The sequence below is a fragment of the Polypterus senegalus genome, chromosome 3 (assembly GCF_016835505.1).
Source record: "Polypterus senegalus isolate Bchr_013 chromosome 3, ASM1683550v1, whole genome shotgun sequence".
Taxonomy (NCBI): Eukaryota; Metazoa; Chordata; class Cladistia; order Polypteriformes; family Polypteridae; genus Polypterus; species Polypterus senegalus.
In genome coordinates this window covers 122,050,977-122,123,065 of record NC_053156.1, presented here as the reverse complement: position 1 = coordinate 122,123,065, position 72,089 = coordinate 122,050,977, and the positions used below count along the sequence as shown (strand labels likewise).

At 36.6% G+C, this 72,089-nt stretch overlaps 1 protein-coding gene across 3 annotated transcripts; it reads right to left on the bottom strand.

Annotated features, from left to right (window-relative positions):
* Positions 1 to 12,101: 12,101 nt before the first annotated feature.
* On the bottom strand, positions 12,102 to 60,198 carry sim1a (SIM bHLH transcription factor 1a). Of its 3 annotated transcripts, XM_039747864.1 has the most exons (13): positions 60,012 to 60,198; positions 59,033 to 59,266; positions 58,708 to 58,898; positions 52,008 to 52,090; positions 51,387 to 51,476; positions 51,042 to 51,150; positions 50,868 to 50,953; positions 50,229 to 50,428; positions 48,077 to 48,183; positions 47,490 to 47,637; positions 16,735 to 16,900; positions 15,971 to 16,388; positions 12,102 to 14,047 (listed from the first exon to the last, which is right to left on the bottom strand). In XM_039747864.1, exons 3-13 carry the CDS (start codon positions 58,880 to 58,882, stop codon positions 13,311 to 13,313), a joined length of 2,319 nt encoding a protein of 772 aa, XP_039603798.1. In that variant the 5' UTR covers positions 58,883 to 58,898; positions 59,033 to 59,266; positions 60,012 to 60,198; the 3' UTR covers positions 12,102 to 13,310. The 3 variants fall into 3 exon arrangements, with proteins under 3 accessions (XP_039603798.1, XP_039603797.1, XP_039603799.1); XM_039747863.1 differs by having other exon boundaries at positions 58,708 to 59,266; XM_039747865.1 differs by lacking the exons at positions 52,008 to 52,090; positions 58,708 to 58,898; positions 59,033 to 59,266; positions 60,012 to 60,198 and having other exon boundaries at positions 51,042 to 51,146; positions 51,387 to 51,468.
* Positions 60,199 to 72,089: the final 11,891 nt, after the last annotated feature.

The window sequence follows — 72,089 nt, the reverse complement described above, 5'->3', positions numbered from 1 at the left end:
TCTCTGTCTTTTTGACCATTTCCTGTATATTTCTATTCTTTCAATAGTCAGCTGACACATCTTGTGCCAGGGCCTTCTTAACAGCATCATAAGCCCCCAGTAGTGCGCTGGCTGGGTCCCCTATTTTGACAGCAAAACAGAAACATACACTATTGCCAAAAGTATTGGGACGCCTGCCTTTACACACACATGAACTTTAATGACATCCCATTCTTAATACATTGGCTTTAATATGGAGTTTCTACTCTTCTAGGAAGGCTTTCCACAAGGTTTAAGAGTGTGTGTATGGCAATTTTTGACCATTCTTCCAGGAGAGCATTTGTGAGGCCAGGCACTGATGTTAGATGAGAAGGCCTGGCTCACAGTCTCCGCTCTAATTCATCCCAAAGGTGTTCTGTCGAATTGAGGTCAGGGCTCTGCGCAGGCCAGTCAAGTTCTTCCACAACAAACTCATTCGTTCATCCATTTCTTTATACAATAGACCTTGCTTTGTGCACTGGTGCGCAGACATGTTAGAACAGGAAGGGGCCATCCTCAAACTGTTCCTACAAAGTTGGCAGCATGAAATTGTCCAAAATGGCTTTGTATGCTGAAGCATTAAGAGTTCCTTTCACTAGAAGTAAGGCACCAAGCCCAACCCCTGAAAAACAACCCCACACCATAATCCACCCTCCACCAACCTTTTCACTTGGCAGTCAGATACCGTTATCCCGGCAACCGCCAAACCGAGATTCATCCATTGGATTGCCAGACAGAGAAGCATGATTTGTTACTCCAGAGGACATGTCTCCACTGCTCTAGAGTCCAGTGGTGGTGTGCTTTACACTACTGCATCCGACGCTTTGCATTGCACTTGGTGATGTAAGGCTTGGATGCAGCTGCTTGGTCATGGAAACTTACTCCATGAAGCTCTCTACGTACAGTTCTGGAGCTAATCTGGAGGCCACACAAAGTTTGGAGGTCTGTAACTATTGACTCTGCAGAAAGTTGGTGACTTCTGCACACTGTGCGCCTCAGCATACGCTGTCCCCACTCTGTGATTTTACGTGGCCTACCACTTTGTGGCTGAGTTGCTGCTGTTCCCAGTTGCTTCCACTTTGTTATAATACCACTAACAGTTGACCGTGGAATATTTAGTAACGAGGAAATTTTATAAATGGACTTATTGCACAGGTGGCACCCTATCACAGTACCACTCTTGAATTCACTGAGCTCCTGAGAGCGACTCATTCTTTCACATATGTTTGTAGATGCAGTCTGCATGCCTAGGTGCTTGAGTTTATACACCTGTGGCCACCTGAATTCAATGGTTTGGAGGGGGGGTCCCAATACTTTTGTCAATATAGTGTATCAGACACATTGTGGGCCCCTAAGCTCCTGGGGACCCGGCCAGTGCCCATATGTTAAGTTGGCCTTGCGTTGTGTCCAAAACTGGTTCTTCTCACAAAAACAAGTATATTGTACATATAAAGGACTTCCAAACCCAATTATAGTTATGTGCTAATGCAACCAGCATCTACTGAAAGTTTGATCAAATTTAACTTGTAATTGCGTTTTACCTTTCCAGGCTTTCACCTGGGCAACATCCAGGAGAACTCGACTAGTAGTTCAATAGAATTACCAGTAATCCACCTTCATTACTGGTCCCACTGTCCAATAATAACTGGACTGTGTCTGCTTTTAACACAGCTACATGCTGTAATAACATTCCTGCAGGCGGACAAACATCAGGGTCCTGGAATGATCGAAACACACTGGCAAACGGTGTGCTTATTTACCACACACGGCACTTGAAATGCCTTTAAATGTCCGGGCGTTCTGATAAAAGCCAACCGGCAGTGTTATGCTAATTTGTGTTAATGAATCCCAACGAATGCCTGTTCACTTTACTTTACGTTATGTGAGCCAATCAAAGTCTCACGCCTCGCAGCCGACAAGTAGAAGAGGCTCGCTTCACGCTGGGCTGAGTAGATGGCAGTCATTTCCTCTGCTGCTACAGGGTTCAGGTATTAATGTAGCCCTGAGACTCTTGGTTAATCAAGCTGAAATAACTTAAAGCACAAAATAGCGTGGAAGTGAACCTCAGGCTTGGAAAAGAAGTCAAAAAGACAGTGAGGAAGGCAAAAAAAAAACTTTGAAAGGCAAAATTCAGTTATCGGCATTTTTGCTTTAACTTCAGCTAATCTGCGATCAAGATGCTAAAGATTTTTTTTGATGAGTAGTAATAATTTACCAAAACATTTTTTCTTAATTCCCTGCATAATCTTATGGTTTAATTAATCTTAACTTGTATTAAAACATTCTCAGACTGATATAATCCAATTCAAAGTAACAGAAAACTCAATTCTATCAAGGCGGCTTCAGCTGCAAGGCAGGAAACAACCAGTGGTCAGGGTGCAACATCTTCACAGGGCCCACCTGCCTTCACACAAGGGGCCAGTTTAGAGCGCTCAGCTAACAGAACCAACATGCCTTGGGGCTACTGGGAAAAAAAATAACAGCAGTTGAACTGAGAGCGCTGGGTTTGTAAGGCAGAAGCATTTAGCACTGCTCCTTCAGAAGAAGATTCATGAAGTCAACCCACAGTTAAGGCTTAAAACCCTCTCAATATGGCTTCACATTTCCTGCAGTCACTGCTCCATGGCTATCAGCACCTCTTTAAGATCAACGCCTTGGACTCCAGGAGTTTAGTCCACTCTCTTAAGTACGAAAACTTCACATAAAAGCTGAGCTTTGCACTTTCCCATTGACCTTTGCACATCAGCTCCTTTTGGACTGTTACCTGACCTCAGAAATCCTCTTTCTAGAACACTGTGGGACATTTTGACTTTCAGTGCTTGATGATTGTCCATGCATCTGATCGCTAAATAAAACGAACAATCACAAATGCATGCAGACAGCATACACAAAGCATTTGATAAGGTGCCACATGAGAGGTTGGGCGTCAAGTTAAAAGAAGTGGGAGATCAGGGTGGTTTTTTTAGATGGGTGCAGAACTGGCTCAGACACAGGAAGCAGAGGTTGATGATGCAAGGAACCTCATCAGAACTGGCCGATGTTAAGAGTGGTGTTCCACAGGGGTCAGTGCTAGGGCCACTGCTATTTTTAATATATATAAATGATTTAGATAGAAATATAAGTAACAAGCTGGTTAAGTTTGCAGATGATACCAAGATAGGTGGATTAGCAGATAATTTGGAATCCGTTATATCATTACAGAAGGACTTGGATAGCATACAGGCTTGGGCAGATTTGTGGCAGATGAAATTTAATGTCAGTAAATGTAAAGTATTACACATAGGAAGTAAAAAATATTAGGTTTGAATACACAATGGGCGGTCGGAAAATCGAGAGTACACCTTATGAGAAGGATTTAGGAGTCATAGTGGACTCTAAGCTATCAACTTCCCAACAGTGTTCAGAAGCCATTAAGAAGGCTAACAGAATGTTAGGTTATATAGCACGATCTGTGGAGTACAAGTCCAAGGAGGTTATGCTCAACCTTTATAATGCGCTGGTGAGGCCTCATCTTGAGTACTGTGTGCAGTTTTGGTCTCCAGGCTACAAAAAGGACATAGCAGCACTAGAAAAGGTCCAGAGAAGAGCGACTAGGCTGATTCCAGGTCTACAGGGGTTGAATTATGAGAAAAGATTAAAAGAGCTGAGCCTTTACAGTTTAAACAAAAGAAGATTAAGAGGTGACATGATTGAAGTGTTTAAAATTATGAAGAGAATTAGTACAGTGGATCGAGACTGTTATTTTAAAATGAGTTCATCAAGAACACGGGAACACAGTTGGAAACTTGTTAAGGGTAAATTTCGCACAAACATTAGGAAGTTTTTCTTTACACAAAGAACGATAGACACTTGGAATAAGCTACCAAGTAGTGTGGTAGACAGTAAGACATTAGGGACTTTCAAAACTCGACTTGATGTTTTCTTGGAGGAAACAAGTGGATAGGACTGGCGAGCTTTGTTGGGCTGAATGGCCTGTTCTCGTCATAATTTTCCTGATGCTCATTAAAAAGTGGAAGTGAATGGTGAGCTGCCTTTTATTCCAATCGGTGAAGCATTAAGTGACTGGCTTAGATGCCCCTCTACAGCCCTGAATATAGCTGCTGTGCAGAATCCCTCCAGTTCTCTGTCATTTCAACAAATCATTGCACAGGTTGACAGAACGCAACCATCATGGCTGATGCTTCAAACACCTGCTTTAAGAATATTATATTTATAATTCATGAAACTCTTAGAAGTATGACTTTGAATGCACGTAGCTCAGAAGTATGCTGTATTACACAAAACAGTCTGTTCCACCATTTTATTTAACCCAAAGAATTGGAAGGTATTTGGAAAATAAAGGAAAAAAGTCTAAATTAGCATAATCTGCCCTAATTTGAGGTATTCATAAGAAATGTAGATTTACTTCATAATAAACAAGAATAGCTGTGTCAAACATTTGAAATATTAAAATATGTGCTTTGATTTACAAGGGATGTTTAAACAGTTTCCGCACTTTTATATTTTTGTTAGAAATGGTAACGGCGAGACGAGAAGTAATTGGCCGTTAAAAAGTTGGTACAACGCTGGGATAATTGCATTGCAAACAAAGGAGACTATGTAGAAAAGTGATGTGATTTGTTTTTGAAATTTTAATAAATAGAGTTAAAAACAGTGAGGAAACCTTTTGAACATCCCTTGTAAATGTTTAAAGTCTAAATATTCTTGATAGTAAAAGAAATTTGTCATTTTTCCACCTTTGATTGAGTTGTCCATAGAGGGCTTAGATCTATAGTAAAGGGTCAAATGTCAAAAATAAAATCATTACTGACCTAGATGTTGTCGAAAACGACACCTAAAAAGCGTATGGTTCATATTTGCCATTTTTAACCTTCTCGGGCGGCTCGTAGAGGGCAAGGACCACTGGCAAGTAATGAAATAGCAAAAATATTATCATATTCATGGTTAGCATCTTCACAGGCTTGGCTTACCAATTGCCATTTTTTCAAAGTTTTATGAAAAGGCATAACTTTGCCCCCCTCATATCCCATTACAGGATGAGCCCCCTGGGGTTGGGTGATGTGGCATGTACAACTTGAACTCCTTCTGATCATTTTTGCTAGTCACGTCTACTGCTTTACTTTTTATTATAAGGATGTAATTTCCTGCACAAAATATGGTCCAAAAATGGCCAAAAAACGAGTTTTTCGGGTCTAGAGGGTCAAAAATAGAAGGGAAAAAAACCCAACGTCTTGCATAACTAGACATCACGGTGAGGTGAATGGTATATATTTGTGGGGGTTTTCTCATACTGGTGAGACAGAAGGTGCCGGACAAAAAAAATAATCAGTGATTTCAAATTCTTGTGAACTTAACCTAAGGCGGCTTTTTCTAACAAGAGAAACCTGTGGCCTCAGGTTAGAATAAGGCAACCTCCCTCTTTTATTTCATAACTGGTGACTAAAGATGAAGACATCCAGCTATAAACATTTCCGCTCCGATATTCTCAAAATTTGTGGGGCAACCGTTCAACCTGGGAGAGCTCAAAGAACAGTCGCTAAACCATCAGAGAGTAGAAAGATAAGCTGATTATATATTGTCACACACGCACACATGGGAGGCAGCTAAATGGCTTGGGTGAAGGCAGTTCTGAATCAGACCAGGATGTAGCAGAGTGCACCGACTCTTTTTCTCCCTTGTCTGTAGACCATTCACGGGAGATCCCACCTGGCCCTCTTGACGTCACTTCCAGGTCCGAGCTTATGGAAGAAGACCTTGCCATCACTGGCCCCTGTGATGTCACATCCGGGCTCGAGCCTATGGTTGAAGACCCTTATAAGCCTGACCCCTCTGACTTCACTTCCTGTCTTCCCCTTTAAAAGCCTCCATCTTTTCCCTATTCCCTCAGTTCTATTTGGACTCAGTTTTGTGCACATCAGTGCTGTTTACATTTTCGCAACTTCGCAGCCTGGGTGCCAAATATACGGGTGGCTGCCCCAAACCTTGTTATGACTCGGAATGGAGTTTGTGACAACAGAAAGAACTCCCCTGTACAGAAGTTTCACACAAACTATGCAGTCCCCATAAGAAGTGTAAAAAGTATTTAAAAAGAGACAAATGTCCACGCTGGGTGAGTGCGAGCAAGCAAACGAGTGTGGCCTGTAGTATACTGGCACCTTCTCCACATTCAGTTTCAAGGTTCAACAAAGTGCTTACAGGGATAAAGTGTGGATCCCCACAACCTGATTTTTAAATTACCAGGTTCGAAATGAGGTTCTTTGTAAAATTCTTGCAAAGCCACTGCTCCTTACACATCTGCTTTTCTCCTCTTCTACGCCAGCCAAAATGCTTTGATTTGATTCACACTTAAGATGCCTGTCACGTACTCCAATACTCATTCAAAACTGAACCGGTTTAATTTCGGTTGATGTCACACTAGCTGAACGTACACGAGGGAGCAATGGACTCCATGCACACAGAGCACACCCTCTAATAACAGGCGGACAATAACATCTGTCCACTATTTGTCAGTCTTGCTTTAACTAGTAGCTTCTTTTATGGCCCACATTATGCCAGTACCGTTTTAGTTTGTGTATAATCGCACAGTACTACAAACGTGAAGCATGAACAACGCTGTTAAAGTCACACAGTGAGGTGGCGATACAAACCAGACCTGTTTCAAGGCAGATTTCTCTACCACAAAGTTGAACCTGTAAATTTGGGGATCATCTGATGTATCAATCCAGAGGGTCTATTTTTTGGTACATGCATTTTCTGTTTAGAGTAGCAGGACGAGGCAACTGCAACCCTAGGAAGGACAGCACTGTAGTGGTAAGAGTGGTGGTCCAGCTGTACTGTCCTGAGCCCAGTGAAATTCTCACTTGCACTTCCAACCAGCATGTTGGGTGTTTTTGTGCTCCAAGTGGAGGTTTGGGATTTGTGAGCCTGTAGTACGTAATGTGAACAGAAACCTGGCTGCCCTTTCAGTGTGTATCCTTATACGAGTACAGCTGGTTTGGCATAATTTGATGTTTTTCTTGATTAATTGGTTAATCAGTCTTTGATTGTTTCCTTCATTTTTGAAGGTAAAGAAGAGGGATCATCTATAAGCCTTTAGTTTATGCTTTGTATGTTTTGTTGGGAATTTGGGCGTTCATTTAATTTACAATATTGTACTGCACTCCTCAGGCTAGGGGGTCTTAACAAGTCCCTAATTTAATTTAATTAATGTATTGGACTTCTGGGCATATCAAAAACTATTATTAATCTAGTGTTCTTTAAATAGGGGAGCAGTCCGTTAGTAATCAGAATTGTAGACGCTTTGCCTGAGATGTGTTTCAAAACCTTGGACTTTTGGTAGGGTTTTATTATGAATATCCCTTACAGAGCATGTGTTTATATGGATTATGTAATGAGATGGGAAATTGATTTATCTTTAGTTCCCAGTTTGTCTGGCCCTGATGAAGGAGCTAAGAGTCCCAGTCCCAAAACACGTCAGCCTGATGGACAAACGGTGTGAGTATTCATTGATAGAAGTTTAAACCTTGGATACGAAGGCTGTATTGACCATCTGGACTTTGTTAACCTCTAACATGTAAGTAAGCATTGTTTGCCCGACCGGTCTATATTTTGACTAATGTCTAGCATGTTGAAAGCCTCTGTGCTCCAAATAATGCTGAATGCCTCTGTGCTCAGGTAATAATGTTAAATGTTTTTGTGCTCAAGTAAAGACAACATTTTTTTGAAGTGGAGGTTGGTATTTGTGAGTCTGTGGTATGTAATGTGAGCAGAAAGCTTTGATAAATGACATTGCTGTTCTTTGAGTGTGTATCCTTATTCAACTGCAGCCGGCTTGGTATAATTTTATGTTTTTTTTAAGTTTATATCCCCTTGGGATTGATAAAGTATCTATCTATCTATCTATCTATCGACTAATATGAAAAACACCTGATGAACACATGACAGGCTTCACGTCAAAGCAACAAAAATGGAAGCCAAAGGCATGAAAGGCAGCCCACTGGACTTACGTGCTTCTACGTGTTTTTCAAAGCAGTTCTTTCTGATTATGACTGAATCAGAGCTATGGGCACTGAAGAACCCACTCCCGTTGGCTTGTTGTGCCACTGTAGGCTAAATGTTATGGATACAAAGATAACTAATCTTCAGATGCAGGAGAATTAAAATGAATACAAAGCCTAAATGTGTGACCCTCCTCAGGACCGGCAAACTGTCAAAGGCACAGATAGCTGGGTCTATCTATCATATAGTGCCATGTATTCCTTATCTATCTATCTATCTATCTAGAGTATAGCTCTTTATCTGTCTTCCACTTGTCCTGTTTATGTATATGTTGCACTGCGGTACTGGAGAGTTTTATTCTGTGCCACTGTATGTTGTTGGAATGGTATGACAATAAAGCCACTTGGCTTGGATGGATGAATACAAATGTTCAGATCAAAGAAGCACAATGCTCAGAATAGGATAGTGTACAAATCTGTAAAAAAAAGTTAAAAAGGGTAAAGGAGAGCACGGTGATGCTCTTAAATCATGCACTGCAATCAGATCACTTTTGATAGAATTAACATGGATGCAGAGGGAGAGAAAACCATACAGCATTTTGTTTTTAATACTTAACAGATGTATCAGTACATTCTATTATTAGTAGTAAATGTTTATTCCACAACATTCTCCAATAATCTGAAATCCAGAAGCTGTAACCAAATATTTGGATTCTTACTATAATTAGTGAAACATTAAACTGATTAACAGTTGGTGAGAAGGTTAAACATTGCCCTGTGTTTCCGAGATGCTGCTTGAATGCACATCTTCGAGTGCTGTGTCTGATGTATGTGTGTGTGTGTTTTTTTGGGGGAGTCTTTCTTCTTGGTATGTTGATTCAGCCACCCCAGTTCTAAGAGACTCTGCCCTTCAATACTTCAATTCCTTGAGCAAGTTTTATTTCTAATTGTATTAAAAAGCAGGCATCTTAAAAGTTTGACTCAAAATGAATCCTACAAGTTCTACTTTTAAAGTAACTGACAATGAGTCAGAAGATTATTAAAATGAACTGTGAGATATTCATTACCTCCTGACATACTAAATATACAACTGAATTTGCATTGTTGGATTCCAACTGCGTTCACACTTGATTGCTCTGTATGTTACATGATTGCCTATAACTGCTGCAACTAACAGGCATTCTATAAAATAAATAAATAAAAGAAAAGACACATGGATGTTTGAAATCTTTTGTTTCTATTTCATTTCATTTATTTATTCAGACAAACGCCCATATTTGCCATTTTCTGCCCATTGGCAGATATTTTTGCTAAATAAAGTAAAACAACTCCCGTTTGAAGTTTCTTTTTTGCAGTGTGAACAGCTGCCTGTCCTTGGGAGTTGTGCTCTTCTTACACTTACACTGGAGTGTTTAAAGTCATGAATGGATGGAATATCTTGGCCTACAGCAACACACTGACCAGAATCTAAATTCCATGTCGTCTGAATGTAATATGAACTAAACGTTTGTATATTCTGCATTCTTACGATTGCCCAAAACTGAGAGATCCAGAGATTGTGTTATTAAATGGCTGGAATGCACTTAAAGAGTGACTCAACTCTGCTGCACTGTGGCTACGCTGACATTCTTCTAACAGACGAGTCTCTTTCTTGCATGCTTACCTGACACCGTACTCACTACTGACTGGTTTCAGTGCACCTCGTCAAGGTTTTTTGACATCCAGAGATGTTGGTGGGCCATTCTAACCTTCTACAAAATTTCACGTGCCAAGCGGACAGCACTTTCTTTTTCTTGACTGGATAGTCAAGATGCTCTATGTGAATTTCACACATCTCCATCCATTTCCTGAAATGGCTAGTTCTACATGCGCAATATCACTGTGGTTAGCCTTGCTGCCTAATAAGTTCAGGAGACTTCGTTTCAAGCACATAATCTTCCTACATTCCTAATTGAAGCTGTGTAGAGGACAGCAACCCAGGACTTTACACAGACAGACTGAGAGAGTTAAACGGAGGAGACTGCGTCGGGACCTAATCCAGGCTTTCACAATTCTCAAAGGTATTGACAAAGTACATCCATCAGAATTCTTTCAACTTAACTAACAGTGAATCACATGGTGCTTATGTTCCATGTCTGGATGGGCTTCCCTGTACACTTGCTGTTTTCCTTCATCAGAGGAGATGGGATGTCAGTTTGACTAGTGACCCTAAATTTGTTCTGTGTGGGACAGTGTGAGTTTGTTAAACTTTATACATGAATGAAGCCGTGCAGCGATAAAGAACACATCAAATGCAAGTCGTTATTGTAAGCCTATAATTACCAACCAGACCCTCAAGCAAAGTACTAGATGGAAAGGAATACAGAAGTTGGATCACTTTGTTGTTAAATTCTTGGTCCTCAGAGTTAGTTACTCAGAGTCCTGTGACTAAAGACTTTCATTTTAACCAATTTGTTATCTCAATTCGTTACTCTGGCTTGTTTGTGGCAAAAGCAATTAAAACCTGGAAATAAGGATAATTTCCTTATGGTTCTTGCTTCCTGTTTCATTATCCTGTCACTGGCTCATTGACTCGCTGTGACCAAATCACAGCTTATTAATTGAACACTCGAGTGGAAAAGAGCATCAGCACTCAGTCACTCATGCAGACTTGGGAGAGAAGTGGGAAGAAGTGAGATGAGCTGCTCTCCTTCGTTTTTTTGAACATGTGTAGTTTTCATGTCTTTTTTTAATTAGAGAGCCCCTTCGACTTTTTTTTTTTTTTTTTGCTGAAGGAACATTCAATAGCAAGCATCAAAAAGATGCCTGCGACTGCATCTTTTGTCTTTTACTTCAACCATAATCAGACATCATCTCACATCAGCACTCATCTGCAAACTGTTTGCTTTATGAGTTTTATCCCGTTATTATTAGAGGTTTGGGCTCAAGCCCAGTATTTGCAATGGCCTGCTTTGCATCTTAATGTGTCGAGCACCTCCGGCCACACGCCAAGCATTTTGAGAATTTTTCATCTCTAATTTAACTGCAAAACTAACAGCGTAAATCAACTAGACGGACAGATAGCACCGCCAGTTTGCACATCTGCACCTCAGGGATCACATGTGAAAGCGGGTCAGTTTTTCGTGATCCTCACTTCACTTCATGCAAATTCTATTTGTTAGTTGTGTTTAATGCGCTCAAATTAGAAAATAATGGTTAAGACAGAGAACGTTTATTCTGGAGAAATTTAGGGGAACATTGTCATCATTATTATTATTCATCCACTACCATTATCATATGGGACATCGGCACTTGATCAGAGGTGCCAGTTCACTTAACAAGCAAATTTTTTGGAGGTTCAGCAAACTACTAAATGGATATCTGGCTGATAATGTGTTGTAGATAAAGGAACACTACTGCAGCTACTACTACTATTACTAGTTTTTGTACTGACCGACTCAGGAACACATATAGTTCAGCTCCTATCCAAACGTGTCAGTAAATGTTGCGGATGAAAAAACGTTACTACCTAAAACTGTGTATATTTTAAAGCCACAGCTCTCACTCTGACTCTCTGTGATTGCTGACGTTTATTTTCACAAATTCTTTATCACTACTACAACTCCTTGATACTTGCTTCTGACCTTATTATGTGACGTCAGGGTGGAGTGACAAAACACTGTGCGTGTGTGCGTTGTAATATACAGTAGAAACAAGACATCCATTATACCTGCAGGGACAGACTTAACTTTCCAATTAGATATTCAAGCATCCTTGCCTGGGCTGACCACTCGCTGCTGGAATCGACACTGGCAGGTTACTTCATCACAATCCACCTTGCCACGTTAATATTGCCCATGCATCTTTAATTAAACCAACAGAAATGAACATTAAGGCAACTAACATGGTCACAAGCTATTGAATGGACACGCTCTGGTAAATTCTGTCGTTGACAGCTTGGCTTGGCAGCTAAGGTTATCAACTGGAAAACACAAGGCACAAGGTTTATTGCAGAAATATGCAGAGGTACAGTATGGTGTCATCTGCAAATAAACCTAAAACTGCATTTCACTGTAACCAAAATAAAAAGCAAACATCAGTCAACACTTTCTTTCATTTCAACTATATTTCAAAACCAAAAAAAACATCTTCCTCATTCACATAATAAATACATTTATGCACCTGTACTTCAAATGCCATTCTGTGAGCATATTTACATCATAAATAAATCTAGTGAAGAAACACTTTACATGGTTTTAGGAACAAAAGTAGCTAAATCAGGTGGCTTCCTACGTTACATAGACGGGATTGAACTGGAAAAAAATGTACAAACCGTATCTACATTTGCATGAAGTGTACCGAGGCAATGACATGGTACTTGCAAGCTACCCTGGTATCTTTCCCAAGGTTTAAAAGCTTGTACCGGGGAGAAACGTGAGGAATTTAACTGTTATGTAATTTGTTTTGGAAACATGCCACCTTGATCATTATCAAACAAAAAAAAATCATAACAATAAAAAGGGTTTCTCTAGAAAAAAAAACAAAGTTAGGACAGAAAAGTTAATCTTGAACAACACATTCGTCTTGCTTTAGTAACCCCAAGATCTGGCATTCATCATTTTTGAGTATTTATTTCACTTTTTACCTCTAGTGTAAATTATATTATTTTACTGTGTCAATAATATTTCCAATTAAAAAAAGAATAAATTATTATTTTTTTTCATTAACATTTTAACACTGGTGTTTCTGACTCCATACCACATGTGCAGTCAGAATTTGCATTCATTGTTAAAGAAAGAAAGAAAGAAAGAAAGAAAGAAAGAAAGAAAAAGAATTTCTATTAGGTTTTATTTGGTCTGATTGCATTGGGATATCTGGAACAGACGTGTTCCAATTCTCTAAATTCTTTTTTTTTTTTGTTTTTAAGAAAAAATACACAACCCTCCTCCCACATCTTTGTTCCCGTAAATTCTTCACATCTTGTAAAATTTATGCAAATGGCTCACTCAGTGTGCACAAATGCAGAGAAGAATAAAAGGTCACAAAGCCTAGTTTATATTTAACTTGGCTGCACCTTAATATTTGCTAAAGGTTAACAGGATCCTATAAAGAAACCAATAATACTTTATAGTGCATTTAAAAGTATCAGCTCTGATGCTGTCACTTACCAATACTGTTTGCCTGGTAGTATTAGTGCATTATAGGCTGAATAAATCTTGCTACCAGGGTATAATGAGTGCTTTAAAAATGAAAATGATATTTGGATGGCGTTTGGCACCACGCTTTTTTTTTTTTTTGCTTTTTACAAATGCTCTATCAGCTTCCATTAGTGATTATTACTGATGTTGCTTTATGTCCTTGTGCTTGATCTTGTTGCATTCGTAAATGAGATGTGACATCATAGTGGGAACCACTACAGCCCAAGGAATAGTTCCGAAGGGTTTCACTGTCATACAGATGCTCAAGAGCATATCCAGTCAAGGAGTATGCATGCTTGTCAAAATACTGACGATGATGAGAAGAATAGTAAGTAGGTGAGGCGGCACAGTGATTTCCAGAGATCTGGCTAGGAGACAAGTCAGCCTGTAAGTAGTCTTTTGTGAGTGACAAACTGGATTTGGAAATTCTGTCAGAGCTTGGACTGCTTATCCTTGAAAGCGACGTAGGGCTGGCATCGTGTTCGTTTTCATGGGGGCTAATCATCTTGCCATCCCTGTGCTGGCTGAGATCACACAGAACAGAGCTAGCAACAGAGGGTCCCCGGCATACTACCCCTTGCAGATGACTTTGGGAATAACTTGATCCATAGCAGGATGAGTGGTTTTTTTGCAGCCCATTGACAACTGCCAGATGATCCTGAGTAGCCTTCCTCAAGTGTAACCTGTTTTCCTCTTCTTTAATCATTTGCTGTGTTGCTCTTATTAAAGTTTCAATCTTGCTGGGTTCATGGGGGCTACCCTGGTAATGCTCGCTGCGGTACCTCTCCCCCGAATCACTAGCTGACCCAGGATCAGGCGAACTAACCACACTGTCTTCATCCCAGTGACTTCTTCCTAGAGGTATTCAAAAAAAGGGTAAATCTTGGTAAAATATGTAAAAATCAATGTTGAATAATTAGTAGCAAACACAGAGTAGTACTTATCAAAAATGCTTCAAAGAATCACCACAAAATACTACAGATCTTTTGAAACTTTGTAAATAAACACTAATTGGAAATTAACTGAATAAGTCCTTGCCTATAGCAGGCTCTGACTCCTCTTCTGAAGCAATACTGAAAATACTTTGCAAGGAGTAAAGAAAGTCTGCAGTCTTTTTGTAAGCATTGTGCTAGTCAAATCATTACAACAAAGCGCAAATTGTGCTTGTCCAAAACAGCAACAAAAAATATACAAAGTTATTTATATATAATCTGGAACATAGAAACATAAGAAAGAATGTCATGATCATAATATAATTCACTACATCGGGCCACATCTGATTTACTGTGTACAGGTCTGGTCACCACTTTTCAAAAAAAGCCATAGCTTTAGCTTCAATGTAGAAAAGAGCAATCAGGGGCATCCCGTGGCTAAAGAACTGCCGTACTCTGTCAGGCCCGTGGAATTAATCCTCTTTAGCCTCAAGCTTAGAAGGCTGCAAGGCCTTCAAACTTGTAAAGGCTTTGATAAAACTGATCAGGCAGAATTATTTCAATAAAGTAGCAATTAAGTACTCAAGGACATGGATGGAAATTAAGTGCAAGTGCATTTAAGGCTGAAGCCAGGAAATACTTCTTAATATAAAAGTTCATGGGAACCTGGTACAAGTCATGTAGTTAAAGAAGAAACATAGAAAATGTTTAAAACGTATCTGGATGGAGCAATTCAGCTAATAGCTTGTTACATGAGGTTCATCAACTGGTCTCCTTTCATTTGTCACACCTTGGCCATTGGTAGTTTTTAAAATAATTACAAGTGTACAAAAAGAAGAGAGTCCATTCATTTAATTTATAGTGGTGCTGGTAGATGTATCATTTTATTTACATGACCACAAGTAAACTGATTAACAATGAAAACTGGTCCCCAAAAACAATTCTGCTATTTTTTTATTATGTTAAACTAGTTGCCTATATATCTCATCAGATTGCAGTTTAACAAAGTGAGACATGGAGAGCTTCTCGCATACTCTGCAGTTTATTTTAGATAAATGTATGCATACTGTACAGACATATCAGTCACACAGCTTGTCCACACTTGGATTGCTAGGAAGAGGGTGGGAAAGAAGATGGTAGCAGCAACCATAATCAAAAATCGGTTTTGGTAGCAGCGATACAAAATGTGTTGGAGGCCTCAGGAGTTCTATAAGCCAGAAGATGACCTAGATGTCTATTGTTACCTAGAAGATATTCTGCCCTTTATATAATGAAACATACTGAAAGGCACCTTCAAAACCATTAAGGGACATTTAACAAATAAGGCTTTTTTGATATACTGATGAAAATCTGTTTAGGAGCTAGAATAAGGAAATTTAGGAAAGAAACTGCTTCCCTTTTCAGTTTGTGATGGCTATTGCTAGATGGTGCTAACGGATTGTTTTAATCTGATAATATTTCTTACAATATTTTAACTGAGCAATAATGCATTCTTCTTCAACTGTGGAAACTGTTTATGTTTACAACAGCAAGCAAATTTGCTAATAATATTAAAATTTATTTAAGTGAATAATGTACTATAAATGTTTCCATATGATGAAAGAAGAACTTGTGCACTTGAACAAAAATAAAACATTTTCTGATATCATAACGTAAAAAAGAACTGAAAAGTTTGTTTTTTACATTTGACATAGTTGGTATATACTGTACACTACCATCAAATTTGCTCTCTGAAGAGCATCCATTGTGTTGCTAAATATACTGTATATACACAGTACATATATGCACTTTACAAAAATACAAGTATGAGGTGTTAACAGTATTTTTAACATGTTAAATGTCTTACCATGTACACTGTGGATTGAAGCAATGTGGGGCATGCTGTTTTCGTATCTGTCCCTGTCTTCTGGTGATGATTTAGAAACTGACAGAACTGATCGTGAAGAACTCCACCAACTTTCTCTGCCTGGTTGAGGAGTACCCAAAAAGTATCTTCCAGCTTCACAGCGGCCACCTTCACAGGCCTGGGTGTGGTAGTGTGTATGTCTGTCTTCATTTAACCTGGTAGTGTGGTCAAGAGCAAATCCAAGGCAGAGGGAGCTTCGGTCCGAATATGGTCTATAGGCACAAGACACATCAGCATGCTGGGAGTGAGATCCTTCTCCGTGGTCCAGCAGTTGCGGGGATGCAGAATCAGTTAAGGGGCTTCCTCCCCATTGGCTGTCATGATCAGACTCTGATCTCTCGGTGTGAAACCCAGAATACTATAGGATTTTTAAACAAGAAAATAGTTTATCTCTAGACAATTTAATAAGTTAGCTAAATAAATATAAACTTTAAGTTAAACAGGTTTCAGAAGCCTCAAATATTTCAGTAAAGTATCAATATTTACCCATAGGTTATAACTAAATGACGGTAGACTGACAGAAAAGCAATCTCACCACAGATAAGAGCAGCACATTACAGAAATACACTATAAAAGTAAATAAAAGACCAAGGTTTGGCTGCCTAAATGTATCTCCATCCACTACAGTCTAATAGCTTTGAATAAATGACTTTAAAGGAATTCACTGAATGAGAAGGTTCAGTTAGTATTTGGGTACTGATTACCTGAGGATAGGGCGATGCTCTGGCCTTTGATCTTGTTCGTGCAAGTCTGGATTTGCTCCCCTTTCGACCGTCAACAACCGTTGGTGTGGTGTTGGTATAGGAGAATGTTGGCTTCGTCGATGTCACTTGATCTAATGACAACTGCAGTCCTTTGTATTCAGTGTCACTACATTACAAGAAAAGATAAGAGGTTAAGATTTATGCTATAATATTTGTATTGTTCCACCTTAAAATATTCAATACCTTGATCTGTTTAAATGATTTATTTTATAACAATATGTTCACTCTGTTCTCTGTAAACACATAATCATACACTTTTCCTACTTTTATTTTTTTATGCTTACTTAATGGTGTTATAATATACACATCATTAATTTTTTTAGATGCTTTTAAGACTATGAATGCCTTATCATAATTTTTCAGTCTTTTATTACTTTAGCTCAACTAAATTTGAAGCCCAACACACAGCACTACTCCTTTCGAAAGCAACTGATTTAGTAATCTTGTCACAAGGAACACTGTAAGAAAATTTTGATTATCAGAACACATTCTATGATGTTTACATTATGAGATAAATGGAAAGCATGCCAATAATTGTGTCAGTTTCTGTTACGTGCAGGAATAAGCTAATAAAAATTTGGCACTGAAAGATATTACTTGGGCAAGACAATAAGGAAGGAGGAATATGCAATAAGCTCCTTCCGTAATACAAACTTATGGGGACAAAAGTACAGGAAATGTGGATGGAAAACATTGAGGAAGCAGCATTGCTAATTGCTACACTAAAGAAAACCATGCTAATTAAGAAAGTTCACAAGTATCTGTGTGGATAACATAGTCCCCAAAAAGACAATGCACTGTTTCCACAACAACAATCCATGGATCACAAAAGACTTGAAAGTCCTAATGAACAGGAAGAAGAGAACCTTCAGGTCTAGAGAAAATGATGAAACAAAGCGGGTGCAGTCAGAACTGAAGAAGAAGCTCTGCTACAGACACACTCTTGAGCACAAGATACAGCAAAACAACATGAAGGAAGTGTGAAATTGGTTGAGGACTTTCACTGGCTACAAGCAGGCTGTAAAACATGGTGAGGAAGGGAACAAGAGCAGAGCTAATGAACTGAACCAGTTCCTCAGCACGTTTGACTCATTCTTGTCAGTCCAGCCCTCCCCCAACACTATTAGCCTCTGTGAGCAAGATGAGGAACTTCTAGAATCCCAACTGCCATCTGCACCCTGCCTGACCTTTCCCCACAGTGACATCACACCTGTGGTCTTCAGCTCCTCTCCACTCTCTGGATTTTGTGTTTCTGCTGATGAAGTGAGGAGAGGCCAGGGAAAACTCTGCATAAACAAGGCTTCATGGACGGATGGAATTAGCCCCAGGGTGCTGATAACATGTGCTAGCCAGCTCTGTTGGATCCTACAACACCTCTTTTCCCGTTCTCTGAATTTCCAGAAGGTTTCCTAGCTGCGGAAAACATCCTATGTGGTGCCAAAGAAAGGTCATTCCAGTGATCCCAAGGAATTTAGACCAGTTGCTCTTACTTCATACGTCATGAAGACCTTTGAATGGATGGCCCCCAGATTCAAAACATCTGGCTGCCCTGCATTGCCGATCAGACACATATAGATATGGAAGATGAACTCATCTGTATGCTCCACAGAGGCTACTCCCACTTCGACAAAACTAGCACCACAGTCAGGATAATATACTTTGACTTTCCCAGTGCTTTTAACACCACTCTGCCTCATCAACTGGGAGAAAAGCTCAAGGCTTTGCATCTTGATGCCCCCACAAACTCCTGGATTATGGACACGTGACCAATAGACAGCAGTTTATGACACTGAGGGACTGTGTGTCAGAAATCGTGGTGTGTAATACTGAAACACCTCAGGGAACTGACCTGTCTCCTTTCCAGTTCACCCTCAAAACAAATGATTTCCAGCATAATACCGGGGCTTACCATCTATGGAAATTTTCAGATGACTTGCCTAATAATGGAGACAAATCACAACATAGGAACGCCGAGGAGGACTTTGTTGTGCAGGAACAACAACTTGCAACTCAACATCAACAAGACAAAAGACCTGGAGGTGGACTTTAGACATGCCAATAAGCCTCTGAGACTAGTCACCATCCAGGGGGAGGATGTGGAAGTAGAACAGAGCTACATGTACCAAGGGTTCCACATAAACAACCTACTGGACTGGTCTGACAACACAGTGGGGCTGTATAAGAAGAGCAGACTTCACTTGCTAAGGAGATTCATGTCTTTTGATGTGTGCAGCAAACTGCTGGAAACGATCTACCACTCCATAAGTAGTCAGTGTGGTGTTCTACACTGTGGTCTCCTGGGGAAGCAACTTGAGATCAACTGAAGCACAAACTTATCAGGAAAGCCTGCACCATCACAGGACAAACCCTGGACGCATTGGGAGCTGTTGTAGAAAAGAGGATGATTAGATGCCATCATGAAAAATCCCCTCCATTCCCACCAGAGGGTGCTCTCTTGGAGCATGTTTAGCCACAGGTTCATTCCACCATGGTGTGCTAAGAAGCGCCTCTGGGGGTGTTTTCTGCCCAGTGTTATCAAGCATTTCAATGCTTCCTCCCAGAGCACTCATTAAGTTTATTTTGAAATATTAGAACAATATTTGTTTATTTTATTTTTACAGATTGATTGATTGATTGGCTGTAGTATTTGTCCTGTGAGTCTGTATCCTTATTTTTACATTTCTGCTGCTTTATGCATGAGAATTGTATCTAATCTAATCTAATATTTCACATGTCATTTACAAATGCATGTTATGACAATAATGATATCTGAGGCAAGAATGCAAGGCAAAGGACGTGCTTTTTGATTAAATTTACTTCATCGATTTATTTCAAAATCTTAAAATTATTTAGGCAAATAATAAGGAGAATATTGTTATATTTCAGATTGAATTTTTTTTTTTTTTTTTTTTGTATGGTTATGTGGTATTTAAGGTAATTTATTTACTGTTCCCTTAAATGTTCTTATGTTGGAAGTTCTTTGTGGCCCCAAAAGAACCTGATCAAAACTGATTTCCATGCTGCTGGATCCTTCTTCTTGCTATAAAAGGCTGAGAGCTAGAGAAACCCAGCAGCATTTCATTGAAGTTCTTTGTAGTCTTGTGTCAGTTTTTTTCATTGGATTCACGTTTTTTTTTTTTTTGTTTTTATGTTTTTCTTACTGACTATTTTGTTATAGTTATTGGACTTACAGCTCTTAAAATGTTTTTTAGGACTTGTCTTTTAAACAAATTCTGTTTGCCTCTTTTTGCTCTTTTGAACATTTTGTTATAGTTTTCTGTTTTTTATAATAAATACTCTCCTTTATAAAGGATATTTGTGGAGTGTGTCTCTGCTAGCCTCTATTAAGATAGAAAGTTTGGTATATTTTGGACCTACAAGGTAGTAGGTAGTAGGTGTGAAACTAGATGATTGAGGGGAGACTCTTCTGGACCGGTCAGTAAAAGGTCCTGATCTGCTTTTTAGGATTCTTTTAGAGGCCTTTACCCCCTTTTTGCAAAATAATCACAACACATGACGATACTGTTATTTCTACTACTTCTTTATTTTAGTATGATTAATTCAATTATTTAAAACACTTCTGAAAAATAAATGTTTATTTTTAATTTATAGAAAATGTATTTGTATATTGACATACAGTAAGATTATACAACAGAAACTAGTACGCAATAAACTTTGATTATGAGGTGCATTTACAGTAACCAACTTGGGCTCACTCAGTACTGACCATATTGGATCTCAAAATGCTGGTTTTGTTGCAGTCCCCACAAAAATGTAAGATTCACAAAATTACAGTCTTGCTAATTGGAGGGAAAGCCCTCTGGAAATCCCTAGCAGTCAGATCAGTAATGGAAGTTATCTGTACTCTGCAACATACTTTCAAGCAAAGGTACTTAATTATAGAAAGCTACACTTTGCAAAATGATTACAGACTAAAAACAGCGCAGATCCAATAAAACACTCACTTAGATCACAACGTCATTTAGTTATTTGAAACACAATCATAGACCAGGTTTACCACAAGACTGTTTAAATTTAAATAAAATAATTAAACAATAAAAAATAAAAGTAACTCAGAAGTGCAACTGATCCCAAACAACACAAAAAGTCTTCAGTGTTTCAAAAGTTGAGGCATTTTATTACTTATGACATAAAATACAGTGCAAAAGTAGTTTCTCTACAAGTACAGAGTGGAGTAGGGGGGCAGTGCGTGCTTTCTCTAATTCAGAAGGGTATCCGAATAATTAAATGATTGAGAAATGAGAACAAATGCACTTATATGATCAACCTACTCACTTCTGCAATCATTCAATAATAAAAACACACAATTAAACTGCAGTGCCATTAGAACATGTTATACCAGGCCCCGTTTCCTTTAATCATCCAGCATATGTACCCACTATGCTGTTCTCTTTCTATCTTGGCTATTAACACCTTGCTCCTTTCACATCAGAATATTCTTCTATTTATTTAATCTGAACTTCTCATACACGTAAGCACATGCCTGTAATACAGAGACTCTTGAGAAGACATGAAATACAAAATCAATACAGAAGCTATCCTTACCTGGAATTGCAGCCAGCGTCCACATGTGCTACAGTCAGGGACACTGAACAGTGTGGGAGGAACATTCATGAAAGGCCTGGTTAATGTCTTGAGCTCACCAGAGAGCATCAAGGACAAAAACTGTCTATACCTTGGTGCTTATTGGTAAGAGTATTGGTGGGAACCGGGTCCTTTACACCAGTATTAAGGCCCTGGAGTTAAAAGAACTTATGGGCTACAACAGAAGGTTGTGCCATGGCAGTTACAGCACTGATTTCACTCTGCAATTGATATCTTTTAAATGGAGGGGACAAACATTAGAATGTGAGAAAGAGCAAAGATCATTTTTCAAAATGAAAGTTAGTGAAATGACTGGCAAATACATCAGAAAAGTAGACTAGTCTTTAGGGCCCACTAATAGAAAGAGACCCAACAATTAAACTATTGTGCAAATAACACATCTAAAATCAGCTTTGTCATTTTTCTCCTAATTTTCTTAGACTGCACTTTAATTTGGACATTGCATTTGGGGTAAATGCTACACATTACTCTAGGAAAGTACCTTTACATTATGTAGATGTAAGACATTTTTTTTTCCATTTTATTAATTAGCAACAGAAATATTAAATCTACTGTATGTTCAGTAACGCTTTCAGTAGAAACTATGATTGCAGTATTAATCTTAAGTATAAATATGCTTTCATCATCATGATCCTACAATGAATATGTTTTAGTTTAAAGTAGAATACAGCAAAAAATGGTTTAAAATAAAATGGAGGTTTACTCATTATTCTCCACTCTACTTTATAGGCACTGCCCCATCAGAACTGTTATGCATTTATCCAGAGAATGGCAATCATTTATTAATTATAATCTGTTAACTGAAGCCAATCACAGTTAAAGGAAAGTAAAAAAAACAAAAAAACTAAAAACTATTGAAACAAATTACATCAAAAAATAAAGTGAATGAGGGTGCGTCAAGAAATGCTACTTATACCAACAACAATATACCTGCATAATGCCTCTTTGCGACTGTGACTGCCAAGGCATAAGTTTTCTTTAATTTTTAAATCTTCTTCTTTTTAGTCATTCTGGTGTGTTCAGACCATAGTTTGTACGTGTGTGTTTATATCTGGGGCGGCATGGTGGCGCAGTGGGTAGTGCTGCTGCCTCGCAGTTAGGAGACCCGGGTTTGCTTCCCGGGTCCTCCCTGCGTGGAGTTTGTATGTTCTTCCCGTGTCTGCCTGGGTTTCCTCCCACAGTCCAAAGACATGCAGGCTAGGTGGATTGGTGGCTCTAAATTGTGCTTGGTGTGTGTGTGTGCATGCCCTGCGGTGGGATGGCGCCCTGCCTGGGGTTTGTTTCCTGCCTTGTTGGCTGGGATTGGCTCCAGCAGACACCCATGACCCTGTAGTTAGGATATAGCGGGTAGGATAATGGATGGAAGTTTATATCTGCACCTACAGTATATATATATATATATATATATATTTATGTATTTAAAGAGCTTCTGTAAAAGGCCTAACTTCCAGCCTTAGGATAAACAAAGTTGGAAGTAAAACTTTCAATTAACTGTTACATTAAAAAAGGTACACATTTAAAAACCCTTATCTACATTTTGTAATCTATAATCTGAAAAGTTGTGCGAATATTATGTTGGAAAAACAGATATTTAAAAACACTTGTATTTCTCAAAACCACAGAATAAACAGTGAAACAATTCCTACAACAAGCCATCCATAAAACAGATTCTGTAGATCAATTAGAAAGTCAGCGAGTCATAAGGATATTTACTAAGAAATTGATAGCATAATGAGGAGAGGAACATCACTCAGGTTTAAAGAAATAGAAACGCGTATTTCACCAAATATTTAGTGATGCTGTAAATGAGGTTTGGGAGCCAAGTTCTAATTACAGTGCACAGAATACACTGACTAATCTATAAAACATTTTAAGAGTTGTAAACCTAATGTATTGGTTGGCAAGGACTTGGTGTATTAAAGGAATCACTTCCTCAAATTAAAAAAGTCAATGACATTGCAAATATAATGCATTTTTTTCATACCACATTACCACAACTTCTGATAAATGAGTGAGGCGGCACAATTGCTTGTGGTTTCAAATGGCAACAAATCCATGCTGGTGAAACAAAGTTCATTCAGTGCAGACATTTGTACACCTCATTCTCTACATCTGAAACTTTCTATCTCTGCTGCCGCCATATACCAATTTGTACAAATGAAGGGCCTTATTTATAGACTCATTGCATGTTCATTTCCACAAGCATTTTACCATATATAATTTGAATGTGATCAAATGGCACAGTTTTAAAGAAAGTGCTATTTCACTTCTCCAGTTGCTTTATGTTCACAACCTTGAGTGTGCCATACCAGTCACAGGTTCCTGACAACTTCAATTAACCCAAATAATACTGGCCTTGCACAGACAGACCTGTAGCAGCACAAAAATCCTTCAAGCTAACAAAGAAGAGATATATTCAATTTTAATATATTGCTATGACTTACCTACACTATTTACACTATATAAATTATCAAATTAAAAAAGAACACAAATTAGAAGAGAATATAAGTTAAGCAACCAAGTATTTCCAATATAAAGCACTAATAACAAACATCCATCCATCCATTTTCCTACCCGCTGAATCTGAACACAGGGTCACGGGGGTCTGCTGGAGCCAATCCCAGCCAACACAGGGCACAAGGCAGGAACCAATCCTGGCCACGGTGCCAACCCACCGCAGGACACACACAAACACACCAAGCACACACTAGGGCTGATTTAGAATCGCCAATCTAGCTAACCTGCATGTCTTTGGATTGTGGGAGGAAACCAGAGCGCCAGGAGGAAACCCACGCAGACACGGGGAGAATATGCAAACTCCACGCAGGGAGGACCCAGGAAGCGAACCCAAGTCTATTAACTGCGAGGCAGCAGCGCTACCACTGCACCACCGTGCCACCCCTAATAACAAACATGTATTCAAAAAACAAAAAACATAAATAAAATAAATTATTAAAAATGTACTTTGGAGGTAATTTGGCACAGTGGCTAAGTCTGCTGCATCACAGCTTCACAAGATGGTGTTTTACTCCTGCAATGTGTTGTCGTTGTGGACTCTGCCCATTCCCTTCATGCTCACATAGGTTTTCTGCAGGTTTTACTCCTACATCCAAAAGACACGTGTGTTATGTTAACTGGCAGCTCTGTACTGGCCTGAAGTACATATGTCCTGCAATGCGCTCCCAATCTCTCCTGTTTTCTGATCTTGTATTAGAATACGCACAGTGTACTCTAAATGAGTGTTGAAAAGCACTGTTGCCTCACAGCTCCAAGACTTGCCGTTTTAAAGCCAAGTCACTATATATGTAGAGTATATACATCTACTATATATTTTGCATGGTTTTTTTCACTTGCATTACTGTTACATCCTAAAGGCGTGCATGTTATTTTAATGGTAGACCTTGATTAACCAGGTATGCGTGTACCTATACTTAGATAAACTTCAGTCTCATCCACACTTGATTCCTGCTGCCTGAAAGGTTTTTACCTCCCTAAAACCTTGAACTTGAATAAGTATGACCAGAAAATGAAAGAATGGCCATAATGTGTTTTGAGAGTACATACATTTAAAAGATTATGGATCCTAAGGAGTGTGCCAGTGTTCATATTTAATTTGTAAACTTATTTTCTTTTTTTTGATTGCCTCTGTTTTTTTTTCTACAAAAAATATTTCACTTGAAAACTTACTTTCTATGTATATGCTTTGACATACTATATATTCTGGACATATGACTTTTAGACTGTATTGTAATTTTGAGTTGTTTTAATATGTTGAACCATCCTGAACATAATACGTATAAATAAATAGCTGCACTATTTATTAAAATCGAGAAAGAAAATGGAATATTAATAACAGAAGCAATGCATACAACTGTAAACTGGCAAGCAGCTCACAGAGAAAAATAAATAATGCAGACTACTGAACTAAAAAATGAAGCCGTCACTAGGAGAGCACCTTGAAAGGCAGAATACAAAATAAAGACATGTCAGCATTGTACAGTATGTTCTTTTTTAAGTTTTCAACGATGGACATCAATATCTTTTCATATTACTAAAAAAAATCTTCTTTCTCTAAAATCAATATTTTGGGAGCTAATTAAAAATCCTTGGGCTGAAAGGCATGTCTTACTTTGACAGGCTAAGAACGTAGAACCAGCAGGATTCTTGATAAGTTAAATGGTGAATCACATACTTGATTGACTTGTGAAAACTAAGAGATGTACACTGAAAAAAGAAAGTAGGTAGTACTTTTTTACACAAGGAATTAGGGAAATATGCAATAACCTTCAAAATCATGGAGCTGATTCAAAAAAATTGATGGCCATTAACATAGCCATTAGGAAAAACATAAAATTATTTTTACATCAAAATAAAGACAAAATATGATTAAGGCTATACAACACCTGAAGTGCTGTGTCTCTAACTTTCTTATGTTCTTTTCTTTTCAGTATTAGAATGTTCTTTACTTTTGCCCATTGTAGATACACACTGACGCACCCAGTCACAAATTCAGTCATTAGTTAACTAAATGAGCTCCATAGCTTGAACGATCTCCACCTTGATGATGAAAACCTGATTTGCAAACACATGACTTTCTTAGAAAACTTTATCACAGCATCAAGCAATATGCAGGCAAGACCTAGACGTATACTGTAAGTTGGCTTTGCAGCAAATATTTCAATATCTGAAAAGCATTATATTCTGAGCAATATATATATATATATATATATATATATATATATATATATATATAAATATATATATATCATAAGCAAAAAGATTGTTTTTGCCTGGTAAGTCCATGTCAAATCACCTTTGCTTTAATTCTAATTGTTCCATTTCTTTTTTAAAAATGACAGAAAAACATTTATTTCAACCAGCTAAAACAATAACATTATCTGACAAAAAAGTAGTTTGACTCTCCTATGACACTTGATTATACATTTTGATTGAGAATGTAAATTCAAACCAGTACTCTTCTAATTTTTAGAAATTATACTAAGAATGTTTCAGAACACTAACACAAATTAAAAAATATATGTATTTACCAGTTGCCGCAAAATCAATGATACTAAAACCACTCTTTTCATTTGAGCAGGTATTAAGTAGCACTGTCAGTATATGGAAGAAGAAAAAGGAAAACAAATTGAGCCTTTTGAAGGAAGATTCAACAGAAGGACAATCCTCAATCAATCATCCAATTAAGCCTCAGCTATATAGTGTATGGACCTGGCAAAATCCTTCCCTTCCATTTGCAGCTTAAGAAATCCCTCTTCTAACAACCTCTCCACATTTGTAGTCACGACACTGTGGACTTGCCCTGGTGTTTAGACAGCCCGTGCTCTTTAACCGAGAGAGCTTTCAGTCGTAGAAAATAAAGGTTATGAACAGAAATGTCTGATTTTGTTAGTATGTCTTTGTGATCAACCTTCCCTTTATTTTATTTACAATTTACTATGCCACTACAGTATGTTTATTTTGTGAAAGTCTTTTTATTTTAGTTTACCTTTACCTCAGTAAAACTAATCTGCCTCGTATTAACACACATTAAGATACAGAAAAGCACTGGCTGTATCACTTAATGAAATGAACATATAATTAACTGTCAAGCAGCCCTATACATTTATGTTAATCGTTACAGTTATTAATATAATTTGCATCATTTAAAGGGCTGATTAGGATGATTAAGTCACTGCGACGATAATGTTGATTAACAAGTGGCTTTACAAGAGGCCATAACCACTGCTTAATGCTGGAGGACTGAAGGACCGGATACAAAACTGCACCAGGAACCGTTGTTATATTTTGCACTGCATACTTTTAATTTTTTTGCCTACTCTGGTAAAATTCTTTGATTGGTTTATAATAAAGAGAAAAAAAACATTTTTTATCTTTTGTGCCTTTAACAAATTAAATTATGCTTGTGTTATCTATACTAGTAATAACAGTATCTGGCTGTTGTTATATCAAACGCCCCACTTGAACTTCAGCTCTATTTAGTCCTGAAATGAATTATGAAAGATTGATATTTAACAGATGCAATGAGAAAAATAAAATATTTTTTTTTAAATTGTGTTTGGTAAATATCTAATGGTTACTTTAAAATATAAAGCATATCCAACAAGAAGGAGAGAAGGCAACTCAACGATTTAAGAGTATGTAAAACGCTGACTTATTTGATGCCATTCTCTGTTTTAAATGACTGTGTCTATTAAATAAGTTGCAGAGGAAATATGGGCCTAAAAATAGAGATACCTTGAAATTTTTTAAGAATTAAATAGTTCTAAAGTGAAATAAAGATTTTAAATACTTCACTGGAGGGCACCTGAATAAAATAAGAAGGGTTCTCACTTCTAATATCTAAGCACATCATGTATGAAATCAATTTGCTATTTATTATAGCATAAACTCATTTTCTATGACTAAATTAGGAAAAACGTAATGCATCTGTTACTGTACATTATACCTAGAGGTCAATGTAAGGTCCTCCCTGACCCTTTCTTCAACCAGCTACCATCTGAACCAACTCTTCACCACTCTGGGCCACCTTGTAATCACCTGCTGTTACATCCACCTGTCTGAGCATGTAGTCTAGTACTGTTAATGACATATAATGACCATATAAACTATCTGGTAACATAATCCGAGAAATTCAGCTGGCCTTCTATAGAATGCAACATTACTCTTCCGTACAAAAACTAATAAGTGTTTTTTCTCTTTCAAGTGTTAACATCTTACACGACTAGCCCCTACAGGATGTGGCCAAATCTCTTCAGCTACTGAATAGCAATGTTAAACTGCAATTTTGGCAGTTTAAGTAGCACTTTCCAAATGGCATTATAAAATGCAAAAACTACATGATGCATTGCAAACACACTGGTGTCCCCAAGTTTATTATGTGGTGTATGTGATAATGTAACTGTGATACCCACTTACTTCTTGACCAAACATATTATACCCTGCACCATTAAATTTAGAAACAGCAATTAACACACTCACCTTTGGAAATCACACTAGGGGCTCTATCCTCATGGACTCTTACTCTATTTTGGACCTAAGACATAATTTTATTTATCATGGCATACACAAGAAATAATTTTGGACATAAGCTCATAATACTATCTCTATTCTATTTCTGTTTTGCAAAGACCACCAGCTAATTTAGTAAAATGAGGTTTTATAGACTCAACAGAGGTCAAGCTCACTGTACCTGGATGACTGAGTTGCAAGGTGACCAAGTAATGCTGACTTCTGACCACATTTTACATTACTGTTGGACTTATAGTTAAATGATGCATAATGGTTTTTTAACTTCAAACTTCACAGGACTTTATTTTTAGATTGCAAGGACTGCTTTTTAGAGTTTTTTTTCTTTTGTTACCTTAAATTTGATAGACGTACAATATGTCAAACACAGACCTTTCTAATATCAAAATCAAAAGGCACAAAATAAACATCACAAAATAAATTACAAATCATAACCCAGAAAATATAACAAAACTAAATTACTTAAGTGGTTTCATGTTGTTTTTTTAATGCTAAGATCAAACACACCTATTTTGAACAACTGTGCTTAAATAATTGCAGTTTCCAAAATGTATACTGTGGCTAAAGCTCACATCAGATTTAAAATGAATGTGCACATAAATGCATCAACAACAACATCTCCCGGTATGACACCCAACAAAAATCTAAATTTCACAAATAAACTCATTCAAAATATATAAAATCCATCCATCCATTATCCAACCTGCCATATCCTAAGTACAGGGTCACGGGGGTCTGCTGGAGCCAATCCCAGCCAACACAAGGCTGGGATTGGCTCCAGCAGACCCCCGTGACCCTGTACTTAGGATATAGCGGGTTGGATAATGGATGGATGGATGAATTATATATATTTTGAATACAATCATAGGAAACTTTATTTAAGTAACCTGCACATCACTACACATGCTTTCCGTGACTGCACCAGATACAAACACTTGTCCAGTCCACTTCTGCTTGTTTCCTACTTTTTTTTCAAATCTCAGATTTGTATGCATACTCTGTAACCATAAGACTCAGACAGGCATAACTGCTTTTACTCCAGTTTCTTATTAAAAATACTGTTTCTCCAAACTGCAAAATGTCCATCTAAACCTGTTAGTATGGGGATATTTTCACTAACCTGAGGAATTAATCACAAGGATTTCAGCATGTCCTCTGCTTCTTCTGTTATGTTGAATAGAGCAGTGATTCCACACCTCTTGAAACAATTAAAACACATAGCTTATAGCCAGGGCTTAGTGAAGATAAATGTCTATGGCAAATGAACTTGGAAACGGTCTCCCTTTTTTGTTTGTCTGGTAACACTATGACCTCTGCCTTGTCACTGACAGGAATGTCAAGAAATCAGTTACACGGTGTTAACTATTGTTTCACTTGACCACTTCTAACACCATTTTTGTGCCAGATGAATGTCAACTGCTTCTCGTACCTTACTGCCAGCTGGCTTATCGTTTTCTTTAGTTTTCTAGTTCTTCTTATTTTATTTGAGTAAGGCTTTTTCAGATGTCATTTTTGCCTTCCATCTTCTTACAATTGTTCTTAAATTATTTGTGTACTTATTGATGTCTCCACATCTTTCAGGTATCCATCTCGCCATTTCAACCAATTCTTGCAGCTTTATAGCCCTTGGGGATAATAAAGTCATGCATACTTAATCATAGCAACTGAAGGGAGTGAGAGGGTGCTAAGAGGATTTGTAGTGTTGTAGAGTTAGCTTGTAGGTGTCTAAAATTTGCAGTGGTGTAAATTAAACTATTTTGATTTAAAATGAAACAACCTCATTTACCACAGAATGAAGTTGCAGCTGAAACAAAAATCACTGCGTGTATTACGCAGACTAACAGGGAAAAATGCGTAGTCATGTTTATTCAACAGTAAATGCAATAAACTAGTCCAATGACTGGGTTAATTTTCACCTCAGTCCTGCAAACATACAGACGGGTTCATGGCACTGCATGCACACGTGACTTCATATCCTGAGTGCCACTCAATCTAATCAAAAAGCTAATCATTTACCTTTTTAAGCACTGTACAAATACAGCAGATATCCTACCAACATATCTAATTTAAAAGATGCCTATTATTTGATTAATTTTAGACCTAATCTAGTTCAGCTCATATTAAATTAATGATTGACTAAATAAATATTAAACAGTATTATTTACTCTGTTAAACTAAGTTTAACTTTATATACCTGAATTAAAAGAACCTGACTGATTACATACACAACATTACTCACATATATAATAGAGCAGTACAAACTAGCTTATAAATGAAGGGTCAATAGCAAGTAAATATTTCCAAATAATTTAAAGGCATTGGAATGTCATTATTCATTTAACAGAGTATGCACAGACTTAATAAAACAGCAGGTTATTCAAAAGTAAAAGCCAAGTTTTAAGAATTGCATTGTTGGTTTTTTTTTTTTAAGTACCTTCATTTTTTGAACATTTTTACTAAAACCTTTTCAGATAAATAAGAATGAGAGTAAGGATGAAAAGCAGCAGGAAATGATAGGCGTATGAGCTGGACTGGCCTAATGTTATCCATTTAGAAACAGGATAACTGGAAGGAGGAAAAGAATCAAGTGTGGATGATGAACCAGATCATCATTAGAACACAAGAAAAGTTTAGCCTGGAACAGTCCCTTCAGCCCAACAAAGCTCATCAGTCCTATCCTCTTAATTCTTCCAAAATAACATCAAGTCATGTTTTGAAGGTCCCTAAAGTACTACTGTCAAGCACACTACTTGGTAACTTATTCCATGTGCTTTCTCTGTGAAGAAAAATGTCCTGATGTTTGCAAAGGTTTGCAAGAGTTCAAGTGAAGAAAGATTATTACATCTATTAAGATGGACAGAACTGTGTGTAAGAAACCCTGATAGAGAGCTATAATGTTCCAAATAAATTTAAATAGCCTACATGTTGTTAAAACACATGAGATTAAATGCTTCTGTTGGCCTAGTTATTGTCAATACAATATAAAATGACCAATGATCTCTTGAAGCCATCTGCAGCAATGCTTCTGCCAAGAGAACTGTGTTGTCTGTTTTAAAAGATCAAGATGCTGGTATCATCCATGCACTAGGAGTTCAGTAATACCTACCACAAGTATGTCTGTAGATAACCGATGCAGACATCAAGTGTGGTGAAAAATTACAGTGTGCTGTCCTATAGTTGTTATGTTTGTCATAACTAATGCATTATCTAATGATAAAACAAGTCAATCTTATATCATCAAAAAGACAACTCTCTGTCCAAAATATGTTGGCCATTAACATTCATACATTTAGGGAATCACCAGCACAGTCATCTATCCTAAATATCTCTTGACTGTAGTCATAGAAGCTATTTCTGCTTGTTAAATGTCCACCTTACTGCTTTTTCCAGTAAGGTTTCTTGACTTTCATGACTGAGTTGTGCACAGCTTTAATTTATCATGCATGGCTAAAAGAAAAAAAATGTGATTCTTTTAGTGTAATTTCCAAAGAAAAATTCACACTAGTGTTAGAGATAAGAAAATCTGGTTAAATAAAAATAAATAAGTAAATCTCTATTTGGAGCTAGATAAAATAATTCAAATGATATTTATAATTTGAACACCTTTATAAAAATTGTGGGTCTTTATAAGAGTGTTCTCTGCAAATATGTGTTCCATCCCAGGCTGGTTCCTGCCTTATGTCTAGTGCTGCCCAGATATTCCTCCCTTGTTCCCACTGAATTTTGAGAATTACATTGGCTGCGTTCACACAAATATATTTTTATGATCTATAAGTGAAATAATTATTTTGACTTGCTTAATGAGATGTAAAAAAACATCCATTCATCCATCCATTTTCTAAACTCCTTCTGAGTGCTCCAGTTTCCTCCCACTGTTCAAGGACATGCAGGTTGATGGACTGGCAATATTAAACTGGCCCTGGTGTGTGTGTGTGTGTGCGCGTGTGTGTGCACCCGGTAATGGAAAATAACATTCAATGTAAAACACATACTGTAATAATCTTTTCTTTCCTTATTGTCATGGAAAAGTAAACAAAGGAAAAATATATTTTCAATGCATTATTACTAATTTTTGAATAGCAACGCAGTAATTGAAACATGGCTAAAATATAGCTAAGGCACAGGTTTTAAGCAGCCCTTAATATTTCATCTGTATGTCTATCTTGCCAGCCGGGTTCATTGTGCATTTTTGTAGGACACCAACAGCAATAGGCACAAAGAATAAATCCACCCCGAATGGGCAGCAGTCTCACACAACCTTAGGTAACAGACATGCTTTTAATACCAAACGTGTGCTGTAAAGAACAGGGATTTACATTGTACTTCTTGGAAAAGCTTGCCTGGGTCTGCGTATTTTTGCTTTAGGGTAAGAGGATAAAACTGAACTCCAGATTACTTGATGCCAGGCCCATTTGGAACTGTTCTAGTTAGTATCTACTGTACTTTATAGACATGGCACTTTTGACTCAAATCACTTCATTAGCCATTCAAAATACAGCAAAACAAATGAGCACTTAAGTGCTTAAATAAGGAAAAGAAAAAATGAATGGACATAAACAAGTGAGTTTAACACCAATTATTCAGTTTATCTTTTTTTTTAACTAAAGTTCACTTTTTAACTCAACTTGGAGTTAACTACTGCAATTCAATCATGATTTTCATATAATTATACAAAAATATTTGAAACTTTAGTTTAAAAAAAAGCCTCAAAATGTGTAAAAAGTAAAACTTGAGCTATATGGTATTAAGTGAGCTTATTTCTGCAGAAATTGATGTACATAAGCCAAAAACAGCTGAGCTAATATTCTAAAAAAAGAGTAATGTTAATAAAGAGAACAAGATTATTGAATGAAAAAATATTTTTTTCTTCATTACTATGACAGCATTAATGATGAATAATTATGGAATAAATGGTCTACTCTATATAGATAAAATTCTAAGCCTAAAAGTGCAACAATTTTGTGCAACGATTTTATGTGACTTTTTATGTCACATTTTTTGTCACGCTTATTTTAAAACCTACATATATATGTTTGGTATCATTCTTTTCAGAATTTTTCAAACTTTGATGTGATATTGTTAGATTTCAAGATTCTTATTCTGTTTTGAAATTATAAATTAAAAAATATCAAAAACTCACATCTCACCACCCCCAGGACAGGAAGTAAAAGCTACTGCAGCACGAGATGCAGATCATCTGGCAGTGCAGCAGCAGTTGATCGAGCAAAGAGGAGGTAACAAAAAAAAACTTTGTTTCCCATTGTATCACTGTTTATGAGGGGGTTTCGGAGGAGCGACCGCATCTCCTTGGGGTGCATTCAGCCCCCCTCTTCAAAAGCGAGCGGAAGAGACGCAAAGTGGCTGGCGTATAGTGCAGGCCAGGGGGGCTGGTGAGTGAAGCAAGCAGGGGGAACCTCCTAGTATTTGACAAATGGCTACACTTTAAATTATGAGAAACGCCTTGGCCTAATCTTGTGGTGCTTTAGATGATGTGGCAGTGACATGATGTGCTGCTTACAACATGATGCATAAGCAGATATAGTTCATTTAGCATACTCAGATTCCATCATAGTCTTTATAACAATCTTTATAATACAAACACAAAATAGTCAAAACTGAAACATTTTGATTGTAAAGATTTGTTAAATGCTACCCACCTGTATATTTTTGTTCAAGATTATAAAATGACTATTGATCATTTTTCAGTTCATCTCTGTCTTGCTTATTACTCCCCCTTTACCTTTACATGATATAGTTATTAAAGAAGATTTTGGTTTTAGGGACACATACTGTATATCAAAGTCAGTTTAACTGAGTTCATAGTTTTAGGGAGCAAGTCTTTTCAATGACCTAAAAAACATACACAAAAAACACACCCATGAACACCCAAATAGCAATGATAACATAGTGTTGTATCCATACCACCCATTTTTATGTGTTTTTCGAAACATTTGTTTGCATAGCACAATGAAAAATTTCCAAGTACCCACTACTCAACAAACATGAAGAGAATTCAACAACACAACTGTGTGTTATGTGGTTTAACAAAATCACAATCCTCAAAGCGATTTTGTAAAGCAGAGCACATGCTATATGCCTAAACTGTATTGATTTGACATATGGTTCTGCAGAAAAGGTCATGAAAGCAATTCCCACATTTTCTAAAATGGATGTCATACACTGTCACCTTCCAGATTTAAATTAGACAAAAGTGATCTATATGCATCTACAATCCTAATAACATTCATGCTTTTTTAACAGTCACTTTGGAAGGTATATGTCAAACACTATAAAATCCCAAGAGAAAAATACAGAAAAAACATGGAAAAATAACAGCTGATCAGCGGGTATATGAAGGTACAGTGTTGCTGATTGTTTAGGTTAATTTTACTGGTTCTCATTGCCTCTCCAAATTATAACAAATTCTAACCTGGGAAAAAAATGTGTCTGTGAAATAGTGTTTCAATTTCTCTTTGTTCTGAGGCAGTTATGCTGCAGCAATATTCTCAGAAAAATGTGTCTGCAATGGGGCTATTGATGCTGTCTCCTGTTTCATTTTGAACCTTTTGGCCAGGACTAAGAAGTTCAGTAAAGACTGTTGTCAAGTTTTCTCTCACGTACCGTTACACAGCTGTATTGAGAAACTTGAACTTCTCTTCTTAAGCAAATGTATTTTATATGACTCTCCTTGGTAAATTTTGAGGATAAACCATGAATACATATAGACTTCTTGAGTTTCCCTGCACTGCTCCAGTGACGGCACACATGAAAGACGGCAGCCCTGGTAGCGTTTCTTCAATGATTAGTGATTTTCCGTCAGATAATTCCAAAAACTGTTGCTTCATTTAGTTGCATGATTTGTCTGACAAACTTGATAGAAGTTATTCCCAGACTGTGCTAGCCTATAAAAATATTGCATGCACAGCTGAAGTATATAAAACACTACTGAAAAACTCTATGGCAATATTTTTTTACAGAAGAATTCATCACAGTTGAACTGTAGTAAAAATGAGTCACCAAGTTACTAGCAGTGGCAGCTATAATACCATTCATGCGTAATCTATGAAAGCATTAGTAATGACATACTGGATAATGATGGACCAATAGGTCTTTTACTAGGTGAAACCATGTTACTCGGACTGTGATTCATATACACTTCAAGTAAGCAAGATGAAGACACTTTATTTAGGCATTACTAAACACTATTTGAATATTTTGAAAGCTGAACTCTTCAGTCTTTAATCTGACAGATTATATAATAAATTAACTATGTTGCAATTACAACATTTAAGTGCTTTAGAAATAGACTCTGAGGTTTGATTCTGTCTTTACAATATGCATTGGTTATCATTTCAAAAAATCCAATCACAATATCCAATTAATGAGTATTCTTTGTAATCAGGTTCTAATTAGTCTGGATTTTTTTAAAATAAGGTCACAGTTTATGCCACTTTACCTACCATTTACTACTCTGTCAAACAAACTGATTTTATTCTGTTTTGCCTGCATTATACTTTCCAGGAGTACACATTCTCCTAATAGGATTAATACATCTTATTAATACAAATACAAATCTTTTTGGATTATTTGTAATTTGTTGTAAGTAACACTAAAAACACAATGCAATACATTTGTAAGATCTCCCAATGAATTCACTTGTTTCACCCAATTAGTTTGTTCTAGATACTGGAGCACCACAGGTGACATGGCCACATAAAGCATAAACCACCATGGACGGGACACCATCCCACCTCAGTTACAGCGCACATTTACGCTCATTCACACACAGAACTGACAATTAACATTCAAACGTATGTCATGGGATGTGGGAGGAAAACTGGAGCACCCAAAGAAAACTCTATACAGACATACAAACCTAGAAGCTTATTACTCAGAGGAAGCAGGAGGCACATTTGTTTAATCAATTAATATTATACAGCTGAACATCTATAGCTAATAAGTAAAATGTCTATATTACATTAAATGTGTTTGGAATTATTATTTTATATGACAATGCAATGGAAAAAACTGTTTATATTTGTATTTGCAAGGCTCATTTGTTTTAAGTCAATCATAAAACTGTGTGTCTGTTCACACGTAATTCAATTCATGGTCATTAGGAGATGGAGTGCAAGCCACAAGCTCTAAATGGGCAGAAATACATTGCACAGCACATTTCTACACACTTTGGTATGGTCTTGACTCACCAACACACAAATCTTTTGGATGTGGAAAAAGTCTCATATGGATGCATTGAGAACACACAAATTCCATACTGACAGAGATCGAGGTTGGGATTAATGAAACCACTTTGGACTTGTGAGGTCGCAATGCTCATCTGATTTATTTTTTACTAAAGAGTATTTCACACATAACAAATGTTTAAGTTAAAATATTGGTATGCATGCTTTACACACAAACTAGTGCTTCAAACTACTGCTAATTTTGACACTTTGGTCTAACACAAACCAACTTTGAGACTGACACAGTTTTCACCTTATTGATTTGCACATGAATACATTTCTTCCAAATCATTTTAATTTTACACTGAATAACTAATTGTATAAAAACTGTAAGCTCTCTACAGCTAAAAATGCTAAAACCTAAAATAGACTATTTTTGTTTGCAAAATTGGTGTCACATAAGCAGACATAATGAAAAGCCATTATATTCATTGAAACTTTCCATGTACATGATTTCTGAATGCAGTTCTTCTTTTACTGAGGGTGTAGAGCAGTAGAGCATCTTGAGACAGCATCAGGCAGCAACCTTCCGTGATCTGGAAATGGTCAGCATTCCATCACAGGACACATTGTCACACATACACACACACCCACACCCACAACCACTCAGTTTGGATTGACCAACTAATTTAACGCTTTACGTCTTTGGGATTCTACAGGAAACCGGAGTACCCTGAGAAAACCTACGCAAGGACTGAGAGCATGTTCATGTTCCACAAAGAATGTAGGCCAAAGGTATAAATGTAATGCACATATCTTAATTACTGTTTTTAGATATATTTTATTCTTATTCTCATCATTTCCATGTCTGCTGCCTGCATAAAAAATTGAAAAACCAAAATAAAAAAAAAATCACTGGAAAAAAGAGCTTAACTAGCTGGAAGAACATGGTTCCTACGCATCGATACACAACCAAAAGAAGAATTTAAAGATTTCTGATGTTATTCATAAGTCGTTCCTTATAAAATCAATATTTTGGTAATGATAAGCCACTGATGTTTGTTTCTCCAGCTTTAATAAACAGACAGGAACTTTCTTTACAGCAAATAATACTGCTTTAAATTGATGCTATTTAAGATTCATAAATGAAATGGACAGATGTTGTTCTGCACATTCGTCCTGTCATTTTCTGTACCTGTTTTCTGTAGAATATGGTCATGGGGATCAGGAGGCTATTCTATAATTACAGGGAAGAAAACAAGATCAAGAATGTTTGTCCAATGTAGGGCACCCCAGGCTCGTAAAGAATCATCAATTAATCAAATGCAGGTCTTGGGAATGTTACTGGAAATCAATAAGTGGACTTTACTGTAAGTCAAGCTACTTAGGTTGAATAATCATTTCAAAATGTTATACAAGTAAATCAATTTAAGGACTACCTTTTTCAAAAAGGTTAAATTGGACAGCTGACATAAGCAATAATCTTTTTTTTTTTTTTGTATAGGTGAACCTGCATCACCTAAATAGTTTTAAAGAGTAAAATTTCTACTTATACCAGATCTGTGCTGTTACACTCCAAACAGAAATGGAACATTTAGTCTCTTTCTGGAAATGCACATTTTCCACCTACTCTGTGAGCAGAATACAGGTGTAAACCCAAACGAACATCACTGACCTGAAGCGGAAAGGTCAGTTTTAGCATTTAGATTTAAGTTAAATATTTATTATCTAAAAAATGTAGGATTTAGTTTAAATGTTCACTGAAACATGAATTATTTATTTACTAAATACCAGATTTAGGGCATTGCTTAAATATTAACCAACAAAACTATGGAAAAGAAAAAATAACAATTTTAGCTTTCATTCTAAAATATACATGCGTAGAATGATATTTGTGAGAAACTAATGTTACTTTCATATATAGTTTACTGAGTCACATAATGGGACAGAGAATGGATTTGTTTTGGTTTCAATTTGATTTCCTTAACTCTTGCAAAAGATGCATTTAATTAAATACAGTTAAACAAATTTGATCAAAATACTCAAGTCATAAATATACTGTATGTAAGATTATTCACTTACCTGTACACATACAAGGAATTTTATCAGATGTCCAGAAAAGAAATAAATGTGCTACGAGTATGTGCACTCTTAGTTACTTAGTATAGTATGACAGAGCAGTGGTTAGTGCTGCTGCTTGCCTCACAGCTCTAGGGCCCTGTCTTTACAGGGTCTTTCTTTGGGTACACAGGCTTATCTCCCAAATTCCAAAGATGTACATGCTCTAAAGTGACCTAGTGCAAGTGAGTGTAGGTGGTTGTGAGTATGACCTGTGATAGACTAGCAGCCCATTCAAGTTTGGTCCTTCCTTGTGCACATACCTATGGTGTTAGACACCAGTTACTCATGATCTGATCACTGAACTGAATTAGCTGGTTACAAAATGGATGGATGGATGGATATTGTAAATGAAGGTGAGGCAGCAGTTAGCACCAATATGTGGTCCCTTTTCTGAAAGAAATATGTTAGTAGGTGAGCAAATACTAGATACCTGTGGTAAACCAAGGAGTACAAATTGTCTAAAGGCATACAAGTTAATGTAAGATTTAACATATTAATAAATGCAGCTCCATAGCCGGAAAAGAATTTTAAAAAAGTGTATTGTAAGTGATGAACAATTGTTATCAAAAAGGTAAAAATGCCTTCTTAATATATTTTTGCTTTATAAAATTTGATTAGTGACAGACCTTTGATTTGTGGAATTCAAGTTGCTCCTGTAGCCAACATAACACACGTTCAAATTAAATTTTTATTGTTTAATTATTTGTTTGTTGTCATGTAGTTTTTTTTTTTTTTACATAATAATGGACTATGCACTGTTTATCTGTAGATTGAATCGGGTTTTCAGTTCCATGTGAATCCAGTACATTGTGGTGTCTGGTATATCCATAGCAGTAGAGTGTTGGCTAACATGGTACAACACTCTACTGCTCTGTTTATCTGTGCAATGGTTTGAAAGTGGTTCTTATTACCCTGTTACATTTTTTTGCCAATACATACATCAATATACAGTTAACATCTTTGTTTCATTAGTTGTTTTACTGGTAGTCTAAATCTGAATCATTTTGTTAGCCATAAAAATAAACATTTTAAATGCTGAAATTAAAAAATAGGCATTTATGTTTATATGAACAACAAAAAAGATAACTAGTTTTCTTTTTACATCTGTTATTTATCAAGACTTAACCAGCATTATGTGAGTGTACGTGTACGCACGTGTGATGGACTGATGTCCTGTCAGAGGTTTGGTTTCTGCCTCCCGCCCTGGTGCTCTGGACATATGCAATCATAAACTGGCTTAAGTAAGGTTGAGAATGTGATGTGTGGCTTCATTACATGAATATGTAGTGGCATTGGACTTCATACTAAATTCTCTCTGTCTCTGACAAATTTGTGCATTAAAATTTAAACGTGTCAGCTATTGCCGTTATATGAACATGATTTGGATGCATGCGGTTTCCTATGTGATTAATGCAAATGATGTCTCAGTATATTTCTGCAAAACATGTCTGCTGTTAATTAAATATGTAATGATATCATGAACTTACTTTTCGTAAGGAGTGACCCCTCCTTAAAACATCTTCCTCTATCTTTGGCAAAAAGAATGGCTATTTCTGAATAAGAAATTTAGAAAAATCAAAGGACAGGCCTTTTGATTCTTCCAATTTTGCACAGGTAAATTGAAAAATAAAAAATTAAATATACAGTATAGTATAGAACAGAAATGTGGCAGTGCAAATATATGTCTTTTTGAGAAAACAGCTTAGAATCACTATTTCAAAAAGTGCTGCAATAATACACAATTAAGAAATGATCTGCTTTTATAATGACATAATAATGACCGTCCATATCTGTTTATAAAGCTCTTCCAAGCTCAGCAATCAACTTTTGTCTATGCAAGTAAGAATGCATGATTTCTCCTACGATTGCACTTAATTGTCTAGTTTGATTTTTTTTCTAATTGCTTCACATTATATTTACTTTAATACACAGAAATGCTAATAATGTTTAAATAATGGAATTCTGGTGTTATAAAGGTGGCTAAATATTTAGTCTTCCTACAGGCAAGCTACACTGATCCCATCAACTGTCTCTGCATTTAGGTTCCTAACATTTTCCATTTTTTATATTTTGCTTTTTTAATTTACCTGGAGAATTGGGATCATTTCTTTATTTTAGCGAAATGTGTTTAATTTTACTGTGGTGGGCTGGCACCCTGCCCAGGGTTTGTTTCCTGCCTTGCACCCTGTGTTGGCTGGGATTGGCTCCACAGACCCCCATGACCCTGTAGTTAGGATATAGCGGGTTGGATAATGGATGGATGGATGTTTAATTTTACAACAGATTAACTCAAGATTGCCTCTTAAAATATTTACAGTGTTTAAGGCCTTTATTAGCAGCCAATGCATAAAACATCTTCAAACAAAATATAAAAGTAAAATATTTAAATTACTGCTGTTTTATCCTGGATTTTCCCAACTGATTCTCCAAACTTAATCCATTTGATGGCCCATGTTACAACTTTTTGTTGTTATAACTTTAATGTATATACCATATATAGCACTTTCTTTCCAGTTTTTGTATCTCAATATTATTTACACTTGATACCATGTTTAGTTTCCTGGAGTTATTTTTGGTTTTATAATTTAATTACTGGCTGCGTATCAGCATATCTACATACGTAGTTTCTTTATTTATATTTCTATTACCCACACACCTGTTTCCTCATCGGTTGTACATCCTCACTCTTCTTGACAGAGTTATATCAGAGCATTTATTTACCTCAATGTGTTTTAATGCAATTTTTATATATTTTTTCTGATTCCCTATATTCAATTTTAATATTGTCTTTTTAGTTTATTACATTATCAACTTTACAAATCACTCACTCCTATTGCTGTGGAAGGTTTAATTTACTCTTTTTATTGATTAACCTTGTGTATTTATTGTTGTTTTCAATACATTTTCCTTCTTTCAGCAGTTACTCCTTTCACTTTTCTCAGTTGCTTTGTTTCTGATGTTATTTATGTTCTGCATATTTAATTTTAAGTGTATCAAAGCTCTCTTTGCTGTTTCTGAAAACACAGCTACAAGTATTTTTAGTATGCAGTACTGTCTATTTGTACTCTTTCTGTGGGTAAAAACATGAACATTTTCATTTTCAAGCTCAGCTCCCTATTACCTTGTCAGATGCAAAAAGAGGTTTAACAGAAATACTTATTTTGCATGTATTTTGCCTTTTAAATCTTTGCGTCATAATGCTTCTAAAGAAAGCTGTAGCAAACCACTAACCAAAAAAATTAAAAACTTCCTCATATCCTTATATGCAAACATTATTTTCATGGCACAAACTAAGCCTAGATGTGTGCCCATTCCATCAATTAAGCTAGCGCAGGCATTTTTAACGTGGATTTAAGAAACTGAAGTATCCAGAGAAAACCCACAAAAACACTGCGAGAATAAGCAGACTTCACACAAACAGCGACCAGGCTGCAATCTGAACCTAGCACTCCAGGGCTGTGATGTGGCAGCAGTGACATCCAGCCAATACCTATCACTATAATCTCTTCTTCTAGCTATGTAAGTAATAACAAAGGGAGTATGAAAAACATGAAGAGACCACACAGTTAACAGCTTATTAAGATGTTTTTTCATCAATCAGCCAGGCTGACCCAATATTTCATCCAGCTGTTTTTTTAGAGCCTGTTGATGTCCTCCTTAATATGGAGGCTTCACATTAGCATATCTCGGGGACAGTTTTGTTGACAATATTTCCTCAAGCATACTGTAGTCACCTTAGCGATCATATACTGTCAATGTGACCCCATTTTATAGGCCAGTCCATAAAGACTGACCATGATGAATAATGGAATGAAGGAACAGTGTGCACGTCCAGAATATAGCATATCAGCTGCTACAGTGTCTGAGACTAGTAGGTACCTGCACCTTTCATTTTGTGGTCCGTACTGTAATCCTCATTCCCTTTTTTAACATTTGAGCACTTACACTGGAGCATTTAATGAGGTGACAATGTACTAAAGTGGTCCTGACCCTGTATGGTGGAAACTGCAGAGGACTGTTTGTTTATTTAAAGTAAACAGGATTGTAAAAGGAAGTGGTGGTTTCAAGCTAACAATATTTTTCACGTTACTCGTCAGGATGACACTCTGCTTCAAAGCATCAGGAATGCTGCATAACAGACATGAGCCTTCCACCTGTAACAGACAGTCTGGCAGTTACAATGGTGACATATTATATGTGAACTGTCAGGTTTGTAGTGCTTTCTTAACGTTTATACATTTTTAGGTTTTGATGGGCTTTGACATAAAATAACATTCTCAAACCAGCTTAATCCAATACTGGAATCGGGCTCAGGGCAGCAGGCACATGTACAGTATAAATGAACCCTGAACAGTGCCAGATTCTGCTATATAGGTCTAATGAGTTAAATTATGGGATTATATTAGAGAAACCATCTCCTTTGCAAATACATCATAGAAACAAAATCCAGTTAACACAACCTAACATAACATACAGGGCCATTTCAAGAGGGAGTGGGTTGGAGTGGTTGTGAACTATCTCTGCTGTTTGCAGATCAGTTATGTCCTCTGGTCTCATCAGATTGCTGTCTCCAATGCACACTGAAAAGGCTCCTAATGCTATTAACAGCATTATAATCATTATGATCATATAATTGACCTGCACATCAATGCACTGGCAGCAGTACATTTGGAGGTAGCACCTATCAGCCCAGCTCAGAATGCTGTTGCGATAATCCTCAAAGCACAAAAAACATGATGATGACAAAGATGATGATGATGATAAAGTGTTAAATCATACTATTCAGACAAAAATGTTTTCAAAGAAATCCTCTTTAATTCACAAGGTGGTGAAAAGTTGAGTTGTTGTTCTTTATTGCCAACAAAAAAGCTTAAATGTTAGTGAAAATCTTCAAATATGCTACCATTTAACATAAATCAATTGATTACTGAGATATGGGGATTTGCTACAGAACAATATAGCTAAATATTTGTCACTCATGTAAAACACTAGGGAGCCAGGGTGGGTTTATGTAATTTCTTTCATGAAGCATTTGTTGGATCTCTATTACAATTTAAATGGTCATTTTTAATAATGTATTTTTTTATTATCAAATTAAGAAAAAAGTATAATGCAAACTTTTTTGTTACACTATTTCATTGTATGTGTGTTTGTTTGTGTGTGCATGTTTTTTTATTTAGTTAAGCCATTAGTGCTTTGGGTACAAATGCAATGTTCTATCACAACGTTGCTGGCATTTCCTGAAAGATTTTCAGGTAATATGCACACATTCTTAAAGGTTTTTGGTTTATAAAAAGTTGAAAAGTCACCAATATCAGCAGTTATTGTCTGCTTTTTTATGCCCTCAATATGTCAAACTAAAAATGCGGAATCTTTGTTTTAGTTTTGTATACAAGTGAGTGAATGCTGTTACAACTAGCTCACTAAACCATATTTTAGGGGCTGATGACCTGACTGCTGTGCCAGCTTGGCAGAATGTATCTCCTGTATGGAAAGAGGAACAAATTGATGCTCCTGTGATTCCAGTTTGCACTGATCTATTGGCACATATTATGAACCGGCACAGGAAAGAATGTAAGTGTAACTCAACTGTCTTTGTCAAAGAACAGGTGCAAAGATGGTTCTTTTCTCTGCAAACAGCATGGATTTATTTAAAAAGGTGTTCTGTCTGCAGAAGTGTCAAGAAGCTGTTGAATGAGAAGGACTGAGTTAGGGTTCGTATTGAATAATTAGTTGAGGTTTTTTGTTTTGTTGAGTTTATCAATAAAAAAAATAAAAACTGAACAAAAATGATAATATTTAACAGAACTTTTTTTGTAGTATTGGACAGTGTTTTCAATGTTGGTGATTTTTCAGATATAAGCTACAATTCTTTCATACTTACATCTCCACCTTAAACCATATATCCATACATCTATTAATTTATTCTTCCTGCTTACTTAATTAATCTGTCATTGGAAATGGGGGCCCATTAGAGCAGTACCAGCATTGAATGAGATACCAACCCATTACATGTCCACCTCACTCATGAGAGTATCCATATATAACTCATGTAAACGAGGGATAAACATGGAAAAACTGTCATGATTGTGCCAAAATCTGAGCACGAGTCTCTGGAGCAACACTGCACAACCATATTGAGCAATCCATTATACAGTAGAACAAGAAAAACACCAAAAAATGTAACTGAAGAATGTAAAAACAATAAGCTAATACATACAACATTTAAAAAGAATTTTAAAAAATGGTACAAACATGTTCTACAAAAAGGTATGGCAAAAACATTCTGACACCTCTGGTCATTAAGCAAGAATGTATCATGGACAGGATTCCAGCCCATTGAGAGTGCACTCACATCTTACAGATGTTGGAAAAAAACTAGAACGCATATTATGTGCTGCATTCCCATAAACAAAATATTTTCCATATCCCAAGGTTTTGGATTTTTCTAAAACAGTATATAACAAAATGTCGCATATGTGATGAAATTTCATCAAAAAGCTACTCGTTATTTTCTATTGAATTCCAATCCCAGATCACAACACAATGGACTCCAGGATGACTTTTGTCCTTCCAGAAATTAATAAATGGCACTACAAGAACCAATGAGTCTTAATCCACTACTAAAGAGAAATTTGACAAGTCTTTTCACTGTTTCCCTCCAACAGGAAACTGTGAACTAAATGGTAAGCCAACTGCAGATTACCGGTAGTCACAATTTTGCTTTGAGATTTTTCACCATTTGGAGACAAAACGGCATTAAAGTGGTAATCGTTCAGAAAACATCTGTTTATTATAATGCATATAAAAGCTTTTCTTTTACAATGGTCAACCAGAAGTGTTCAAACTACTTGTGAGTTCAAAACTGATGACATATAATTATTAATAGCATCTTTTCTACACTTGTAAATTAACACCAATAATATACCCAGAATGCAAGTAGTATAGTTTTCAGTAACATAATACATAAATATACAAAACATTTCTTATGCCTTCTGAGATATAGAAATATATCAATTTGCAGCAAAAGAATTTTCAAAATAAACCACAGTTTACACATTTCATTGAATATTTGGTTAAGATTTAAAAACAAATTCATTTAAACAAAAATACACACATATCTGGACCTACACAATACAAAATGTTGTTCATAAACCCGTTTATCCATTAACAACATTTGGTTAGCCTCATATAAGAAAAATGCAGCAGCAACGGTCCAGCAGCACCGTGTGTAAGGCCAGAATCAACCGTAGATGGGGCGCCAATCCATTACATCTGACTTACTCTTACTTAGCCCATTCACAATCACCAGTCAATTACAATTATTCACACAAGAGGAACAAAATTATTTTCAAAATATCAATCCAGTCACAAGTAACAATGTGGAGCTTACGCAGATTTTACAGGTTTCACAGATGTCATACAAGTTTCCTCTTTCACCTCTCTCTTTTCCCTACCCACGACTCTTTCAATTTTTTTATTGGGGTCCTCTAAATTTTTATTTTTAAAACAGATTCAAGGTCACCCTCTGTTACCTCTTAAGCACGTCCACTCAGCAACTCTTCTAAATATACCGTAATATATGGTATAATTACCTATAGATATTAACACCACAGCTATGGCACCAGCAGCACAACGGCCTACCACAATTTCTTAACCTCCCTACTATAGAAGTACTGAGTTGCAACCTGTGATTTTAGTTATCCTTGTTTTAAATGATGATTTGCACATGCTGATCTTTAATCATATATGTTTAAAATACAGGCTGAAGGAAATGAGTTAGCTTAGTGTTAAACAGCTGCTAAGAATAGCTCATGGTAGAAGTGAAATCCTAGAACCAAACTAGGAAAGACCATAAACATAGTCCCCAATATGGATGCATTCTCCAGAAGGAGTCTCGATTATTTGTCTTATTTTTATGCAAAAGCAAAGAGGGGGTTACTACAGCAGTACAAGTCAGGTGGTATTCCAAAGAGCCTCTTTTAAAGTGATATTCCTGATCTGAAGTTAAGAATTCAAGGGCTGGCTATGGGCACAGACTGATGCAATTACTATGCAATTAAAAGCAGCCATGAATAAAGATGGCAGAAATATGGATAATTCAGTGTAAGAATTGTTCAAACATCTCTCTTAGCAGTATAGTATGTTTAAATATATTGGTCGAAAGGTGTTTTTGGAAAACATTTCAAAAGTTATACAACTTACAGCAAAATTAAATTATTATCATACTAAAACATTTTAAAATAATTCATGACCTACAGAGGCTTATGGAAATAAAATTTTTCAAGTATGATAGAAAATATTTCAAAGTATTAACATGTTTAACATTAGTAACAAAAAACAGCACAGACGTAGCTGGGATAGGTATAGAAAGAAAATAGTATTCTGTAACTTTTTCTACATAAAAAATCAATTAAAACATTGATGACAATCCACAGTTTTTAAAAACAATACGTTTAGCACTGAAACTGAATTTTCAGCTTTATTCCACTTCATGGCTGAAAAGAATTTGAGCTTCAAAGCTACCGTAAAATTGTGCAAGATATTTTCAAAAAGAGAACTTCTCAGTCATTTGATTACACAGAACCTACTTATAAACTTGACTGCTACACTATGACTATATACAACTATTTAGATAATATGTAAGGACCAGTTCACCTTTACTTGATTTTCTTACTGGTACATTTTATGAAAACATGAAGATTCACAGATACTCACGTCAGAACGTAGTTGACGCTGACGATACAGTGAGGTCTTGAAGATCTGCTATTATGTACAATGGTAGCATAACTCTGCACCCACACCCATCCTCCATGTTTTGACAGAAATCTGTAGTATTTGGTTGTCACTTGTCCTTTAACCAATACTAAAAATAAAAAAGGTTTGCAAAAAAAAAAAAATACAGAAAACTGTGAAATATTGCTAATCCTGACAAAGACACATTGTGGTATCTTATACAACAAACTTCAAAAAGAATATGCAATTCTAAAAAACATATGGCATACAAATGTTGTATCATAAATATTATAATTACTGGAAATTAATTTGGTAAGTCAGTTATTAGTAAGGGTATGTATATATGCTGATAAGAGACTGCTTCAGAGGAAGGCTATAAGAGAGACATCAACAAGGTCACTTGGCTTAACAGGATGACATAAGAAATTCTTAACAGTACATTTGGTGAAATATGTATCACTATTACAGTTTTTTTAAATTATGGATACCCTGATTTTAAGCTGAAGAAAGTATGGCCACATTTAAAAAAAATATGTCCCTATACTACAAAATAAATAATTAGCACTCACGCAGATGATGGGCACATCGCAAGTGGAAAGTGTCACATCCATGGACATGATGGTACAGCGTTTTTTCTATCAAATCTTGAGGCTCATAACCTGTCAATTCAGCCACCCTGCAGTTAAAAAGAAATGCAGCAGGATGCATTCATGAAAATCCGTTTATTGCAAGCATTGTTTAAATGCTATCTGTAAAGGTATTAGCTGAGGCTTTAAATCCCTATTGTACTGTATTGCACTCATGCCTAGATGTCCATGACTCCATGCGTGTGCAGGTTGAGCTACCTAACACATTATTACTAACATTAGAACAAGGAAATATACAAAAGTGGTTACATCTGACAACCTTCAAGTGTGTGTGACTAATAAACTTACGGCCACATTTTTGGATGGGTGGCACCTTTAGAACTATTTTCTTTTGTGAAATAATTGCCAGTTTGCTGAAATTGAAACCTCAGAGTGAACGTTGGATATTATTTTTGAAGGTGCTACATATAAAAATTTACAAGGTCTGTTGTTGAGTAGAATAAAACATGATCAGCAGCAACTGTGGAGAAGAGATCAGTTCAATGTTGAGCACACACTCACATCCACATCCACAAAGACTCGCAGTACTAGACAGAAGTGGAGCCGCCAATAAATAGGCATATTTGTTGGGAAAAAAACTATGTATGGTACTCTGAAAAAGGCCACCAAATATACTCATATATTTAGTGGGAAATGAATGCTATAAATCTGAAAGAGATAGTTAAAAGTCTATAAATGTGCATAGGCCTTTGTGTGTATGGAAGGAGTTACTGGACAAAAAGCTGCCACACCTCCCAGTGGTGTCATTTAAGTGTGATTAACACCAATGATTAATAATTCATTTGTGGTGATAAACTTTATAAGGAAGGAAAATCTAGTCTGTTATCTAGGAATTGTAGTAAAGTGTACATACATAATTGTTCAGTCATAAGTATATGCATTTTACATATTACAATAATAAGAAAATATTGTTTTATAGGGTGAGAAAAACCTAATTGGAAAAACACTAATATAGTATTCACCAGATGTGTCTCAAGACAACAGTTTTCAAAACTGGGTTGTTCAGTAAAGCCATATTTATAGTACTTTCATATTTAATCATTTTTAAGGGCACAGGAATACACTGGTTCATTACATGCATACATTGCCACACTTAAATAAGGATAAGGATACAAAATCACATAAAGGTTCTTCCTACGTGCACAATAAAGACTTCTTTGAAAAGCTGAACAGTTACTTTTGTAACCTTTCTATCCTGCCACGTTTACTGGTGTCTACAAAAGGCTTTTCAGGAAACCACTAAATAAGCTGACTCTCATAATGCCCTAATTGTAAAGTTGTTGTGCACAGAAGTAAGCAATAAAGTATTGCGGGGATCAAAAATGTAACTTAAGGCAGCAGATTGTTTTGCGAATGAATATTTTTAGAGTATAAGTATAAAATGATCAAAATGCAATGGAACTTTGAACTCTATAACTGGTGTTCCTTGGCTTTGAACTTCTGTGCCCACTCATAATCCTCTCAGAGCTGCCATTTTGGGAGAATCAAGCTTGCATATAACAATGGATGTGTTTTGAAAATTGATTGATTACCATCTGGTTAAACTGCTTATGTATACTTAGAATTGTATTAAACCAATGCAAGTACTTTCAGAATAGTTCTGCATCTAACCCTTACACATAACATCATAACCCACCTACAAGGGTTCTGTTAAAAACAAAAGATTTGCAATGTATCTTTAAAACAATAAATGCTTTACATTACCACATGTAATGCACATTTCAATTTCTGATTTTATATGAACCAATAACACATTTTACTGTTACAACAGTTTAATTTCTGTAATACATACAAATAACACTTTCAATTTAGACAGAAAAGCACTATGCTATCACTTAAATATGTTATTGCCTATAACCAATACACATGCCTGATTTAATTTGGTCTAAGAAAAAAAATGAATCTGTAATAAAAATTACATAAAGGAAAGAGATTAATTTGTGAATTTCCCCTTGGGATTAATAAAGTATCTATCTATCTATCTAGTACAAATGTACAGTATATGAACATTGAAAGAAAGTTAAATAAACTATAAAGAACTGGGGAAAATGTGTGTAAAGACAAAACTACATACCTGGAATCTAAAAATATCAACTTCATATCCAGGCTGGCTCTGAACATAAACATATTGCTATGCAGCTTAATTTCTGTAACAGCACTTGGAGGCAAAGAATGGCCAACAGCCACTAAACCCACGTTTTGATAGCATCCGTCAAAAGGTGACATATCAAGGCTGTACTGCCGAATTTTCAAATAGCCACTGCAGTGAATAACCTCAAAAAGAACAAAGTAAAGAAGACAACAAATAAAATAAATAAAGCAAATAGGAAAAAAGCAGGCGCATTATATTACAAATGCACCTAATCCAAATATATTTGCAAATATCCCATATTTCACACACCTTATTTTTAAATCTAATTACTGTAGTACAGGATTTTCAATTGTAACGTTTTATACTGCTATCTCCGATAGCAAATTTAGAACTCTTAATAGCATGTAATTCAATATTTTACTTATTGATAACGTTTAAAAAGGTACAACGGCCATGTTGCCTGCAGTGAACTCAAAGGCACGAAAACACGTTTAACTATAAGCAAACCGTTTTAGTATGCACTTTGCAAAGTTGCGATTTTTCGATTGCTTGTTATTTCTTTCCTTTACACGGCCCCCGTTCATAAAACTGTTAATTTCTTAAAATGAGTTTTACACTCACCTTGTAACCGCCACAGGTCAAGCCTGCGTTCCTTTTGGCAAGAACGCATTTCATTCTCAAGAAAAAAGAACGTTCGATTTCGTACTCTAAAGTGGGAAACAGCGCAGTATTACACATACGTACAAGACACGTGTGGCCCAAAGGCTTAACGCATGCAATGGGCTAATTTGGTACCTTGAAGAAAGTGCGAATGGTATGGCTGATGCGCCGTGAGGACTGCAGTCATCTCATCGTGATCGGCTGGGTGGATGTACTCGTAAATGCTATTTCCAGTCAACTCTACCTGTTGAAAATGCCCTGCGTCATTTGAGTAAACAGCTCGACAAGGATCCAAACAGACAGACTGACAGACACACAGACAGAACAACGATAGATAGATAGATAGATAGATAGATAGATAGATAGATAGATAGATAGATAGATAGATAGATAGATCCAGTTATCGTTGGTTCCCCTCTAAAGTTTTTTCTTGTACTTGTCTTCAATAATTTCCATGGTACAAAAAGATTTGTTTCGTACCTGTGATAAACCCAAATGCACAGAGGCCGTTTCCGAAATATACATAATCTTCCCGTCAGGTGCAACTACAAAAATAAATCCATCCAAAGTCTGGAAAAATCATAAGAGAAGAAATCATAAGATCTTCAAAAAAAAAAAACAAAAAAAAAAAAAAACAAACAAACTAGCTTACATTTTTATTTAATCATTTTAATAGTTCACCTTATAGGTCTAAACATGAGTTCAAGTATACTGTCTCAATTATGTGTAGTTTGATAAGTTACGGTTTTGCTAAGAATAATCATACAAAGATGCTAAGGTGAATATTGTATATTCTTACTCCAAATATTTAACTTTTTTATAGCAGCATTCGTTCACTACATTACGTAAAATATCGTCGGAAACTGCACAGAATTGACCAATAATTTTTTAACTTTTAAAATGCAATAATGTTCAATACATTTTGCTGCAAATAATATAAATAATTTGAAATTTGCGTTATAAGAAATTAATGGCAGGTTTAAAGAAATGCGAACTAAAATAATCCAATATCAGTAATGTACACTGCAGAATTAACAACAATCCCCAGTGTTAATTCTGATTTTAGTCAGCGCTGAGGGGGACACTTCGATTTGAGTGTACCTGTAAGAGGTGAGATCCCAGTTCACGCCCCACATTTTCCAGTGAGCTGCTCCGCCCGGGATGGCCCCACGCCTCTCCGAGTCCTGTAGAACAAAAGAGATCGTTATTAAAATAGCTTTGGAAACTAGATGTGCCGCATTTGGTTTAACAAATATCTGCTAAAGGTCACAAAATGTTTTGACAGTTACAATATAATTCAATGATTTCCAATATTCCATATCACGTCGTTTTTAAATGTATTTTTTACATACATTTTGAACACGCATTTAAATGTCTGTGGCCTTTCCTTATTGAAAGTTTGCATCTGTATGTAAATTCTGTGTATATTTTCACAATTACCATTTGTTATGTTGTATATAGTATAACTGCAGTGCTCATCTTGGAAAGCGTTTCGTTTTCGGATTATAGCACATTCATTTCTGTTTTGCTATATGTCAGTTTTATTTTGAAGGTTAACATCTATAGAATCAAACTTCCCCTTCAGTTTAGCAGCGCTTAACGCGACAAACACGTAACTTCTCAAATGCAGCACACTGCACGCAATCCGGAGCCTCTCTCAAAACAATAGCACTGCAACTTTTCCATTGCTACCAGAGAAAAAGGCTAGAAAAAATGAATGCTTGGCACACTTTCACGTCGCTCAGTTTTTAATTAATATGCAAATCCATAGAAAAAGAAAATGATCTGAACAAATAAAAAAAATAATTGTTCCTGATATTTAAAATTAGTCCGACACTGGTTTAGGTTCTGCGCACACAAACACAATTAACAAAGTTAACATTTAGGAATGCGGAAAATTTTACAATTTCTGGGCCTTCTACAACAAATATCTACTATTATTAATACTACTCCAATTGTTAATATAGATAGATAGATAGATAGATAGATAGATAGATAGATAGATAGATAGATAGATAGATAGATAGATAGCCCTTAATTCTTTCACTCGACATGAGGTTCAATTATTTCAAATTTTAATATCTCCAAATGGTATAAAAATGTCTTAAAATGATTTGGAGTTGGGGGTGGTAAACTACAACGCTTTAGCTCTCAATGACACAATTCTCACTGTTACTGACAAAATGGAGTATTTTTATCACTATATATTTACTTGCTTATTTCTTCTGTATTGCGGCATGAACATCCATTTTATTCATAATTTCCTTTGATAATACAACTTTTGATTTCCCAGTCAGCTATATTGTGACCAGAATACATAGAAATTGTGAGCAGCCTTTCTGCCTGAACTACATAAGGCTGAGCTCATTATCAGAAGTGACCTGCTGGATACCTGTTCTGTTCTTATATTGCTGATGTAGTTCCTGCCCTTTCATTTCAGTACTAGTATACTGTAAATGAGTGGTTGGTTGCAGTAATGTTTTAATATTTAAAACAACAAAAATATGTTTGCGTTATTAAGTTAAATAATAAATAATATTAAATAGCACACACTATATACAGTATATATTACCAGACAAAAAGGCTAAATCAACATATAACAAACAAGCCTTATCTTTTGAAGACTCTTACATTTGAGAATACTCTTACGTTTAATTAATGATTCTTTTTAATCCTATTTTTTGTAAAAATGTATCTATTTGTATGGAATGATTACAATACAATCAATAAAATTAAAATAAAAAAGTTTAATTAATGAAAAGCGTCGAACTCTAAACGGTCTTGCGAAATGAGACCGCTTTATTTCATAACGATTTATAGGTGCGGGACATAGGAAAGCTTTGGTAATTTATGGGGCCCCAGATACTTTATATATTTTCATGAAAAAACATGTCTATTATTTCCTGAGAAAAAAACACTTGGAAAACAACATTTTCGACATGTTCGTAGTGCCAGATATGCGCTAAGAATGAGCTTTTCTTCCAAAACAGTCACCGAAAACGCCTAATTTGTGCGCTCAGTTCGCGGGTCGCTGTTTATTTATGAGAAACAGATTTTCCGAAATTTGCAATAAAATATACCTTAGAAACTATGTTGATTACTGCATAAAGCAAGACTAAAACGTAATTATTATTAATGTTTTGCTTAAAGGAAATTAAAATAAAAGTACAGTAAATGAACACTCCCACTTATGCCGATTCTGACACACATAGCCAAACAAATAAAACGCCTTTATAGATTGGACATTTCATCAGTAGGAGCAATAATCGAGAATCTACCCTACAAGTCCTATAATCCTTTTAAATGTCCAATAACTGTATTTTATTTCAACTCTACAAAACTAGCCATCCTTTAAGCGTTATACTTAAAAGAACGAATAGTTATTTGATATCACATTGCTTCAATGATAAATGAACAACTTTGTAGTTATTTTTATGACTAAAATATATACATTGAAGGAATCCAACATCAAAAGAGCTTTACATTTTCAAATTTAAGACAGATTATTTCCACCTGCTTGTCAATGAAAGAATGAAAGTATATGACATTTATTACCGATCCAAAGGGCTTTGCAGCCTCAGTCGTTTTCTCTCAATAAATCTGTCAAACGGAAAGCCAATAACATATTAAGAATAAACATTTTAAAGGCCAATTGTAGTTTATACGAGAAGGCAGTGCTGTAAAGTGCCCGGCTGTTTGATTTTAATTGTTGTTATAACAACAACGGAAACAATAAACACCGCAACAATTCAGCACATCGTTTACATCACAAAGATTAGCATTAATATGCCGTAGCTGCCCAAATACCTATAGTTGCTCTAATTCGATTTGTGCGGCAAAAACGAATATATGAACTCAAACAGTAACACACGTATCATCAGCATTTCTCCGTGTAAAAAGACGAGTAAAGTTATGCTGTCATATAGATTTAGCCACCAAAAAGTCAATGAAGTTAAAAAAAATCAACGTTAAAGGATAAAGGCCGGTAAAAAAAAAAAAATAAAATAACATTGAAGTAGTCGCGCGGCTGCTATTCGGTGCCCACAGTTAGTTGTGCAACATGTTATATCTCATTTTTAAATATTGCAACATTAAGATTAGTTTTGCTGAAACTGAAGAGGCACATATTACATGTACAGGAAACTTGATTTGGAAATCAGGTCTGTTCATTTGGCTGCGTTTTAAAAAGAAAGTGCCGGATCAACATTTTAACAGCGTTTTAATCCTCACCGAAAATAAGGTATATATACAATTTTATTAAACTCATTACCAGAATGTAATTTGACTGTATGTGATGACATTGGAATCGTTACCTCTCCATAAGCCATGGTGTACATCGCTATGTTTTCTGTACCATATGTTCTTCTAACAGTTTAGCCCATTTGGAAAGGAATGGGAAAACAATCTTAATGATTTAATGAAAAACACACATGTTCATCTGCCGTGGAGAACATAACATAGTCTTCCAGGGGGGTTGCGCCGTCACGTCCTCAGCGCCGTTTCTTTATAACTGTTTATGCTCTGTAAATCTAGCATAAGTAGCAATTTATTTCGTAAACTAATACCGCCATTCACAGAATCCTCTGAATTATGTATTAGCAGTTTGTTTTACCATATGCTCGCCTCGGGCAAAGCGGCGCAAAGACATTGCATTTATTTATTTGCAAAGGCTGTGGCTTCATTTCAATTAATAATAATAATAATAATAATAATAATAATAATATCTTTAGTATGAGATACATTAGAAATACTAGTGGAGGAATAGCCACTGCTCTTTTGGTTGTTAGGTTGTCACCCCCAGAACTATGATAAAATCTCATTGCTTTTAATAATAGTACAACGGGTCCGTTAACCATTGTTGTGTCCTTAGTGATAACAATAATAATTATTATTATTATCATCATTATTGTTATTATTATAATATTATTATTAGGTGCCTGATTCAGCCACAAACGGATTTTTTAATTCTTCATTTACCGCGATGTAAAGACAATACAGAGCTCCTGAAATGTGTTGCTTCACAAACGTTACGTAATTACGGATATCATAACTATTCACTAATACATTTTGAAAGTACGTTATGTTTTACCACCATTTTTATTCTATGATAGGTAATGTACCCGACTCATTTGTTAAGAACATATGCATGATAATGCATTAGGCTTTCGCCATTAAAGTCATAAACACAAAGAAGTTTAGCTAACAATACTTTTACTTGCAGAATGCTGTTACAGTATAAGACAAATTAGTTTATTGTTATTCAAATAAAAGCTGTTCTTGAATTAATTTGGATACGTGACCTTGTAGCTATTAGTTTTAACAACAACAATAATAATGACAATAATAATAAGATGTAGATTACCAATATGAAGATGATGAAGAAGAAATAACTACGGTTAATACAAAAGGCTGCAAGTTTTTTCGTAAAAAGTATGTTGCCCTATAATTTCACCGTAATGTTTTGAATAATTGTAACTGTAAACCAGAGGTTCCATAATCCTTGTTACCGTCAACTTCAATGTTGTCATTATTACACTGATGCAGACGTAGAACTGAAAAATGAGATTTGCATTAATGATAATTTCATGATTTACATCAATTTCAGAAATTAATGTAAGTGTAAAAAAATATTGTATGTTACTCGTTATAATAATAATAATAATAATAATAATAATAACACTGCTTGACACATGCAATGTTCTGTCAAATCGATTAGAAGCAATAGTACAGAAACTGAACGACCAAACGGACAGAAGCATTGCACAAGTAAATGTTATAAACAGTATGTGAAAGATTAAATTGCAACAATCAGAACATTTAAAACAATAAACCAAAAAACAAAAACACATTTTTTAAGTTACTATATAACTGTGGCACGAAGAAGCAATTTTAATTTGGTGAAGGTTTTCAGTGATTCAACAACAAATATTTTGGAAATCTTTAATTCCAAAAAAGGACGACACGGCAATGGAGAGAGTGTTCTGGGTTTGAACTCCATGGACTGCCGAAGTCTGTGTTGGGTTGTCAGGTTCTCCCCAGGTGTGATGGCTTTTCTTACTCTTCCTGAAGAGTTGTATGTTGATACGTAATTCCCAGTTATGCAAAGTATGAGTGTGTGAGTGTACGTGAATGAGTCCTAGAGGACTACCGTTCTGTTCAGACCGATCCCTGCGTTTCGTCCAGTGCTGTCAGGATTGGCTTCAGCCTCAGCGACCTTAACTTAACCGAACGGATTTTGGTATAATTTTTATAAAAGTCTCTTTGGCAAAATACTGACACAACAATTATATATAGTATATCTTTGATGTCCAGTTAAGCAAACTAAAATTAATAATAATACAAAATTAACACGGGGAGGCATGGTTGCGCATGCAGCGGCAGCCCTGCTACCTCATAATAAGGAGACCAGGCCTCATGTCCCGGGACTGTCCTAGGCAGAGTTTGCATGTTCTCCCCGTGTCTCCCTGGGTTTCTTCACACAGTCCAAAGACATGCTGGTCACATGCACTGGCGACCCTAAGCTGGCCCACGTGTGTGTTTCTGTGTTTGCCCTGAGATGGACTGGCGCCCTGTCCATGAGACTGTTCCTGCCTTGCGCCCTATGCTGTCCCCGCAACACTATTCAGGAACAAACGGGTTAGAAAATGACTGACTGACAAAAAGAACAAAATTATACCAATTAAGTATTTTTAAGTTGTTTAAACAGTGGCGCAGCAGTGCTTAACTTCCTGTGACAAAAGTCCTTTGACATTCCTCCGTAATTTTTCCTGAATCTGTACCTGCCGTTGTTGACCCTAGAAGTGGCCCAGGCACATGAGGAGGAGCCTCCTGGCGTGTACCCCTCTAGCGGTGCAAGTAAAGGGGAAGATGGAGCCCCACCGCTGTCTGTCAGACTTAATGGAGCGGCGCAGTCTCCACACGAGAGGCTGCCGTGGTCCCCGGCGTGCTCCTCCACTCACAGGCGGCCCGATCTGCTGTGCTCAGCTCGCCCAGATTACTCACAGCTACAAGCAACACCATATGCTTGTTCTGATCAAACATCGAGCCACACAAGCACCAATAATTGGCAGGGCTTGCCTGCAATCACGCAGAAAAGTAGCCCATTGAGACTGGAAGAGGTGGCAAATCACTGCTATTAATCCTTTTAGGAACATCACGATCGCTTTAGCGTGCTTTCTGTTCTCTTTTTTTTAAGGAGTGCAGTAAGACAATGAACCAGGATCGACTTTGACATGACATGCAAGGAACAATTCTATACTCGTCTCTATATATAGTAATAAAATGCTTCATGTAAAATAATCATTTTTCACGGGGAATCGCAGAGTTTGCTTCAGTTTTCGTCATATTCTGCTGGCAGCATTTCTTCCCAAAGGCCGATTTTGCACAAACTAGTAAATAATTACATTTTATTTGATTGGCTGCGCGTCATTGTCAGTGTGACCTTATATGGTTGATTCACAAAAGTATTCTAAACACCTGACTAAAACAATATGACTGACTGATCTTACACATCATGTTTTCTAGGGAATGTTTATGGAGTTGCGCTAGATACACGAAACTAACACAAGTACACTTTAGAAGAAAGGAAAAACGAAACCCCCCGCCGATTCATCCAAAACGCAATGATGCAAAAGCAAAAAAAAAATCTGATTTAAAATACAATCCATAAATTGTTTGCGGATACGTTTAAGCTGCGGACGACACGTCTTGACTGTTGTAAATATATACATGAATGGAAATAAACATCAAGACTTATTAGGCATTTAAACCCGATTACTTTCCATTACAGGTGAAGTCTTACCTTCAGGAAAGACAATCCTCATTTTCAAGTAGCTCGTTGTAAGCCTTATGATTGAAGCTTTGTCTAACTGTGAGGTGATGGCCGAAGGTAAAGGCAGCAGTTTAGCCAGTTCATAAAACTCGCTGTTTTCTTTCTCCCGTCTTGTCCGGGCGGCATTTTTTGATTTTTCCTTCATCGCGTCCTTTAATCCTCTTAATTCGAGTACAGAATTGCCGTAATGTCCACAAAACAAAAGTAATATAGTTTACGTTATTATCTCATGTTGCAGTTGTATGAACGATTAGCACAAGTATCTATAAAAGGAGATGCTAGCGTTAACTTCTACCAGAAAGGCCGGTGACTGTGATCTGCTCGTGCCAGGCCAATTTTCTGCCAGGGATACTTTAAATCGGAGGGTCAGATGTGTATCCGATCCGAGGTCATTTCCGAGCCGCTGGGAAACCAGACGATGATCTCTAAATCTTGTACTCATAACTGAAGAGCTGCTAGTTTCTGTGGATAAGTAGCCATATGCCATTCAGGTTGATCTAAAGGCCTCATTATATTCCACACATTCATGCTGTACAAAAATACAGAAGAAAAAAAAAAATATATATATATATGTTAGTAGATTTTAAAACAGAAGGAAAAGAGAAAAGCGAATCGCTTTAATGAAAAACATAAACTGGAATAACACATCCGCATCATGATTTTAAGCACAGTCTGTTCACTCCACAATGCTTTTAAAGGGGTGTCTAACGTCCCATGCTGTATTCTTCACAAACTGCGCACATATCTACATTAGAAACATAAATGCGTCAATACATCGTAATGTTAACACAAACAGAAGCATAAAGTTTTCAGAATTCTTCATACTGTAATCCCGAACTTGGATAGATATAAATTTGTTGCTATTACATGTTGCACCAAACATTTTTACAAATCGATAAAAAAATTAATAGATCAATAAAAACACACAAAATATATAAATAAGTGTATTTACTCACACAGGTAAAAACACAGCCTGCCTAGACATTTTAGCCACGTCTCATAAACCAACGTTGTGCAACTCAAAGAATGATGCCAAATATTTACCAAAATAAAACATGCTAAATGAAGGTGAAGCTGCAAACTTTCTGCACGTTGTGATGGACCTGAAGGTACTCACGCTGCATGCACGCTCTCGAATGATTCAATTAAAAATATAATAGTTCTTTCTGTCTTTTTTATTACGCCTGGGATTCTAAAACACGCTAACAATGTTTTGTGTATTTTGAATGTACCGCTAAACGAATGGAAAAGCAATAATCTTTGTTAGAACTCACCTTAGAGAATGAATTAAGCTTTCATTTTCACTCAGTTCGGGGTCATTTAAACTGCGCTGTATGCCATGTTTACGTGTTACGTACACTTTTATTTTCAACTCTTCGGATATATTCTTTCACCTGAGAGAGCAGGAGGCGCAGTTATTGAATACACATCTGTAATTTGGAGATGAGTGTCTAAACTAGTTTCCACCCCTCCTCTCCCCCAAAACTCTCAATCTCCTTCGACTTTAGTCCCGCCTTTTCATGGCTGGGTCCTAGTTACGGCTTTCGATTGGTTACTCAGCCGTCACATCAGCCGTTCCATTGGATTAGCCCAACAGTTACGTATTCACGCTTCGAGTGAAGCCGGGATTTGTCAGATAGGCTAACCTCTGACCTCCGAAGAATTCAAGTCTGAGAGAAATTGCGGAGCTGCTCACTACTTTTGACGGCTTTATGTTTGGTTTTCACGGATTTCAAATGATTTTTAAAGTATTCCGCTTTAAAGCGCGAATGATTTTGTTGTTGTTGTTGTTAATAGAAACAGTTAAGAAAACGTAGAGTCTAGCATCTATTTAAAAGAAAGGATGCCCGTTTTAAAAATCAAACTATCATTTACATGTTATTTATATGCACGAGTATAAAAAAAAAGAAAAAAGAAAAAACGGATTTTGGGACCTACCACACGATAAACATGGTACTTCATAAAATAATCAGCACTATTAGAATAGACAGCACGGCTTTCTCTCTTATGTAATATTATGCTATGTGCTAAAACCAGTAACGACATTTTAAAATAAATTCCTGTTTATTTTGTTCTGAAATGGTTAACCATTAAGGCAACAGAGCTTGAAATTTCTAGTCTTTTTGATTGATAATACAATAAAGGAAACTGATGTTCTTATTGCTTTCGTTAGTCGTAGCAGCGGTAGTGGTAATAGTAGTAAACCTGTCTTTGTTTTCTGCTAAGAATATACGAAGTTCATTAGCCGTACTAAATAACACTTTTAAAAAGTTATTTTTCAAATGGCATATTGAGTAAGCTAGCCGTTTAACCTTCTGGTTAAACAAATTCTGGATTTATGTTTGACCGCACCAGTTGCTTTAAAGCGAAATAACAAGTATTTAAAAGCAAATGTCGGTATTTTGCTTATTTTAATGAGATATGACTATTCAAAGCTCCATCTCCAAAATACAGAACATTAATTTATAGATTTTTAATCTGTAAATTTAATCAGAAAAACTGGGAAATCATGATCTCGAAGGATATTAGCATTACATGTGAATGCAGTGTCTCCATTACATATGTGTTTATAATGACACAAAGAAAAGTCTCGTAAAAATCCTCTTGCGGCAAACAAACTTTAATAAGATCCCAGCACTAAGCAGTCACAGTTGTTTTCAACAAATAAATGGGACGCATTCTTAAATATCTCAGTATTAAGAAAATGTATTTGCGATTCCTTGGTGGTGTGTGTGAAACTCCAAAAAGGCTATGTTTGTTTAGCTTAGAGCACATATTGAAAGGATGTTAAGGGAGCGAGCGTTTCTTTTGTTTGAAAAATAAAATGAAATGAAACAAAATAAAAATGCAATAATTATTGTCATTGTTTGAAAGCTCTATAGAAATCCATAAATACTGAAATAGATCTGAAGTGTGGCGATGTATACACACATAGATAGATAGATAGATAGATAGATAGATAGATAGATAGATAGATAGATAGATAGATCAACGTGTGTGTACGCATTTGACATAATTCACACTTACCTTTATTGATTAAAGAAGAAAGTTCGTAAACTCTGTACTTGTTTGTACATACTGTCTAAACCGAGCGCTACCTAATTGCATGTAAGAATCAAATGTATTATTCAGACGTAGCGCATTTTCGGTCCGGTGGGAAAATAAATACGACCACCATAACCAACAAGTCGCACACACAATACTTCCCCAAGCAAAGGGCAAACAGGATCCGTAATTCTAACGACTGACATCCCATGTTAAAAGTAACGGGATTTACTTATCAGTGTGAAAGATGAGACCGTCTTTCTAAAATAAGGATGTCTCCATACAATAAATGAGCCCAGGTAATATAAGGAGTTCCAAATTAGGCAACGCTATCTTCCTTTGGGCGAGGAATTCCCCCCTCTTAATTAAGAAACCTTTTTTAAAGTGGCCTTTATGACATGTCAGTGGCGTATTCTGACATCACCGTCCTGTTTCATTGTGCTCGCACTTCCCTCGTTCACAAACAGCGCGTTCCTTCGCGAGGGTGGGAGTGGACAGCCTGCTAATGTGACATTCACCTGCCGACACGCGCGCGTCCAACCCCCCCACTCAGTCACAACTGGCTAGGAGTGCAGCAGCAAAGACACGCGTGCAACACACGGAGAAAGGCGCTGTCTGCACTAACACCGTTAGTTAAATTAAGTCTAGCAAATCGAGAGAAAAGAAGATTCTTCCCTACACGTTTAATTATATTTTAATAAATTATAATTTCAGAGAGGAAGACAACGCTATCTCCGAATACATTTACGCGTAATTATTACAACTCGAGTTGAAAAACACCGCCATGTACTTTAATCACCTCTATGCGAATCCTGTTAACGGATGTATAATTAAAAGATGTTCATTTCGTTTCAACGTTTCTAGTAGTTTAAATAATTCAAAAGCCAATATTGTTGTTTAAATAAATATTGCATGTCACTTAAGTTCAGTTAGAAATGACTACGCACCTTATTGTCAAATGAGAAGTAAATTTGCACTTAATAATAATGACGTTTACCAGCAGGTTAAATTTGATTTTAAAAGGTTTACAGGAAAAAAAATCCTCCTTGGATACGAATGTCGTATTTAACGTGTAAAAAGCACGTTGTGTCTACCTCCAGAACCCATGAGAATAAAATTAAAAAAAAAAAAAACAAATGGCAGAAAATGCACTGCACAGGCACAATCACGGAGTTGTTAACGTGAATTCTGCTGTCGAAATTAAGAGGGAAAAAAGAACTTGTTACCTGTCACGTGCCATAAGCTGTTTTTTAATTTGGCTTTAGAAACACACAGAAGTGAGTTTTCGTCCGTTTAATACTTTTATTTCTAATTTAAATCAACGAGATCGAATAAATATGCGGATGTGCATTGAAAGTGGTTTTTTTTTTTATTACATTTAACATTTGGAAAGAATGTTAAAAGAAAGTTGGATTATTATTATTATTATTTTCATTTAAAGTCATTAAGTTTCTGTTTTCTGGTTTTTAATAGTACGCTTCTATGATTAAGCATTTTTATAACAATGGAAATATTGTTTTTACTACAAACGATTATGGCTATTATCTAGATATTTGTTACTATATTTCTGTGTAAATGTGTAATGCTTAATTCAGGAATTATACTTTACCAGGTAATTGCAAGTTTACAGAATATATTATTATTATTATTATTATTATTATTATTATTATTATTATTATTATTATTATTATTATTCCAAGTAACCCCCGGCTTCGTACGAATCTGTATTTTAAAGAATCGTAACACCAAATGAAATGGATAGAGTGTGAGGTAAGAACAGCCAGATGTATATTAGAACGTAGACAGCAGGCAAAAACAAACATTCTGTCAGTTGATGGGGGTTTAACATGCACGTCCTGACAAAATTATTTCTTAATAGCATTCATTTTACTGATGTATTAAAATATTTATGCGGCGCGATTTATGTACATTCGCTCCTCTTACTGAAATATCACCGCATATTGTCTCGGATGAATTGCTGACCATAAAATCGCAACCAAATATATAAAACAACACTTGCTTTGTTTCTTTTTTATTGTTTGTTGGGTCTTAGCGTGAACAATGAGAGGTATATGGTGTCCACTTTTTATATTTACATTTTAATCGATCATTTATAGATTAAAGGGCTTCTTAATTGATTGGCCTATGCGTAACGCCCAAGTTTTCAAAAAGTAAAATTTGTTCTAAGTACAAAACCAACGGACCTCGGAAAACTGGTGTTCTAATTTTAGACAAATCATCATAAATGTAATGTAACGTAATATTCGCGGTTTTCATGATTTTTATTTTTATAAATTGTATCACAACGCCATAGAAGCCTTTGCTGTCGTTTTATTGTATTCATTTTATTTCTGTATTTATGTGTAGGTGAGATACTGCGTTTTGAAAATGTGGACGAAAGCAACGAGTTCTGCTGTCGTACCTGGCGCTCAGATACAACCGCGGACATTACGAGAGGCGCGTATCCACAGAGAAAGTGCTCTCCTCCGCCAGCTACGCATTCTCGCCAGAGCAGGCGAAGTCGCAAAGAGCAGGTCCGGTTGTGGACCGACTGCACACGCAAGAAAAGAGACGTCAGGAGACTGGCCAGCCACGGATGGCTGAACTGGTAGTAATCCAAACTCTGCTGAAAATGAGAAACGAGAATGAAAACGACAACCCGGGTGAAAGGGTGTCCTTTTATGTACGTGCTTAAACCGTACACATATAACTCAGAAAAACACATTAACTTTTTGCCTTGGTTTTTGAATAATAATAATAATAATAAAAGTTTAATGATAATTTGTGTTCAATACCAAGTGAGAAACTAGCCTCTTCAGGATGAGTTGCCAGTTTTAGCCCCCTGAATTAGGCTAATGTGCTAACGTCTTTCGTCCTTCCATTCATTTTCTTCGCTGACAGTACTGCAATCAGTTATATTGCGACGCAAAGCTGGAATCGAGAAAGACTTAAGGAAAACATGAAATATATTTAAACGTTTAGAAATATTTAACACGTTCTTGTTTCCCTTTTGAAAATGCGCCTTTCACCTATAGACGCACCGTTCCTTTCTGCTCGTTGCTTTCACTTTTTTTCGAATACTACCCGCATAGGGCGTGCAGGTAAGCCGCGGCTGCGCTCTTGGCGCGCTGGGCTGTGTAGTGTTAGTAGGTAAAGTAAACAAGTAGAGAGAGTGTGTGACCGCGCGAGAAGGGCGGTTCTGGTGACACGCACGGCTTTCCTGCGCACTCCGCCTTTCTGCCTCTCTACTGAAGACGGCGTGGCGGTGGTGCTGCTGATGCCTGTGCAGAGAACCGAAGGTTGGGGCAGGTAGCTCGAAGTGGTTTTTCTCTCCCTGCGGCTTTTAGCGAGCCGTATCCGACGTTGGTGGTCTCTGCGTGAAAAAGAGACTCGAGGTCTGTTCCTGGATGCAGCCATCTGTAGCGGACTTAAGCATTTCTGCTTGCGAGAAAAGCCGAGCAGTCAGTCCCCAGTCTGATGTTTCGTTCTCTGTGGATTCTAGGACGTGTCCTCCAAACGATCGCACTTTATTAACGGGGATCTGTTTCTTTCTTTTTTGTGTATCGGCGATGATTTAACAGTATTTTGCAGTAACGGACACCCCGGGACAGCCAACCAGAATTACACAATGCGGGGTGTCAGGGAGCAGGTGCCGTCCTAGCAGATTTGAGTATCACGCAGAAAACCGAAACCTCAACAGGGCAGGAAAATCGCGCAAAACCTGTCAGTTGAGTGTTGCATCCCCAGACATATTTGTGCCATTTACACACAAATCTTTGAACACAGTTAGGTGATGTCAGTGTTACGTGAAAAAGTTTGCCTGTCACATTATGACATGTCTTCACAAAGCCAGTAAATACAGAAACATTGAGAACGATACCCTGGCTCAGATTGTGACACGATCCTCGAGACATTATACATTGTAAAGTAAAACACGTATCTGTGCAGAATTAATTATAATCATCGAAAATAAAATGAATATTTATAGAGTTTTGGTGTGTATAGCGCAGTGCCATTTAGTTCGTTCGCGTCTAGGTATTATAGTCAATCTATAATAATATTAGAAAACTGGTCATACACAGCTGACAACAAGAAACTGCAAATCTGAATGTGAATCTCCTCCTCTGCGATTTAAGCCCACAGCGAGATCGCCGCGTTGTTTTAATATTTAGAGGGTACTTTCTGAACATCTCCCTCCACACATACGCTTTAAATGGTTGCTTTATTAATTCTGAAATAAATAAATCGCAAAAGAATTCAACCAAGTGGAAATAATCACAACTCCACTTTCTCCAGGGGGCACTGGGCTTGAACCGGCGGGCACCTCGGCGAAATCCACAGGATATGTGAAAAACAAAAATCATGCTGGCAGTTTAAAAACACCAGCGATACTCAAAGTGAAAAGGCGGAGTTTACTTTAACAGACACGCATCTTTAGTAATATTCGATACATAACATTTACTAATATTCTATGGACATTTACCGTTTCCATATCAAATCTTAATTTTATGAAAGATCGTGTGAGAGATATAATGAAATAATTAAAGACAACTGATAATTCCGCTTGTAAATGACCGACTTTCTGCGGTAACACACACACGAACACGCGTGCAACTGCGAAAACAGATTTGGAGTTAAATCGTGCAGCTCAGCTGGATCTAACCAGTTTCAAGGACCGCGTATCACATTTTACAGCATAAGTAACAGGTGGTAAACCTAAATGGAATGACTGAAGTCGATTCCACCTTTTGATGACTGAAGTGGCAGACCTGAGTGAAAAGAAAAGAACCGTCGGAGAGTTGGCAGGCAGGAGCGCCGGGCAGAGGCGGCGTGGAGGTGCCATCTGGCAGACACCCGCAGGGACGGCACGAGCGCATCGCCTCGGAAGGTGGACAGAAGAATAAAGAAAGAAAGAGAGAGAAAAAAAGAAAGAAAAGGCATGTCGATGGCGCCGAAACGAACTATCGTGGGCTAACAGCACGCTGGGCAGAGTGTGCCGTCCGAGTGGCTTGGGAGGGGGGGCTGATTTTTTTTTCTTTTGTGCAAGATTTACTGTTTTCAAATTATCTGAAAGCATCTCATTTCACAAGTTTGTATAGCTAGTTTATGCAAAGACAGAACAGGAACCATAAACCGTCTAAACGAGCAACATAAATTCTGTTCTTAAAATATATGTCTGTTCATTGTTATTTACATATTTGAAAAAAAAGTCTTGCTAAAAAGTGCTGTTTTCAATCATATTAATGTGCATTACATTTTTAGTTTGATAGCTTTACTAGATAGATATGAAAGGCACTATAAGATAGATACATTGTTACTTTAGTAAAATCATTTGTCGACCAATATTCTTAAGTATAGTGGAATAATATTATTTAATAAATTCCATGTAAGATAATCACTGTTGTATTTCATCTACTGATCTTGCCTATAGATATAATTTCTTTTCAGAAACATTTAACTTTTTTATATATATCTAAAATGTCGTTTTTTTATGATTTTTGGTCAAAAGCAGAGTGGCCTACTGGCACATCGTCTCTAACCTCAGCCCTGCTCTCTGTCTGTTTTATCATCTCCATGTTTTTTTTTTTTCCCCAGACACTCCATTTCCATCCTACATCTCCAGACATGTTAAGTTACTTGACCTGATCTGAGAAAATGTGGCTCTGCAAGTTAATTTGTGCCAAGATGAACTGGCATCCCATCTAGAGTTGGGGTTGTGCCTCACACCCAATGAGACTGGAGTAATGACCGATTGATTGGATGAAGTGGGTTTAGAAAGGGATGGGTGAGTGGATGATCAGCAGTAGAATACAGGAGAGAGACGTTCAGGTGTAGAGAGACTGATATGTCTACCAGAGGTGTCAGATGATGTTGGACAAGTCTGTCCTGTTCAAATTATAATCTTATTTACTGTAACATCTATATGTGTACTTTGCCATATACACTGGAGTTGTGGAGTTAACAAGGACAAATATCAAACATTCTATAAAAAAATACTAAAAGCTTGTTACCAAAAAGCCACACCTGTCTTATAATAGATTAACATTAAAGTCAGGTAACCATACAAACTTGAGTTCCATCTACCAGGACCTCCTCCAGTTAAACACATCAACACCTAGCAGGGCAGGGACATCACTGCAAGGCCTCTCCACAAATGACACTTGTGGTCGGGTGTGGATTTAGGGTTCCCCGCAGCCAGTTTTGCTCTACAGGACTTGTTCATAGGCTCCCCATATTGGCTATCATGTCCTGATTATCTTGTGTCTACATAACTTCTCTAGACAAGTTTCCAAATGTGCCAATAAGAATACAATACATATTTTTTTGAAAGCGTGACATATTATTTTTGTTGGATTTCTCCATTTTTTTATTTTTGTCTACTACAGAGAGAGAGAAAAAAGTTATAGTGCTTTGCAGCTCCTGACTCAAGTCATGCAGTTTCTGGCTATTCCCATGAAATGTGAACTCAGCCTTCTATCAAGTGAGCAGCATTTTGAATCCTTATCCTTGGACTTCTAGTCTCTATTCAGAGTGCAACATTTTTGCACGATTTTTAGAACATTTAACACAAGATTTTGATGTGCTCTTCATCATACTCTTCTGGTCTGCCACAGCGGTGATTCCGAGTCGCTAATGCTCTTCTAATTTGAAGATAGGAGTTAAAGCATACAGCATCCATTTCATGCCACATTCCCTGGCAGTGGATGTATAGGGAGGCATCCAAAATAGATAGATAGATAGATAGAACACCTGGAATAAGAAAGGTACAGAAATAATAAGAAGGTTTGGGAAACAAACAGACGAAGCAGCTTAGCATGGCCATCAACCAAGTTCCACTTTCCTTAATTCTTGAAAAGCAAATTTCGGTTGTCCAAGTTGAAGCCAGTTTTAAATTTTACCGCACACTTTACAGTAGTTTGCTTCCATCTTAATCAAATGATTTTTAGTTGATACAATATCCTTTGTCTTGATCAGTATTTTAGAGCATGAAGACTGCTACTGTAAACTAAGAAGAAATAACAGTGAAGTGATAAAATAAAAATTGATGCGCAAGTGATTTTGGTCATTTTTGGTTGCTGATTGGTGGCACAACTACAGATACTTGGGGGTCCACATCAATGACAGGTTGGAATGTTCTTGTTACCCTGACAAACTATATAAAAAAGGGCATAGAAGGCTCTTTTTTCTTAGGAGACTGTGTTCTTTTAATGTGGGAAGTGACATCCTTCACATCTTCTATAATTTTGTGATGGCCAGTGCCATTCTCTACTCTGTGGTGTGCTGGGCTGGTAACATCACTTCAAGAGAAGCCCACTGAATCAACAAGCTAATTAAAAGGGCAAGCTCAATTATAGGACGCTCTTTGGACCCCTGGAGGTTGTAGTAAAGGAGAGAATTAAAATAAAACTGAGTGCCATTATGAACAATTCTCACATTCTCTCTCTGACACACTGAGTACTTTCAGCCAACAAATTATTACGCAGATGTGTGTTAAAAAAACACTTCTGGGGCTCCTTTATACCAAGAGTAACACATCTGCAGAATTTGTGTGTCTTTTAAATTTCTTATGTGTGTTTGAAGGGTGTTGGTTTTGTTGTTGTTAATCTATCTATCTATCTATCTATCTATCTATCTATCTATCTATCTATCTATCTATCTATCTATCTATCTATCTATCTATCTAATGTATTCATCCCCATGGACATTATCACATTTTATTATTATACAACATTGAATTATAGTTTATTTTATTTGGCTTTTTTCATAATGACCAACTGAAAAAGACTCTTTAATGTCAAAGTGAAAACAAATCTCTGTAAAGTGGTCTAAATTAATCTATACTAATAAAAGGCAAAGCCCTCACTCACTCACTCACTCATCACTAATTCTCCAACTTCCCGTGTGGGTGGAAGGCTGAAATTTGGCAGGTTCATTCCTTACAGCTTCCTTACAAAAGTTGGGCAGGTTTTATATCGAAATTCTACGCGTAATGGTCATAACTGGAAGCAGTTTTTCTCCATTTACTGTAATGGAGATGAGCTTCAACGCCGTGGGGGCGGAGTTTCGTGTGACATCATCACGCCTCCCACGTAATCACGCAGTACAAAGAAAACCAGGAAGACCTCAAAAAAGCACTGAAGAAAACATGCATTATATAATTGAGAAGGCAGCGAAACAATAAGAAGCGAGCGAGTGACATATACAACCATATTGATGAGTTCTGCTACTTGAAACAAAGCACGATGTAAACCTACACTTTAAATTAAGTTCATAGACAGGCTGCCGCTGGCGTTTGTAATTTAGTGCCTGCCCATATAAGGCCGTCTGTCAGCGGCAATCCAATAGCAAACTGCCACGGGTAAATATTCACGGGTGAAGGACTGTGCTTATGGAGAGGAAGATGAGATGGTCAGCGTGGTGTTTGGCACAAACTCAGCGAAACTGCGAGAGAAAGTTTTAAGTGCCAGGACTAAGGTAACATTAAATACATCCATGGACATAGCATGAGATGGCACCAGCACAGCTGGGAACCTTCGATGCATGTACACCGAGTGGCTCACGTGAACTGACGCAGTGCACAGATAAAAGCAACAGTTCCAAAGAGCGCTGAACAAAACCGAATTACACAATTGAAAGGCAGCAAAAATATGAAGCGTCTGATAAGCATATTCATAAATGCAGCTACTGCGGAAACAAAGCACACGGTGGAAAAAGTCAATGTCCCGCTAAAGGAAGACAGTGTAAAAAAAACCCGTGCATGCAGTGTGTCAGGTCTCAGATAAAGAAGAAGACGAGCTGTTTATTGATGCAGTAAGAAACGAATCAATGAATGAAACCTGTCATCTTTACAACGATTGACAAACACGGAATGTAACTTGAACACAACACATCCTACAAATACGAACCTGATTGAAAGAAATAATGATAATCAAATCCTTGATGACAGCAACACTCAGTAACACTCACAAAGCAAATACTGTATATTGACAGTCATGTTACGTTATTTTTAAAATGTTCCCTTTTCTTTTTCTAGCTTTTTTAACACACTACTTCTCCGCTGCGATACGGGTATATATATATATGTATATATATATCCCGATCTACATACTCGAATAATGGATACTTTATTCGCCATCAATGATTGTTTTGGTAAAGCCATACTCAGTGTATTCATTAGATGAACGGTAAAAAAGTAAGAGCGAGGGAGGATGACTCATTGAGGCATGCAGGCTGTAGTGCGTGTCAACTCTATCTGAATTGCGCGATCACATTTGAAAAAATATCTTTTCAAGTTCTATTTAGTCCATATTTGTCAAACTCAAGGGCGGGCCACATCCGCCCGGCGTGTAATTATATCCGCCCGCGAGATCATTTTATATACTGTATTATTGTTATTAATGGCCGGGTATATGAAGCGCTGGTAACACAATAAACTACAGATCCCATAATGCAGCGCTTCAGCTGCCTTGCCGAACACTTACCGCGTTAATCAAGTCTACCTTATGATGCTGCAAGTTATTGCGAAGCTAGAGTTATTGCGCACTGAGTTTGCACGGCGCTTTGGTGACTTTGAAGAACAAAAAAAGTCCGTCTACATGCGGCTCGAACCTTGTGCATGTTTGGTAGCACATATCTGTGTGAGAAGCTCTTCTCAGTGATAAAGACTAACAAAACAGCACACAGGAGTCGCCTCACTGATGAGCACCTGCAATCCATCCTGAGAATCTCCACAACACAGAACCTCACACCAAACATAAACGAACTTGTGGCCAAAAAAAGATGCCAGGCGTCCAGCTCTAAAATGACATATGAGCAAAGACAACTGAATGATTTGATTTGTTATTGCACGTAAGAGCGAGAGTCAACCGTTTTAACAAACAGCGTATTGCACTGATACGAAATAGCTGTGTGTGTATATATGTAGATATGTATGTATATGTATATATATGTTTATATGTGTGTGTGTGTATGTATGTATATATATATATGTATTTGTGTGTATATATGTGTGTGTATGTATGTATGTGTGTGTATATATGTGTGTGTATATATGTAGATATATATATGTATGTATATATGTGTATATGTATAGATATGTATATATATATATGTTTATGTGTGTGTGTGTGTAAATATATATATATATATATATATATATATATATATATATATATATATATATATATATATATATATATATATATATATATATATATATATATATATGACAACAACACTCATCACTCACAACAGTGACAAAACAATTACATTGACAATCAGGTTATGTTATTTTCAAAATGTTTCCT

Bases quoted from the DNA above. Each gene is read 5' to 3' on its own strand.
- sim1a (XM_039747863.1), bottom strand. From the start codon at position 58,882: ATGAAGGAAAAATCAAAAAATGCCGCCCGGACAAGACGGGAGAAAGAA. The intron at 50,429-50,867 runs GTGAGTGTAAAA...GTTCTTTTTGAG, and splicing joins TGACCTGTGGCGGTTACAAG to GTTATTCACTGCAGTGGCTA. The intron at 16,389-16,734 runs GTAATCAGTACC...AAAATCCTATAG, and splicing joins GAGCATCGCCCTATCCTCAG to TATTCTGGGTTTCACACCGA.